Below are 72,089 nucleotides of genomic sequence, written 5' to 3'. Positions count from 1 at the left end.
CAACCAGCATTAATAGACACTCTGGCAGCCATCAACAATAGATCCCCCCCCAACAGTAGATCTCCTTCAGCAACAACTGACCCCCCAGCAACATAAGACCCACCCTTAGCAACAATAGGTCCCCCACCAGCAACAGTAGACCTCCTTCAGCAACAATAGACCTCCTTCGGCAACAATAGACCCCCCTGCAAAAACAGATCCCCTCCAGCTAGAATAGATCCCCCAGCAGTGAGCATCAATACCCTGCAGCACACCCCAGCACCCCTTGCCATTACATACAGTCAGTCCAGGGGGTGCCGGAACTGCGTTCCCCCGCGTTCCCGCTGAAAAAAAGCCCTGCTTGTGTTAAAGTTTATATGTTCTCCCTGTGTTGGTTTCTCCCCACAATGCAAAGACATGCTGGCATTTTATTTGTCTCCTGTCGAAATAGTCTCTAATGTAAGAAAGTGAGTTTTGGACTTTAGATTGGAAGCTCATTGCAGCCAGGGACTGATGTTAATGTTTGTTAGCACTAATCATGCCCAGGGACTTGGACATTGAAAATTGTAGGGTTTACACTGCACAGGTACATATGCTTAGAAAACTGTTGCTTTGTTTATGTGGATGCAAATGGACTTCAATCTTTGGCCTGTGGTTAGAGATTTGATGTACATAGCCACGGGCTAACACAGTTGCAAATAGTATTATGTGTTCCTGCCCATCAGGTGCAATCACTTTAGACATACATGAAGAGACCGATTGAAAGATACTGGTGGGTGTGTACTTCTATTGGGGGTGTGTCAGTGTGCTAACAATACAACCTCTCTTATATAAATGGCTGCCATAGGGAGGGGTTTGTTTGGCCTGAGAAGGCCAGGTTTTTTGCTATGATTTGTGGTGAAGAAGGAATGATATCGTGCATATTGGCAAACACCCAACTAGGGCTGTTTGTTTGCTGAAATTCTTGTGCATTTTTTCTATCAAAAGTGGATTTATGTGGCCATGCTGTCAATGTTGTGTGTGTATTGTTCCTGTCTGACCTTTTAAACATGGTTTGGGAGCATGTGCCGACCTTCTACTTTTTGATCTCATTGCTTAATCACGTACACAGAAATGCAGCTTCCAGCAGAACATGGTGACCTATGTATGTGTGTGGATTTGTGGGGTGGTGGTGGGTGTTCTATTTTGAATATGTGCCTTTTTTAATATTATGTTGGAATGCTTTGTAAGAATGACTGTTAAGTATGTTTTAATAATCTTGCAGATAAAAATGATGTGGGCTGGTGGGTGAGTTGTAGTATGAAATGTTACCCCGTTATACACTGAAAGTAAAGCTGTGTCCACTCTAAGGTTTAGACAAATTTTAGATTGTAAGCTCCTATGAGCAGGGCCCTACAACCCAATTGTTTCGCTAAATGTAGCACCAATGTATCCTGTAGAATTTTTTTTTTTTTGAAGCTAGTAAATGAATGTACATAATTTTGTTTCTGGTGGCAAAATAAAAGTACATTATTGAGCTTGTTGTGTTTTTTTTTCCTCTTTTCTTTCTTCTTTTTAATTCATTTTGGGGAAGGGCAATATCTTTCTTTTATACTTTATGATTTCTATATGTATTTGTGCACCAAAAAAATGAATATCACACCTGCAAGTAAATGATAAAGGTGGAATCATTATATATAACAGCTGTGGAGAATTGCAGGTAATGGATTCAGCTGGTGGATAGGCAGTGTTGTATGTGTCAGCCCTGGTTCACATTGGTGCGATTTGACATGTCAAATTGGCAGCAATTGCACCGTTCTAATTGGTGCCGCGCCACAATTTCCACAAGTAGTTTCTGTACTACTTTTTGGCAACTTCAGGTTGCGATTTTTATTGACATCAGTGCAGAAACCTGCACAGAAATCTCTGAAATTCCCCCCCGCAATCGGGACTGATCAAATATTCACAGCTGCGATCAAAAGAGCATGGTTTCACCTTCTGACCTGGAAATTAGTCATTGTAATCACCCCGGAAGTTCCTGTGCTGGTCAGGATCTCCATCTAGGTGGACATGGCGAGGTCCCTCTTTAGCAAAAAGGAGGTGCTGCTCATTTGCAGGGTAAGTGTAGGATATGTACTTGTGCTTACTCAATGTGGGAGTGGATGTGGTAGTTAGATTTGGTGTGGGTGCCCATCAACATGGGGACGAGGTTTTTGGGGAGGGACCCCAAAACACCCTCCCCATGATGAGGGCATGTGGCCTCGCTCGTCCCCCCCCAGCCCCTTTCCTGACCTGCCAGGTTGCATGCTCGGATAAGGGTCTGGTATGGATTTTGGGGGGGACCCCTACTCCATTTTTTTTTTTTTTTGGCGTGGAGTTCCCCTTAATATCCATACCAGACAAGAAGGACCTGGTATGGACTGGTGGGGGGAACCTACGCCGTTTTTTTTCTTTGATTTTTACTCTATATTGATCGTTGAAGTCTTAATTGGCCTTAATTGGGTGCTATTTTCTGGGACTGTAGGATCATTTATCGGCGCTATAGTAAATGACCCCCATAGAGTTTTGCTTTTAGGCCAAAAAGTTAAATTTTGGTCTCATCTGACCAGATCACCTTCTTCCACATGTTTGCTGTGTCCTCCACATGGCTTCTCACAAACTGCAAACAGGACTTCTTATGACTTTCTTTCACCAATGTCTTTCTTCTTGTCACTCTTCCATAAAGGTCAGATTTGTGGAGAACACGACTAATAGTTGTCCTGTGGACAGATTCTCCCACCTGAGCTGTGGATCTCTGCAGCTCCTCCAGAGTTACCATGGACCTCTTGGCTCTTCTCTGATGAATGCTCTCCTTGCCCGGCCGGTCAGTTTAGGTGGACGGCCATGTCTTGGTAGGTTTGCAGTTGTGCCATACTCTTTCCATTTTCGGATGATGGATTGAACAGAGCTCCGTGAGATGTTCAAAGCTTGGGATATTTTTTTATAACCTAACCCTGCTTTATACTTCTCCACAGCTTTATCCCTGACCTGTCTGGTGTGTTCCTTGGCCTTCATGATGCTGGTTCTCTAACAAACCTATGAGGGCTTCACAGAACAGCTGTATTTATACTGAGATTAAATTACATACAGGTGGACTCTATTTACTAATTAGGTGACTTCTGCAGGCAATTGGTTCCACTAGATTTTAGTTAGGGGTATCACAGTGAAAGGGAGCTGAATATAAATGCCCCCCCTCGCGCTTTTCACATATTTATTTGTAAAAAAAAATTGAAAACCATTTATCATTTTCCTTTCACTTCACAATTATCTGCCACTTTCTGTTGGTCTGTAACATAAAATCCCAATAAAAATACATTTATGTTTTTGGTTGTAACATGACAAAATGTGGACAATTTCAAGGGGTATGAATACTTTTTCAAGACACTGGACTTCCTGCAGTGTGCAGTCTGTATTAGTTTTCCTTCTTGGAGGTTTGATTATTTCCAGTAAGTTTTGATTTTCATTGTTGATGAAGAATGTTTAAAAACAAATAATTTAGTTGTAATTTTATTTATTTATTTTAGTCACCCCCATACTTAAAAAGCCCTCACTGGACCTCACCAATCTCAACAACCTACGTCCCATCTCCTTACTCGCCTTCTCCTCCAAACTTCTTGAAAGACTGGTCTACAACCGACTAAGCGACCATCTGACCATGAATAAACTTCTTGATCCCCTTCAGTCCGGATTTCGCCCTCAACACTCCATGGAAACTGCTCTCCTTAAACTCTGAAATGACCTACTAAAGGCTAAAGCCAGTGGACACTATTCTGTACTACTTCTCCTGGATCTCTCTGCTGCCTTTGACACAGTGGACCACCCCCTCCTCCTCAATAAACTCCACTCCTTTGGTCTCCGTGACTGTACTCTTGCTGGTTCTCATCCTACCTAGCCCACCGCTCCTTCAGTGTCACTTACAACTCTACTTCCTCCTCTCCTCTTCCTTTTTCCATTGGGGTCCCCCAAGGTTCTGTTCTTGGACCTCTCCTTTTGTCAATCTACACCACCTCCTTGGGTTAGTTGATTGCCTCCCACGACTTTAAATATCATCTCTACGCTGATGACACCCAAATCTATCTCTCCACCCTCCAGCTCTCTCCATCTGTCTCCTCACGCATTACCAACTTACTAGCAGACATATCAGCCTGGATGTCACATCACTTCCTCAAACTCAACCTATCCAAAACCGAGCTCATGATATTTCCTCCCTCAGGTGCCACTTCCACTGATTTCTCTGTCAATATCAACGGCTCAACTATCAACCCATCTCCCCACGCCAAGGTCCTAGGTGTAATCCTGGACTCTGAACTAACCTTTCGACCCCACATTCTATCACTATCCAAAATTTGCCGCCTCAATCTCCGCAACATCTCCAAGATACGCCCCTTCCTAACCAATGTCACCACAAAGCTTCTAATCCACTCCCTGGTCATCTCCCGCCTCGACTACTGCAACTCCCTCCTCAACCTAATCGTTCTCTTCGCTCCTCCCAAGACCTCCTGCTCTCAAACCCCCTTGTCACCTCCTCCCATGCTTGCCTTCAGGACTTCTCCAGAGCCTCTCCCATCCTCTGGAATGCTCTACCCCAATCCGTCCGATTTTCTCCTACTTTATCCACTTTCAGACGATCCCTGAAAACTCATCTCTTCAGAGAAGCCTATCTGGCCCCCACCTAACAACTGTACATTTATCTTCTCAATCAGCACATCACCCATAGTTATTACCTCTTGTATCTCTTGACCTTCCCTCTTAGATTGTAAGCTCTAAGGAGCAGGGCCCTCTGATTCCTACTGTATTAAAGTGTATTGTATGTGTACTGTCTACCCTCAAGTTGTAAAGCGCTACGTAAACTGTTGGCGCTATATAAATCCTGTATAATAATAATAATAATAATTTAAAGCAGGAGTTATATTTTTTTTGCAGAATTACATTGGGAAAGCTTGGCTTCATGTAGGTATCTATATCTGATATCTAGATGGAAATGCTGTAAATCGCTGTAGTGGTCTAATCAGTCCCCAGCTATAACTTTGGAGGCCATATCAAGACCCCCCTGGGCTGGAGGTTTAATGTGACCTTTGGTTAGTGGCTTGTGCATTTTAGCCCTTTCTAGACCTTGTATAATGTGTTTGTTTGCTGCAAAGGACTCTCCAGGTAAAGAGCCATGGCCTTTGGTGTGACCCAGTCTCTGAAGGATCTTTTAGTAAGTAGGCCTCTGGACATAGTTAGGCTAGCCTGGAAAGTGACCTTCAGACACATTGTGGTGCTTTGTAAACCATTGTGTACTCAGTTAGTGGGAGGCACATTTTGGGCCCAGAGCCATGGCACAGCCTATTGTGTTACCCTGTCTCTAAAGAGTCACAGGGAGTAAGACTGGTCAGGCTGAAGCACAGAGAGCTTACCGTTGCTACTATTGGGTGCCATTTTTCACGCTTCTTGTCCTACGCCATATTCACCTTGGTAAGGGTTGAGGCTGAGGGACTGATGTCATACACTCGGTGGAGTGCTGTGTGTGTGTACTCTATGTTCTCTTACCCACCATTTAGCCTTGAGGAAGCACCATGCTGATGCTGCTTCTGAAGCACAAGCTGTATCTCTGGTCTCTAATTCTGTTCCATTGCCTGTATTCAAGTCTCCTGATCAGCAACAGATGCCTGGGTTTGTGAGTATTTGTGGCATTGCCTCACATTGGGCCTAGTTGCTGACCACAGCACTGCATGTCCTCTCAAAGACACACAGAGGACATTCTCACGGTCTCCTACTCTTAGTGTCTGTGGGGTGGTTCATTCACTCCATCATTGGAATACTCCTGACTCAGGGCTGTCCTCATATCTGGTTACCCAGAGCAGTTGTTGCCTGCTTCTTTGGTGGTTGGGTCTCTCTGGGAGTTGGACCCTTGTCCTGGACTCTGTAGGACATCACTTTGGGGCTGCAAGACCTTCACCTACGGGAAGGCTTCTGAATTCTCATTTTAACAGGGTGAGTAATCCGGTACCTGTGCTAGATGATGTTCAGGATGTCACCTTCAACTGCATGGTGTCTTAAAAGGAACTGCTTTGGTTTTGTGGGCCTCTTCATCCTATAGTTTCCATTCTGGTGATGAAGATTTGTGCACCTGGATGTGCTTTATCACTTGCATGGCAGGAAGAAAGTAATGCTGGAGGACTTGGTGTTCCCTCAGATCATGAGCAAACAGCTCACAATGTAACCCTATTGCAGACACTCTCTTTGGGAGCTCCCTGTGGGTTCAGATTATTTGGAGTCAGGCCCCCTACTCTGATTGATTTGGGAGGTTTCTCAAAATGTCTTCCCTTTGCCTGTCCACAATAAGGTGATCAGTCTTAGCTCGCTGGCTAAGGTTCCCCCCCCCCTCGCTTCAAGGCTGTGTACACTTTGCCGGATCATGGCAGGTCAGAAGACTTGTATTTTCATGTTCTGCATCTGACAGAGAAGCCCCGCAGTGTTTTTTACTCTTTTAGGCTCTACTGACACCGCTGAATGTCCTTGTGGATGGTTCTGTTTAACCCATTGTTTTCTGGTGGTGCTACACCACTATGAGGTGGTTGTGTTTCCACTCCTATCTATTTTGGTGGAAGTACTTCTTGTTCTCCTTTATGCCTTTGTTTGTCAATCTCTCTGACTTAAGGCGGTTCCATTGTGGACAATGGACAATGACCCAACTCCTTGGGTCATTGTCCAACCCCTTGAGATATTATGCTTGCAGATCCCAGATGGTACCCACTGTTTGTCCCAAGTTCTATTACCAAGTGGGTGCAAGTAGCCAGGCACACAGTAGCACGCTCAGTCTCCCAACTCAAGAACCAGACAAGGAAAGGATTATTTGGATTATTTGCTTGACGAACTTAGATGGGGTAAGGGATAGGCTGTGGGATACTCCAGTTTTTACTGCACATAGTAGAAGACAAGATCTGCCTTTTAAATTTAGGATGGCTCACCTCTTGCTTAAAACTAGAAGAGCTTCTTAGGGATTTCAGTCCCAAATCAGCTACTCTGGAGCAGGTGCTCAAAGGGTTAAAGCAGTCATTAGGTTCTCTCTCTCTCAGGTCTTTACTCACTGTGTCCCTGTGTACTTGGTTGCCTCCTTCCAATACTAGCCAGACTCTGTACCGTGAGCCTCCAGGCTAGATCCTCAGTCGTCTCCCCTCGAAATACCGTAATTACAGCTCCTTTCCTAAAGCAGGCCCACAGCACTCCCTGAGTTGGGACCTCAATTAACTCCTGTATCAGAAAATAGGCTCCCCAGCTCTCCCTGAGCTGGGACCTTGGTGGACTACAGGCTGCAAACTTTCCTCCTTCCCACCTTGGTGGAGAAGCATATGTTTTGCACTTTTCCGGTCTAATTGAAGACTACGGACAGAATAAGGATTGTTTTGACATTTTTCATCATGTTTGTTTTTAGATATCAGGCTCAACAACGCCTAATTTTTGGACAATAGTCTGCAGTCTTTGCATGTCACAAGCGGTCAATAATGAATATGTGGTGGCTCTTCCTGAAATTATGGGAATGTTCAAGTCAGATTTAGGATCATGTTATGGATGTGGTGATATCTCTGATGAAGTAATGTGTTGGTTACCTTCACTTCATTGGACATCCATCACCACCTGGGTGGAATATTAGTTCCTAGAGAGAGGGGGGTTACCACTCTGTAGACCACCATGCGATATATTTTACGTTGAAATTTGTTCTCTATTAAGATTGTACAATATCACTTTTTCATTCACAATTTTAATGTTTCCACTTTTTCAATAAATGATTTTTACAAATATATATACGTTTTTGGACTGCCTTAAAAATCCCACCACATGAGGACATGCTAAAAAAAATTCACATCGGGATGATGCCAATCACATTCACAATTCTTTGAGTCCATACAATTACATATATCCAGTTCCTTTCCTAAAGCAGGCCCACAGCTCTCCATGAGCTGGAACTTCAATGAACTCCTGTATCAGAAAATAGCCCCCCAGCTCTCCCTGAGCTGGGACCTCAATGAACTCCTGTATCAGAAAATAGCCCCCCCAGCTCTCCCTGAGCTGGGACCTCAATGAACTCCTGTATCAGAAAATAGCCCCCCCCAGCTCTCCCTGAGCTGGGACCTCAATGAACTCCTGTATCAGAAAATAGCCCCCCCAGCTCTCCCTGAGCTGGGACCTCAATGAACTCCTGTATCAGAAAATAGCCCCCCCCCCCCCCCCAGCTCTCCTTGAGCTGGGACCTCAGTGAACTCCTGTATCAGAAAATAGCCCCCCCAGCTCTTCTTAAGCTGGGACCTCAATGAACTCCTGTATCAGAAAATACCCCCCCCCCCCCCAGATCTCCCTGTGCTGGGACCTCAGTGGACTCCAGACTGCCGACTTGAGTTGACTTGCCTAGAATGGTAAGTAGCCCTTCGAGGCTGGGATCGCCTCCTACTGGATAAGAACCCTGCTGATCTAAGTCCCAGACTATTTATGTACTTCTTAACCACCTACTGGGCTCCATCTCCCCAGGAATTGGTTGAGACTGTATGAATATTCAGGCCCAGGGTCCGCCTCTTCCAGCCCGCTATATTGTAGAACTTACTAGATGACAGGGGAAAGCAGTTGATTCTGCAACCAGCAAGACCTAGAACAGTCAAAAGTAATCAAACACTGATTACAGCTAACAAAATTAAATGTACCTAAACCTCTTTAGCAACCTAACTAGGAGGGTGCTACACCAGATGGCAAAGTTTCACACTGGATTGCTGCAAGGATCTGGAATAAATACATAAAGAACCCTAAGATTTAAGTGAGAAAACATGTCTCTTGAATCTGGGCAATCTTTGCTTATCCCTGAGATCAGATTTAATTTATTTTAAAAGAATCCTAAAATTGAATTATAAAGATTTTTTTTTTTAATTAAATTTGAACATGTAAAAAAGAAAAAGCACAGACGTATTTTGTAAAGTCATATGTCATACTGAACTCTCGAGTGTAAGTATTTGTGGTGACTTCTGTTTTTAACTTTTTTATTCTTGAAGGTTTTTTTTTTTTTTTTTCATGCCATGTACTTTAATCATCATGTTCCCTTCAATCAATCAATGACTTTAAATGCAATGGAGTAAAGTTCTCCAGAAACGGCTAGGTCGGCTCTCACGACATTTATCTCAAAGGCCTATCTAACCAGAAAGAATTGCAAGTTGCGCAGAATCATTTGTACATTTAAATTGACACAATAGGTACACAGTCTTATTTGAACCATCTGTGCAAACGGCCCAGAGAGACAAACAGTAGTCGGTCTTGTAAAAGAGAACCGTTTTATCCTCCTTCACTTTGAAGTCCATCCCCGAGTGATGTTTTCTTCTTTCTGTTTATAGAAACTTTACTATTCATTCTGACCTGGGTTATGTTTCATACAGTAACGTGATTTACAACCGTGTATGCAGTAGCTTTTTATAAGATTCATTGTAATTTTCCTGCGAGGACAGGCCTACATGTCAAAGCCATGACACTTATCAGAGCCGGGTAACAAAGCTCCAAAATGGCCAAACATGGATTCTAGTCCAAATAAACCTGATATCTTTATTACAGTACAGAGCTAACAATCAACATTCCATTTGCTTTTTCCTTTTTTTTCACTTTTTTCTCTCTTTCATCTTTTTTCTCCCCCCCCCCCCTCTTTTTAACGTATTCTCTGTCTCTCTTTCTTCATCCTTCACTCTCTTTCTCTCGCTCAAACTCACTTTCTCTCATTCTCTTCCTCTCTCTCTTTTTCTCTCTCTCACAAATAAACTTTATTGGCAGGATCAAAAAAAATTTAGCATTGCCAAAACAATTGAGGAATTGGTGTTCTCTTATGTGTTCCCTTAGACATTAGATGTCAGTTGTGTAGAGAGTAGATTAAAGAAGTCCTAGGACATTATCAAGGGTAAGAGATCATAAGAAGGGTGAGGGTCACATCAAGAGTAAGTTATAGCATAAGAGGTGAGTCCAGATAGAGAATAGATAGTAAACCATAGCTCAGTCTGTGACATGCTGTAACATATTCGCCGGTTATTTCGTCCATTGGATCATCTTCTCCCATGTGAAGGATTTAAACTTTCCTCTTCTCCCTTATGTTATATCTATTTCTTTTCTCTGCTGGTCTCTCAGGCCTTCCTTCCCTTCCTTTCTCCCCTCCACTCTCTTTCTTTTCCTGATCCCTCTCTAAATTTTGTCTTTTCTCCCCCCTCCCCCTTCTCTCCCCTTTTTCGCTTCTCTCCCTCCCTCTCCCTATTTTTCCTCATCTTTTCTCTTTTACTTGTCCTCTTTGCCTCATTCTTTCTCTCCCTTGTTCTCGTTCTCTTTATCGCTGGTCTTCTCTTTCTTATATACGCTCTCTCTCTTCCTTCTCCCTCCCCCGCTTCTCTCTCACTTCTGGCTTCCCTCTCTCCCCTTTTCTCTCTTGTCCTCTTCTTCTCTCTCCCCCCATGTCCTCTCTGTTTCTTTCTCTCTCTCCCTATCTTTCTTTTTTTCATATTTTCTCTTTTACTTGTCCTCTTTCTCTCATTCTCTCTCTCCCTTCATTTCTTTCTCTTTGACGCTGGACTTCTCTTTCTTACATGCACTCTCTTACTTTTCTTCCCCTGTTCTTCTTCCCTCTCTGCTTGAAATCTGTCACTTTTGTGTTCACTCTTTCCCTTATCTCTCTGTCCCTTGTCCCCCTTTTCTCTCCCTTGTCCCCCCCTCTCTCTCCCTTGTCCCCCATCTCTCTCTCCCTTGTCCCCCCCTCTCTCTCCCTTGTCCCCCCTCTCTCTCTCCCTTGTCCCCCCCTCTCTCTCTTTCCCCCTCTCCTTCCCTTGTCCCCCCTCTCTCCATTGTCCCCCCTCTCTCTCTCTCCCTTGTTCCCTTGTTCCTCCTCTCTCTCTCTTGTTCCCCCTCTCTCTCCCTTGTTCCCCCTCTCTCTCCCTTGTCCCACTTCTCTCTCCCTTGTCCCTCTCTCTCTCTCCCTTGTTCCCCCTCTCTCTCCATTGTCCCACCTCTCTCTCTCTCCCTTGTCCCCCCTCTCTTTCCGTTGTTCACCCTCTCTCTCCGTTGTCCCCCCTCTCTCTCTCCCTTGTCCCCTCTCTCTCTCCCTTGTCCCCCCTCTCTCTCCCTTGTCCCCCCCCCTCTCCCTTGTCCCCCTCTTTCTCTCTTGCCCCCCCTCTCTCGCTTGCCCCTTCTCACTCCCTTTTTCCCCCTCTCTCTCTCCCCTGCCTCCCTCTCTCTCTCCCCTGCCTCCCTCTCTCTCTCCCATGTCCCCCTCTCTCTCCCTTGTCCCCCCTCTCTCTCCCTTGTCCCCCCTCTCTCTCCCTTGTCCTTCCCCTCTCTCTCTCCCTTGTCTTTCCCCTCTTTCCCTCCCTTGTCCCCCTCTTTCTCTCTTGCCCCCCCCTCTCTTGCTTGTTCCCTTCTCTCCCCTTTTCCCCCTCTCTCTCTCCCTTGCCCCCCCTCTCTCTCTCCCTTGTCCCCTCTCTCTCCCTTGTCCCCCTTTTCTCTCCTGTGTCCCCCTCTCTCTCCCTTGTCCCCCCTCTCTCTCTCCCTTGTCCTCCCCCTGTCTCTCCCTTGTCCTCTCTCTCTGTCCCCCTCTTTCTCTCACTCTCTCCCTTCCTGTCTTTCTCATTATCGCTGGATCCCTTTCTTCCGCTCTCCCTTCTCTCTCTCTCTCTGGTCTTCTCTTTCTTATATGCTCTCTCTTCCTCCCCCAATCTCTTTCTCTCTCCCCGTGATCTCACCTTTGTCTTTCCCCTCTCCCTTTTTCTCTCTCTTTCTTTCTCTTTTTCATATTTTCTGTTTTACTTGTCCTCCTTCTCTCCCTTGATTTCTTTCTCTTTGACGCTGAACTTCTCTTTCTTACATGCACTCTCTTACTTTTCCTCCCCTGTTCTCTTTCTCTTTCTGCCTGAAATCTGTCACTTTTGTCTTCACTCTTTCCCCTTTGCTCTCTCTATCCCTTGTCCCCCCTATCTCTCTTCCTTGTCCCCTCTATCCCCCCTCTCTCTCTTGTCCCCCCTCTCTCTCTCTTGTCCCCCCTCTCTCTCCCTTGTCCCCCCTCTCTCTCCCTTCCCCCCCCTCTCTCTCCCGTGTCCCCCTCTCTCCTTTGTCCGCCCTCTCTCTCCCTTGTCCCCCGTCTTTCTCTCTCTCTCGTTTGTCCCCCCTCTCTCTCTCCTTTGCCCCCCTCTCTCTCTTGTCCCCCTCTCTCTCCCTTGTCCCCCCTCTCTCTCTCTCTCCCTTGTTCCCTTGTTCCTCCTCTCCCTCCCTTGTTCCCCCTCTCTCTTTCCCTTGTCCCCCCTCTCTCTCCCTTGTCCCTCCTCTCTCTCCCTTGTTCCTCCTCTCTCTCCCTTGTCCCACCTCTCTCTCTCTCCATTGTACCACCTCCCTCTCTCTCCCTCGTCCCCCCTCCCTCTCCGTTGTTCCCCCTCTCTCTCCCTTGTCCCCCCTCTCTCTCTCCCTTGTCCCTCTCTCTCTCCCTTCCCCCCTCTCTCTCCCTTGTCCCCCACTCTCTCCCTTGTCCCCCTCTGTCTCTCTTGCCCCCCTCTCTCGCTTGTCCCCTTCTCTCTCCCTTTTTCCCCTCTCTCTCTCCCTTGCTCCCCCTCTCTCTCTCCCTTGTCCTACCCCTCTCTCTCCCTTGTCCTTCCCCTCTCTCTCTCCCTTGTCCTTCCCCTCTCTCTCTCCCTTGTCCCCCTCTCTCTCCCTTGTCCCCTCTCTCTCCCTTGTCCCCCTTTTCTCTCCCTTGTCCCCCCTCTCTCTCTCCCTTGTCCCCCCCCCCTCTCTCTCCCTTGTCCCCCCTCTCTTTCTTTCTTTTTTTCTTTCTTTCTTTCTTTCTTTCTTTCTTTCTTTCTTTCTTTCTTTCTTTCTTTCTTTCTTTCTTTCTTTCTTTCTTTCTTTCTTTCTTTCTTTCTTTCTTTCTTTCTCTCTTTTTCTTCATTTTTCATTTTTTCTCTTTTATTTGTCCTCTTTCTCTCATTCTCTTCCTCCCTCTGTCCTCTTTCTCTCTCTCCCCTTTTCTTTCTCTCCCTTCTCCTCTCTCTCTCCCCTTTTCCCTCTCTCTCTCTCCCTTGTCCCCCTCTCTCTCCCTTGTCCCCTCTCTCTCCCTTGTCCCCCTTTTCTCTCCCGTGTCCCCCTCTCTCTCCCTTGTCCCACCTCTCTCTCTCTCCATTGTACCACCTCCCTCTCTCTCCCTCGTCCCCCCTCCCTCTCCGTTGTTCCCCCTCTCTCTCCCTTGTCCCCCCTCTCTCTCTCCCTTGTCCCTCTCTCTCTCCCTTCCCCCCTCTCTCTCCCTTGTCCCCCACTCTCTCCCTTGTCCCCCTCTGTCTCTCTTGCCCCCTCTCTCGCTTGTCCCCTTCTCTCTCCCTTTTTCCCCTCTCTCTCTCCCTTGCTCCCCCTCTCTCTCTCCCTTGTCCTACCCCTCTCTCTCTCCCTTGTCCTACCCCTCTCTCTCTCCCTTGTCCTACCCCTCTCTCTCTCCCTTGTCCCCCTCTTTCCCTCTTGTCCCCCTCTCTCGCTTGACCCTTCTCTCTCCCCTTTTCCCTCTCTCTCTCTCCCTTGTCCCCTCTCTCTCCCTTGTCCCCCTTTTCTCTCCCTTGTCCCCCCTCTCTCTCTCCCTTGTCCCCCCTCTCTCTCTCTCCCTTGTCCCCCCTCTCTTTCTTTCTTTCTTTCTTTCTTTCTTTCTTTCTTTCTTTCTTTCTTTCTCTCTTTTTCTTCATTTTTCATTTTTTCTCTTTTATTTGTCCTCTTTCTCTCATTCTCTTCCTCCCTCTGTCCTCTTTCTCTCTATCCCCTTTTCTCTCTCTCCCTTCTCCTCTCTTTCACTCCCATGTCCTCTCTCTCTCTTTCTCCCTTGCACTTTCTCTCTAATCCTCACTCTCTCGTCCTCTCTCCTTTTCTCTTTCCCTTTTCCTCTCTGCCTCTCAATCTCTCTCCCTCCTTCGCTCTCACAAATTTAAATTCAAATAAGCTTTATTGGGATGACCAAATACATTTTAGCATTGCCAAAGCAATTAAGGAATTATTTTCTGTTGGGTGGAGAGTAGCAGAAATGAGTCCTAAGACATTATCAGAGATGATATATAAAGTGAGTAGGAAATGAGTCTAGAAACATCAAGAGTATGTAAAAACATAAGAGGTGAGTATGGATAGGGGATAGATGGGATCTCAGCCTGTGACTTGCTCTACCATATTAGCAGCAGTTATGTTGTCCAATTGGGTCCACTTCTCTTATTTGAAGGATTTTAAGTTTCCTCTTCTGTCCTATGTTTTATATGTTTCTTTTTTCCTCCTTTCAATCTATCTTTCCCCTTTCTTCCTGCTCTCTCTCACTTGTGTCTTCTTTCTCCCCCTTGTCCTCTCTCTCTGTTCCCCTCTTTCTCTCTCTCTCTCCCTTCCTGTCTTTCTCATTATCGCTGGATCCCTTTCTTCCGCTATCTCTCTCTCTCTCTCTGGTCTTCTCTTTCTTATATGCTCTCTCTTCCTGCCCAAAATCTCTTTCTCTTTCCCCCTGCTCTATCTTACCTTTGTCTTCCCCCTCTCCCTTTTTCTCTCTCTTTCTTTCTCTTTTTCATATTTTTTGTTTTACTTGTCCTCCTTCTCTCCCTTGATTTCTTTCTCTTTGACGCTGGACTTCTCTTTCTTACATGCACTCTCTTACTTTTCTTCCCCTGTTCTTTTTCCCTTTCTGCCTGAAATCTGTCACTTTTGTCTTCACTCTATCCCCTTTGCTCTCTCTCTTCCTTGTCCCCTCTATCCCCCCTCTCTCCCCCTTGTCCCCCATCTCTCTCCCTTGTCACCCTTTTCTCTCCATTGTCCCCCCTCTCTCTCTCCCTTGTCTCCCCCTCACTCTCCCTTGTCCCCCCTCTCTCTCCCTTGACCCCCTCTCTCTCTCCCTTGTCCCCCCTCTCTCTCCCTTGCCCCCTCTCTCTCCCCCTTGTCCCCCTCTCTCTCCCTTGTCCCTCCTCTCTCTCTCCATTGCCCCGCTCTCTCCATTGTCCCTCCTCTCTCTCTCCCTTGTCCCCCCTCTCTCACCCTTGTTCCCACTCTCTCTCTCTCCCTTGTCCCTCCTCTCTCCCTTCTTTGCCCCCCTCTCTCGCCCTTGCCCCCCTCTCTCGCCCTTGCCCCCTCTCTCTCCCTTGTCCCTCCTCTCTCTTCCTTGACCCCTCTCTCTACCTTGCCCCTCCCTCTCTCTCTCTCTCCCTTGTCCCCCTCTCTCCCTTGTCCCCCCCTCTCTTTGCCTTGCCCCTCCTCTCTCTCTTCCTTGCCCCCTATCTCGTCCTTGCCCCTCCTCTCTCTCTTCCTTGCCCCCCTATCTCGTCCTTGCCCCCCTCTCTCTCCCTTGTCCCCCTTCTTTCTCCCTTGTCCCCCTCTACCCCTTGTTCCCCCTCTCTCTCCTTTGCCCCCTCTCTCTCCCTTGTCCCCTCTCTCTCTCTTCCTTGTCCCTCCCTCTCTCTCTCTCCCTTGCCCCCTCTCTCTCTCCCTTGTCCCTCCCTCTCTCTCTCTCCCTTGCCCCCTCTCTCTCCCTTGTCCCTCCCTCTCTCTCTCTCCCTTGCCCCCTCTCTCTCTCCCTTGCCCCTCCCTCTCTCTCTCTCCCTTTCCCCCTCTCTCTCTCCCTTGTCCCTCCCTCTCTCTCTCTCTCTTGCCCCCTCTCTCTCCCTTGCCCCCTCTCTCTCTCCCTTGTCCCTCCCTCTCTCTCTCTCCTTTGTCCCTCCCTCTCTCTCTCTCCTTTGCCCCCCGATCTCTCCCTTGTCCTCCTCTCTCCCCCTTATCCCCTCTCTCTCCCTTGTCCCCCCTCTCTCTCTTTCTTTCTTGCTTTCTTTATGTTGTCCAATTGGGTCCGCTTCTCTTATTTGAAGGATTTCAAGTTTCCTCTCCTATGTTTTATATGATTCTTTTTTCCTCCTTTCACTCTATCTTTCCTCTTTCTTCCTGCTCTCTCTCTCTTACTTGTGTCTTCTTTCTCCCCCTTGTCCTCTCTCTCTGTTCCCCTCTTTCTCTCACTCTCTCCCTTCCCGTCTTTATCTTTATCGCTGGTCCCCCCTTTCTTCCACCCTCTCTCTCTTCCCCCTTGTTCTCCTTCTTTCTCTCCTCTTGTTTCTCTGTATCTTGTTGCTTCCCAAATTCAAAATTTGAATAATTCTGATTACATTTACATAATTTATTAATTTATATGTTGATTTTTTGATCTTACGATTAAACCGTCTCCAACACAGACATTGTAAGGAAAGCAAACCTTGACACCTTATCGATGGTCGATCTTTGAATTGCGATACATCAGTGTAATTTGGGTTGGATGGTTTGCGTCTGCAGACCTCCGCTACCCAGCATTCCTTGTGGTGGCATTATGTTCTGCTTGAATGAGGACAGGTCACAGATGTCAGGGTTTGGTTGCAGTCACTGCCAGTAACAGATACGTTTTTGGTTTACTTGTCCTTTTGCTGCCACACAAAAGGTTCCTGCCAGAAAAAAAAGGAAAGGATTTATTCTAATAAAGAAAAAAAAAACTTTACGACAATGGGGAACGAAAACACAAAATCGGCCGCTGACCTTGCCATGACCCTTCAAAAGGTGGTGGAGCATCTTCTTACACGACCCATTCATGGTCGACTCTCGTAACTTTAGGAAAGCGACCTTTTACGGAGTAAAGAGCTAGAAGCTTTTGTACCATTTCCGACAGCTCTAAGGTGTCCGGTGAGATCTGATTGGAAGATCTGACAGTCAGCTCTTTTGACAAGAAGTGAAGCCTGCAAGTGACAGATTAGAGGAGACGGGATGAGACAAATTGGACATGCATGGTGGACTTGGCTATCGATATTTCTGAACTTACACAAATGCTAAAGACTAATAACAACAAGACAAAAAAAAAACCTACATGGCCAGAGGTCTAGATTCTCAGACCCGATGTAGGAGCACCAGAATGTATCTTGATGATAACATATAAGACTGTGGATGACCTACTGTGGGGGTCTTATGCTCTGGGGGGGGGTTTTGTTGACTACCATTCAGGCTGGAGTAAGTATAAAGATGCCAGATGTCAGGGTCTCCCCTTGAGATAATTAAATATCCTGTCTGGACCTAGAAGAAGGGCTTAGACCCCCAAAAGCATGTCTAATAAACTAATTGTTATTGCATATAAAACAGTATCATGTACAATCACGTACCTAATAAATAGAAAGTCGGTTTGCATATAATACCTCTGAATGAAGACTACCAGCACTCCTGCTTGAATAAACCAACATAACTGTTTACTGAAGAGGACACTTCAGGCCAAATGTGCATTGTCTTATTCAAAAATGGATCCTGGTTATTTTCATAGGACCTGTCACGTTGTACCTCCCCTAGCTAACCATCCATCTACAAATGGCGCAATGGGTATAGGCCATCTACAAATGGTGCAACAGGTATAGGCCATCTACAAATGGTGCAACAGGTATAGGCCATATACAAATGGTGCAATAAGTATAGACCATCTACAAATGGTGCAATGGGTATAGGCCATCTACAAATGGTGCAACGGGTATAGGCCATCTACAAATGGTGCAATAGGTATAGGCTATCTACAAATGGTGCAGTAGGTATAGGCCATCTACAAATGGTGCAATGGGTATAGGCCATCTACAAATGGTGCAACGGGTATAGGCCATCTACAAATGGTGCAATAGGTATAGGCTATCTACAAATGGTGCAGTAGGTATAGGCCATCTACAAATGGTACAATGGGTATAGGCCATCTACAAATGGTGCAACGGGTATAGGCCATCTACAAATGGTGCAACGGGTATAGGCCATCTACAAATGGTGCCGTGGGTATAGGCCATCTACAAATGGTACAATGGGTATAGGCCATCTACAAATGGTGCAATAGGTATAGGCCATCTACAAATGGTGCAATAGGTATAGGCCATCTACAAATGGTGCAATGGGTATAGGCCATCTACAAATGGTGCAACGGGTATAGGCCATCTACAAATGGTGCAATAGATATAGGCCATCTACAAATGATGCAATAGGTATAGGCCATCTACAAATGGTGCAATGGGTATAGGCCATCTACAAATGGTACAATGGGTATAGGCCATCTACAAATGGTGCAATAGGTATAGGCCATCTACAAATGGTGCAACGGGTATAGGCCATCTACAAATGGTGCAATAGGTATAGGCCATCTACAAATGGTACAATGGGTATAGGCCATCTACAAATGGTGCAATAGGTATAGGCCATCTACAAATGGTACAATGGGTATAGGCCATCTACAAATGGTGCAATAGGTATAGGCCATCTACAAATGGTGCAATGGGTATAGGCATTGGTGTCGCTATGGGGGCGTGGTGGGTGTGGACCACACCCAGGTGACACCAGGGCTGGTACAAGGGTGGGGCCAAGCGGGCGCTGTGTTGAAAGGGGGGCACTGATTTTCACTCCTGTCACAAAGAGCATCTGCCCACACTTGCTGGAGGGAGGATTAGGCTTTATCCTCCCTCTAGCCCGCAGGGGGTGATAGACAACCGGCACTGAGACTAAGAACTCATCGCAGTCTCAGGGAGACACTGAGGAAGATCGTCCTTCCTCTCTCCCCTTGTCATGTGACTAATCATATGACTGGAGGGAGGATGGAGAAGCTGCCTTCATTCCGGTAGATCTGTGAGTACAAGAGGGAAGGGATGGGGGGGGTGACAGATGTAAAGGGGGTCTCTGATGGGACACCTGATGTAAAGGGGCACTCTGATGGGGACATCTGATGTAAAGGGGGTCTCTGATGGGGACATCTGATGTAAAGGGGCACTCTGATGGGACACCTCATGTAAAGGGGGTCTCTGATGGGGATATCTGATGTAAAGGGGGTCTCTGATGGGACACCTGATGTAAAGGGGGACTCTGAGGGGACACCTGATGTAAAGGGGGACTCTGAGAGGACACCTGATGTAAAGGGGGGCTCTGAAGGAGACATCTGATGTAAACGGGGTCTCTGATGGGACACCTGATGTAAAAAGGGGACTCTGAGGGGACACCTGATGTAAAGAGGGTCTCTGATGGGACACCTGATGTAAAGGGGGACTCTAATGGGACACCTGATGTAAAGGGGGACTCTGATGGGGACATCTGATTTAAAGGGGGTCTCTGATGGGATACCTGATGTAAAGGGGGACTCTGATTGGGACACCTCATGTAAAGGGGGACACTGATTTGGACACCTGATATAAAGGGGGACACTGATTGGGACATCTGCTGTAAAGGGGGGAATCTGATTGGAACATCTGATGTAAAGGGGAGTCTCTAAAGGGGGGAACCAGATGTAAAGTGAAACTCTGATTGGGACACCTGATGTAAGGGGGGACTCTGAGGGGGCACCTGATGTAAAGAGGGACTCTGATTGGGACACCAGATGTAAAGGGGGACTCTGAAGGGACACCTGATGTAAAGGGGGACTCTGAGGGGACACCTGATGTAAAGGAGGATTCTGATTGGGATACCTGATGTAAAGGGGGACTCTGATGGGAATCCCAATGTAAAGGGGGACTCTAATGGGGACACCTGAAGTGATATCCAACCACAATGGTGTCACCCTCATCCATGTCAACACATGGATTGGCACACCGGCACTGACTGCAATGTTTACAGGGGCCGGTTTTTAAGTGCACACAGTGATGTGCTTGATAGTTGTTATTGGCACTACTATTGCCATTATATACAGTGTTATATGGGAAAAAATTATTGGGGGGGGGCATGTTTTACTGCACCAGGTGACTCCAACCCTAGTGACAGAACTGGATATAGGGAAAGATTGATCAATGATGCCCCACACATGAGTAACCTGGATAGGTGTCTTAACTTGGTTGCACAATGCATCCCTGGGAATTACAGACCAGTTAGCCTAACATTAATAGTATGTAAACTCTTGGAGGGGATAATGGGGGACTATATACAAGATTTTAGTAATGAGAACGGTATCATTAGCAGTAATCAGCATGGATTCATGTAGAATCGTTCTTGCCAAACCAATCTACTAACCTTCTATGAGGAGGTGAGTTGCCATCTAGATAAAGGAAGGCCCGTAGACGTGGTGTATCTGGATTTTACAAAAGCATTTGACACAGTTCCCCATAAACGTTTACTGTACAAAATAAGGTCCATTGGCATGGACCATAGGGTGAGTACATGGATTGAAAACTGGCTACAAGGGCGAGTTCAGAGGGTGGTGATAAATGGGGAGTACTCAGAATGGTCGGGGGTGGGGTTCCCCAGGGTTCTGTGCTGGGACCAATCCTATTTAATTCGGTCATAAATGACCTGGAGGATGGGGTAAACAGTTCAATCATTATCATGTTGGAATACTGCCCTGCAGCCCAGTCTCTGAAGGGAGGGGATCATGCTCTGCTTCAGTATATCACAGTACATGTTGGCATTCATGGTTCCCTCAATGATCTGTAGCCCCCCAGTGCCAGCAGTACTCATGCAGCCCCAGACCATGACACTCCCACCACCATGCTTGACTGTAGACAAGACACACTTGTCTTTGTCCTCCTCACCTGGTTGCCCCCACACACGCTTGTCACCATCTGAACCAAATACGTTTATCTTGGTCTCATCAGACCACAGGACATGGTTCCAGTAATCCATGTCCTTAGTCTGCTTGTCTTCAGCAAAGTGTTTGTGGACTTTCTTGTGCATCATCTTTAGAAGAGGCTTCCTTCTGGGATGACAGCCATGGAGACCAATTTGATGCAGTGTGGAGCGTATGGTCTGAGCACTGACAGGCTGACCCCCCACCCCTACAACCTCTGCAGCAATGCTGGCAGCACTCATACGTCGATTTCCCAAAGACAACCTCTGGATATGACGCTGAGCACGTGACCTCAACTTCTTTGGTGGACCATGGCGAGGCCTGTTCTGAGTGGAACCTGTCCTGTTATACCGCTGTATGGTCTTGGCCACCGTGCTGCAGCTCAGTTTCAGGGTCTTGGCAATCTTCTTATAGCCTAGGCCATCTTTATGTAGAGCAACAATTCTTTTTTTTCAGATCCTCAGAGAGTTCTTTGCCATGAGGTGCCATGTTGAACTTCCAGTGACCAGTATGAGGGAGTGAGAGCGATAACACCAAATTTAACACACCTGCTCCCCATTCACACCTGAGACCTTGTAACACTAACGAGTCACATGACACCGGGGGGAGGGAAAATGGCGAATTGGGCCCAATTAGACATTTCATTTTTTTTTTAATATCTTTATTGCTATCACAAAGTATTGAGAAAATAAAACAAATAAATAATTTCGCTATTACAAGAGAAAATTGCAAGTGATAGCTGCCAGCATGTAACAATGTGGTTTACAGTGTAAAGAAATGAATAGATGCTAAACACATGCAGCGCCTAATGAATAATAATGATGTACGTTTACATCCTATATATGTATAAAATCATATATCGTGGATTAAAAAAACAAAATGATGTGTCCATAACTTATATCATGTACCAATAAGCGTGGTATGTGCAGTCAGTAAACATTCACAGATAACCGAAAAGAAAAAAGTCCATTCAGATGTGATAAACAGTATAAAAGTCCACAGCGGATGGAGGTTCGTGGGCATATAAAGTGCCGCCTTTAAACGTAAGGTAGAGGCTGGAGCCACATATGTATAGAGATATCAGTTTACACACAGATCTTCTTAAATTCCAACTCAAAATTATAAATGGCAGAAGTGAATATCCTTACCAGAGGGGATGGACACAGTCACCATATGGTGGAGTGTCGTACGAGCTTGGGGGAGCAAGCATCATCCAAGTATAACCACCAAATACTTTAACCGCATGTAGATATATGGAAGCAGGGCGGCCGCTCTGCATCAGATCATGTACCTAGTACATGATCCGCATGCCAGGGTAGGGAACATGTCCGTGCACCCCCCCCCCCCACTGCCCTGGCTGTGTTGTGATTGGCCGCAGCACCAACCATAAAGACATAGATGAGGTCCATAAAGACATGGAGGAGCGATTTTGGGGTGGAGAAACTTGACTGGCCTAAACAGAGTCCTGATCTCAACCCCATAGAACACCTTTGCATGAATTAGAGCGGAGACTGCGAGCCAGGCCATCTCATCCAATATCAGTGCCTGACCTCACAAATGGGCTTCTGGAAGAATGGTCAAACATTCCCATAGACACACTCCTAAACCTTGTGGACGGCCTTCCCAGAAGAGCTGAAGCTGTTGTAGCTGCAAAGGGCGGAGCCAACTCAATATTGAACCCTACGGACTAAGACTGGGATGCCATTAACGTTCGTGTGTGTGTAAAGGCAGGCGTCCCAATACTTTTGGTAATATAGTGTATGTGAAGTGCTGTGTAAATTGACGGCGCTACATAAATATAAACAAGAAGAATGTCACTTAGCTGCAGTTTTTCCCTTCCCTTGGAAAGAGGAGATGGATTATCTAGGGATTAAATTGGCCAACTCCTTCAACAGAATATTCGTAAAAAATTTTTTACCTATGCTAGATGATACCAGACGAGAAGCGAGACGACTCCAGACCAGACCTCTTTCGTGGTTTGGGCGAGTCAACGCGATAAAAATGAGTCTAACACCCAAGATCCTGTTCAAATTTCAAATGCTGCCCATCCCTTTACCCGGGTATTTTTTTAAGGCCCTTAGGAGGCTAATAAGTGGGGCAGTATGGGGGGGTAAAAAACCACGCATCGCCTATACAGTTCTTAGCAGGGGGAAGAAAAAAGGGGGAATAGCTCTACCGGACTTTAGCAGATATTATAGCGCTGTAGTGCTATCTAGGATCACGGAATGGAACAAAAAAGACACAGATAAACGTTGGGTTCACATAGAACACTTTTTGAGTGACACAAATTTAGGACAGGCACTTTGGAATCCCCCAAAATTTAGACCACTGAGCACTCACACATCACAATTAATGCAAAACACATTTAAACATTGGGATAGGATACACTGTAAGAACAAATGGTCATATAATTCACCACTGATACACATGAAAGATAATATTTTTTTTGAGCCAGGGAGGAGGGAGGTGGGAGGGAGCTGGTTGAAGGGTGATATGGTACAATTGAAACACTTCCTACACAAGGGGCAAATCCGCACATTTTCAGAACTAAGTACAGAATCTAATCTCTGGGTAATGAACAGATGGAGGTTTCTTCAGCTCTCCCATTTCATAGAGAGACTTCCTAAACCACTTAGGAGTATGGAAGAACTTAGACCATTTGAGCAGCTCTGCATAAAGGAACAGACAGGAAGGGCAATAACGCAAATTTACAGGATCTTGGGAATTGAGGAGGAACTGGAGATACCCCCCTATATCAAAAAGTGGGAACAGGAATTGGGGTCTCAATGTAGTGAAGCTGGGATAGAAAAGATCTTGAAGATGGCCCATTATGTAGCAATAGACACCAGAAGAACAGAAAGCCATTTTAAATGCCTTGCGAGATGGTACGCCACACCAGATAGGGTTAGTAAAATGGATGGGACTAAACCAAACACCTGCTGGAGAGGATGCCAAGTTTTAGGAACAATGGCCCATATCTGGTGGGGGTGCCCCGTTATAAAAAACCTTCTGGGAAAAAGTACTAAGGTTAATAAAAGTCATTACTGGAATAGCATTAGATGAGGACCCATGGGTCTGTCTTTTCCACAAAACTTCGGACTCGGTAAAAAACTATAAGTCCTCCCTAGTCCCTATTATGCTGGATGAAGCCAAGAGACAGATATCCTTGAACTGGACGAATGTCTCGAGGCCCAGCACGCGAGACTGGCTGATCAGTCTCAACGAAATATATAACATCGAAAAACTAGACAGGGGAGGAGTCGAACCTAAAGAAGAAGAGCAACCAGGGAAATGGGCCGCCTGGACCAAGTTCAAAGGGACTTGGGATTATCTGAAGGAGATTGTTGATTTACCATAATTGAATGTATATGGACTCATGTTCCACTAGACTAGCACGGTCCTAAAAAAAATAAAAAAAAAAAAAAAAAAAAAAAAATTGACGGCGCTATATAAGTACCTAAAATAAATTAATAAGCCTTTCTAATTCCAGGCATTCCTGAAGGACATGACATACAAGCCCTGACGAAGGGGGATTTTCCTGACCCCTGAAACATGTTGGCTTTCCTATTTCGTTGATCTTCTAAAAATAAACTGTTCTGGGCTCTTTCTCCGTAGTTGTGGTGTCCTTATCGTTATCTCCTGGATTTCCTGCAGCGCCTCTTCCCTGGTTTGAGGGTTCTTGTTTTATGGAATCACAGAGGTGACTCCAATAATTCGATGGTCATGCTGGATATTGAACACCAACAATAGGAGCTCTTGGCGCCTCTGATGCACTCCAGTGTCAGTTGGATGTCAGTTAGGAATGTGGCCCTGAACTGTCTATGTGAAGAACCCACTGGCATCCCTCGCTGTGTCAGTAATAGGAGAGACAAGTAGTTTGATGCCTCGTTAATGAGGTCAGACCTGAGGATCATTGCCTTCCCTGCTATTGTGTCCCTTTCTGTGTGTGTATTATATATATATATATATATATATACGCACTGTATGTAAAAAAAATATATATATATATATACATGTAGCACCCTGATGTTTAGGCAGGGTTGCTTGTAAATTTACCTGCCTTGGCCATCTGATAGGAGATCCATTGATTCCACCCTAATTCTGGAATTGCTGCACTTCTCTCTTCTGTCACTAGATGGCCGGGTATCTGGTGACATTAGATAACACAAGGGCATTGCAAGGACAGATTAGGATTATATAGGGTGTCTCAGCCAATGGGCAGGGATTTTCTTGGATCCCTTGGCCTGCTGGGAGAACCTATTTATTTGGGTGAGGTCAGGTGATCTGGTTTCGGTGCCACCTGGATGGCTGTCTGGGTGGACGTGTGTTGTATTTCCCCGGGCTGCTAGGCCAGAGCCTGAGGTCTATCCCGGGGACATCTGGCTGCCAGGCTGTCTGAGGGCCTATCCAGAAGCAGGAGAGCAGCGTAGGGTTGGGATTGCAGCTTGCAGTCCAACCAGAAGAGACAGTTCTGCCGGCTGGAGAAACTGTCGTGGTCGGAGGTAGAAGGGAAGCTGCCGCCACTAAGGGAACGTCCACCTTCTTACCACAGTGAGTACCTGAAGGAAGTACCGGAGCAGTATTCTCACCAACTGGGGACGGTGAAGAATCGGGAAACTTCAGCAGGTTTCAAGCCAGAGACCCAACCATCGGAGGAGATGCTTGCAGAGCAGCCTTGTGTGTCAAGCCAGGGACCAAGCAGGCCAGCGGGGTGAAGCTTGAGGAGTATCTTGGATGTCAAGCTAGGGACCCAGCAGGGACGCGGGGGTGACTCTTGAGGAAGATACTGAGTGAGAAGATTGGAAGAGCTCAGGAGATCCGGTGGTAGTGGATCAACAAGTCTAGTGAGAGAGACTGGGAGCTCCGTTGAGAGAAGATCTACAATAGGAGATTGTAGAGGAAGTGAGAGAGTTCATTGTAACCTTTTTTTGTTAGAAACTGTTCAAGACTGTTGCTATAGGAGACAGCGTGTCTACACATGCAGAAGTGGTGTCCGGCTGGGTGCCTTTCCCTGCATGGCTACCTATAGAAATCTTGGAGTCTGCTAATTAACATTGAAACTACCAGGGTGTCCTGGCCCTCTCCCTCTCTCCCACAGTTCTGTTTAAGAGACAATAAATCTCTTTTCATTCAAGAAGTGTCTGGCGCCCATCAATCTACCTTACATTGCATCCACCATGCCTCGTAACCCGCTCTACACAGAAGGATGTCAACTGTCCCTTAAGCCACGTACACACGATCGAACGTTCCGACGGGAAATGTTGGGTGTGAGCTTGTTGTAAGTCCGACCGTGTGTACGCTCCATCAGACAATTGTTGTCAAGCTTTCCGCCTAACAAATGTTGGCTAGCAGGTTCTCAAATTTTCTGCGGAGACATGTCTGTTGTCTGATTTTCCGAGCGCATGTACACAAGTCCATCGGACAAAAGTCCAAAGTACAAACACGCATGCTCGGAAATAAGGACGAGCCGGAAGCGGTCGGTCGTGTAAACTAGCGCTCGTAATGGAGAATTAACATTCGTGACGCGGAAAATTATGAAATGTGGAAATGCAGCGCACAATTCTCTTCTTCTATAATGGGATAATAATGAAGCTGCTTTGCTGGTGATACTGATGGAGTTTTTGCAAACACATTTTCAAAGGCTTTTTTTTTCTAGTGATATCAAGATTAATATTATTATGTTTTTTTGTTTTGTTTTGTTTTTTGGTGCAAGTTACCACAACACCATTATTATCCCGGAGTTTATAAGATCAAAGATACAACTATGTTGGTTGTCAATATTACATTGTATTTTTTAAAATGTAACTGCCGACTCCCAAACTGTCATTTGAAGTAAAACACAAAGCCAAGTATTATTCTACACAATTTTTTTATTGTGCATTAAAAAAAAAAAAATTAGACATGATATCTGCCAATAAAACTTCACCAAAAAGTGCATTCTATGCATCCAAAAATATAGAAAATATACCAAACTAAATTATTATTCAACCAACAAAATAATGTCAAAGCAATAACTCCAAGGCCACTAATAAATAACACGTTATCTCCTCCGATTCCGCAACATGGCTGGTTGACGAACGGCCGTTCAGAAACGAACTGAAAAGCACAAAATTAAAAAAAAGCAAAAAGAAAAGCGCGAATCAACACTCACCAAACTTCTACTAACAGGAAATTAGCAGAGGGAGCTCAAAGGGTGGCGCTAAAGAGCTGGAAAACCACATAGTACGTCACCACGTTCGTAATTGTTGTGTATGCAAGACAAGTTTGGGCCAACGCCCTTCGGACAATAGTCCACGTTTTGTTGTTGGAAAATCCAATCGTGTGTACAAGGCTTAACTCTGGAGGTTCTCATTAGACCCCAGGGGCCCTGGGACTTGGCTACACATCTATAAATATTCTGTATATATATCTATATATATATATAGATATATATATAGATATATATATATCTATATATATATCTATATACATATATATTAAACAGGATTTATATAGCACAAACAGTTTACGCAGTGTTTTAAACACGAGGGAAGGCAGTACAGTGGTACAGTTACAGGAGGAATCAGAGGGCCCTGCTCGTTAGAGCTTACAATCTAACAGCATATATATATATATATATATATATACACTGAGCAAAATTATAAATGCAGCACTTCTGTGTTTGCCCCTATTTATCATCAGCTGAACTCAAAGATCTACGACTTTTTCTATGTACACAAAAGGCCAATTTCTCTCAAATATTCTTCACAAATCTGTCTAAATCTGTGTTGGTGAGCACTTCTCCTTTGCCGAGATAATCCACCCACCTCACAGGTGTGGCATATCCAGATGCTGATTAGACAGCATGATTATTGCACAGGTGTGCCTTAGGCTGCCCACGATTAAAGGCCACTCTAACATGTGCAGTTTTACTGTATTGGGGGGGGGGGGTTCGAAAACCAGTCAGTATCTGGTGTGACCACCATTTGCCTCACGCAGTGCAGCACATCTCCTTGGCATAGAGTTGATCAGGTTGTTGATTGTGGCCTGTGGAATGTTGGTCCGTTCCTCTTCAATGGCAGTGCCAAGTTGCTGGATATTGTCAGGAACTGAAACACGCTGTCGTATCCGCCGATCCAGAGGATCCCAAACATGCTCAATGGGTGACGTGTCCGGTGAGTAGGCTGGCCATGCAAGAACTGAGATGTTTTCAGCTTCCAGGAATGGTGTACAGATCCTTGCACCATGGGGCCGGGCATTATCGTGCTGAAACATGAGGTGATGGTCGTGGATGAACGGCGCAACAACAGGCCTCAGGATCTCGTCACGGTATCTCCATCCATAAAATGCACCCGTGTTCGTTGTCCATAGCATACGCCTGGCCATACCATAACCCCACCGCCACCATGGGCCACCCCATCCACAAGCTTGACATCAGCAAACCGCTCGCCCACACAATGCCATACGCATTGTCTGCCATCTGCCCCGTACAGTGAAGACCGGGATTCATCCATGAAGAGCGAACACCTCTCCAAAGTGCCAGACGCCATCCAATGTGAGCATTCACCCACTCAAGTCGGTTACGACGAAGAACTGCAGCCAGGTGGAGACCCCCGTGAGGACGACGAGCATCCCGGAGGCGGTTCCTGACCGTTTGTGCAGAAATTCTTCGGTTATGCAAACCGATTGTTGCAGCAGCTGTCCGGGTGACTGGTCTCAGACGATCTTGGAGGTGAAGATGCTGGATGTGGAGATCCTGGGCTGGTGTGGTTACACGTGGTCTTCGTTTGTGAGGTCCCATTGGATGTCCTGCCAAATTCTCTGAGACGCCTTTGGAGACGTCTTATGGTAGAGAAATGAACATTCAATTCAAGGGCAACAGCTCTGGTGGACATTCCTGCAGTCAGCATGCCAATTGCACGTTCCCTCAAAACTTGTGACGTCTGCGGCATTGTGCTGTGTGATAAAACTGCATATTTTAAGAGTGGCCTAAGGCACACCTGTGCAATAATCATGCTGTCTAATCAGCATCTTGATATGCCACACCTGTGAGGTTGATGGATAATCTCTCAAAGGAGAAGTGCTCACTAATGCCGCGGGAGGATTTTCCATTTGGAAATGTTGGATGTGAGCTTGTTGTCGGGAAGTCCGGCCGTGTGTACGCTCCATTGAACGTTTGCTGTCGGAATTTCCGCCCACAAATGTTTGAGAGCAGGTTCTCAAATTTTCCGCCAACAAAACTTGTTGTCGGAAAGTCCGATCGTGTGTACACAAGTCCGTCACAGAAAGTTCCACGCATGCTCTGAATCAAACAGAAGGAGCCGCACTGGCTATTGAACTGCGTTCTTCTCGGCTCGGCGTACGTCTTGCACGTCACCGCGTTCTCACGTTCGGAATTTTGGGCCAACATTTGTGTGACCGTGTGTATGCAAGACAAGTTTGAGCCAACATCCTTCAGAAAAAAAATCCACGGTTTTGTTGTCGGAAAATCGGACCGCGTGTCCGGGGCATAACACAGATTTAGACAGATTTGTGAAGAATATTCGAGAGAAATCGGCCTTTTGTGTACATAGAAAAAGTCGTAGATCTTTGCGTTCAGCTCATGATAAATTGGGGCAAACACAGAAGTGCTGCATTTATAATTTTGCTCAGTGTATATTATACAGGATTTATATAGTACTAATATTTTACACCATGTTATCAATATGAAGACAGACTGTACAGCTACAGGAGGAATCAGAGGGCCCTGCTCCTTAGAGCTTACAATCTAAGAGCATATATATATATATATATATATATATATATATATATATATATATATACATACAGTATCTGAGTATCTGACAAAAGTAAGTACACCCCTCAGCAGGGGCATTGCTAGATCTGCAAAAGATCTGGGGCTAGAGCCCATAGCAGCGGTCACCAACCTAAGCAATTTTTCACGGGCGATGGCTGGTGTTGGCGCTTCAATCATCATGGCATAATGGTTGTTGTGGTGTCAGAGTGATTAAAGTGCATTATTTCTATTGTTACATTCTAATATATAATGAAGGGGTTCAACTCACCATACTGCAGAATCAGTGGGAGCCCTGGGCGTGTCACTTACCACATCTCTTGCCACCATTTGCAGCTCGTCACTTGCCATGTCTCCTGGCTCAATTTGCAGATTGCCACATCTCCTGCCACCATTTGTAGATTGTCACTTGCCACCTGATGTGGATTGTAACTTGCCATGCCAGCCAGTGCTACCAAATGTGCATTGACGCTGCATTGGTGGCAGGCTGACAGCACTGGTCCATTTAGTGAGAGCAGGAGAGCGGTGATGCAGTGAGAGATGATGTCATCTCGCTGCTCCCCGCTGCACCTCCGACATTGAAGCAAGGGGGTCTGGCTGCAAAGTGGAGCTCCACGATGACAGGAAGCATGTGACCTCCACTCCATCGTGCTGTGAGGGTGGAAGAGTGCTGATGTGTGACGGGCAGTGAGAGATGATGTAATCTCTCTGCTGCTCGCCGCACCTCGCTCCCAAATTGAAGAGGCCCGGCTGTGAAGAGCGCTGATGTGGAGCAGGCAGAGAGAGAGATGTCATCTCTGCTCGTCCGCCCGCTTCTCTCTTCTCCTCCAGCCTCTCTCATGCAGCCAGCCTGCCCGCCGCAGCAGCCGCAACCCGCTGGTTAGGCAGGGACCCTGCAGCAAGAGACTCGGGGCTATGTGCCCCAGATCCGGGGCTATAGCCCCAATAGCCACCCCCTAGCAACGCCCCTGCCCCTCAGTCACATTTCTGTAAATCTTTTCTTCTATCTTTTCATGTGACAACACTGAAGAAATGACACTTGTCTACAATGTAAAGTAGTGAGTGTACAGCTTGTATAACAGTGTAAATTTACTGTCCCCTCAAAATAACTCAACACACAGCCATTAATGTCTAAACCGCTGGCAACTAAAGTCAGTACACCCCTAAGTGAAAATCTCCAAATTGGGCCCAAAGTGTCAATATTTTGTGTGGCCTCCATTATTTTCCACCACTGCCTTAACCCTCTTGGGCATGGAGGTCACCAGAGCTTCACAGGTTGTCACTGGAGTCCTCTTCCCCTCCTCCATGATGACATCACAGAGCTGGTGGATGTTAGAGATCTTGTGCTCCTCCACCTTCCGTTTGAGGATGTCCCACAGATGTTCAATAGGGTTTAGGTCTGGAGACATGCTTGCCCAGTCCATCACCTTTACCCTCAGCTTCTTTAGCGAGGCAGTGGTGGTCTTGGAGGTGTGTTTGGGGTGGTTATCATGTTGGAATACTGCCCTGCGGTCCAGTCTCTGAAGGGAGGGGATCATGCTCTGCTTCAGTATGTCACAGTACATGTTGGCATTCATGGTTCCCTCAATGATCTGTAGCCCCCCAGTGCCGGCAGCACTCATTCAGCCCCAGACCATGACACTCCCACCACCATGCTTGACTGTAGACAAGACACACTTGTCTTTGTCCTCCTCACCTGGTTGCCCCCACACACGCTTGTCACCATCTGAACCAAATAAGTTTATCTTGGTCTCATCAGACCACAGGACATGGTTCCAGTAATCCATGTCCTTAGTCTGCTTGTCTTCAGCAAACTGTTTGCGGACTTTCTTGTGCATCATCTTTAGAAGAGGCTTCCTTCTGGGATGACAGCCATGCAGACCAATTTGATGCAGTGTGCAGCGTATGGTCTGAGCACTGACAGGCTGACCCCCCACCCCTACAACCTCTGCAGCAATGCTGGCAGCACTCATACGTCTATTTCCCAAAGACAACCTCTGGATATGACGCTGAGCACGTGACTTTAACTTCTTTGGTGGACCATGGCGAGGCCTGTTCTGAGTGGAACCTGTCCTGTTATACCGCTGTATGGTCTTGGCCACCGTGCTGCAGCTCAGTTTCAGGGTCTTGGCAATCTTCTTATAGCCTAGGCCATCTTTATGTAGAGCAACAATTCTTTTTTTCAGATCCTCAGAGGGTTCTTTGCCATGAGGTGCCATGTTGTACTCCCAGTGACCAGTATGAGAGAGTGAGAGCGATAACACCAAATTTAACACACCTGCTCCCCATTCACACCTGAGACCTTGTAACACTAACGAGTCACATGACACCGGGGAGGGAAAATGGCTAATTGGGCCCAATTTGGACATTTTCACTTAGGGGTGTACTGACTTTTGTTGCCAGCAGTTTAGACATTAATGGCTGTGTGTTGAGTTATTTTGAGGGGACAGCAAATTTACACTGTGAGCCTCGGTTCACACCAGAGGCGGCACGACTTGCAGGTCGCCTCACCGAGGCGACCTGCACACGACTGCCCGGGCGACTTGCAAAACGACTTCTGTATAGAAGTCTATGCAAGTCGCCCCCAAAGTCGTACAGGAACCTTTTTCTAAGTCGGAGCGACTTGCGTCGCTCCCCTTAGAACGGTTCCATTGTACTGAACGGGACGCTACTTGTCAGGTGACCTAGGTCGCCTGACAAGTCGTCCTAGTGTGAACCGAGCCTTGTACAAGCTGTACACTCACTACTTTACATTGTAGCAAAGTGTCATTTCTTCAGTGTTGTCACATGAAAAGGTAGAATGCAGATTGACTTTACAATCCCTTTAATTCCGCAGATGAAAGACACATCATGCTTACTTCCCTTTCACATCGGAAGATGTCCATCAGCACAGAACTGGTGGAAACCAGTGGGACCCAGGTATCCCCATCTTCTGTAGGGAGAGGTCTGGTCAGAAGTGGTCCTCATGAAGAATTGCTCCCAAAAAGCGACCTCTGACTTGGAAACAAGGCTAAGCGACTCCACTATGCAGGAAAACATAAGAACTGGGGGTGCAGAAAAATGTCAGCAGGTGTTCTGGACTGAGGAGCCACCATGTGAAATATTTGGCTGTAGCAGGAGGCAGGAGGCAGTTTGTTGGGGGGAAGGGCTGGAGAGAGGTACAATAATGAGTGTCTGCAGCCAACTGTGAAGCATAGTGGAGGTTCCTTGCAAGTCTAGAGCTGCATTACTGCAAATGGAGTTGAAGATTTGGTCAGGATCAATGGTGTCCTCAATGCTGAGAAACACAGGAAGATATTTACCCATCATGCCATGCCATCGGGGAAGTGTGTGATCAGCCCCCACATTTATTCTGCAGCAGGACAACCACCTCAAACAGACAGCCAATGTCATTCCGAACTATCTTCAGTGTAGAGAAGAACAAGGAGTCCTGGAAGTGATGGTTTGGCCGCCCACAGAGCCCTGATCTCACCATCATGGAGTCTGCCTGGGATGACATGAGGAGACAGAAGGATTGGAGGCGGCCGTCATCCACAGAAGATCTGTGCTTAGTTCTCCAAGGTGTACCTAGAACAACCTACCTCCCGAGGTCCTTCAACAACTGTGTGCAAGTGTACCTAGAAGAAGGCAAAGGGGGGGGACCCCAAATATTGATTGGATTTCTCTTCTTTTCATTTACTTTCCATTTTGTTATTTGATAAAAATAAACTATAAATACTTTCATTTCTGAAAGTTTTCTTCAACTTATAGCATCAAACCCCCTTTCTCTGCAATTACAGCTGCAAGTCTTTTTGGGGATGTCTCTACCAGCTTTGCACATCTAGAGGGGGACATTTCTACCCATTCTTCTTTGTAAAATATCTCAAGCTCTGTCAGATTGGATGGAGAGCGTCTGTGAACAGTAATTTTCAAGTCTTGCCACAGATTCTCAATGTGATTTAGGTCTGGACTGTGACTGGGCCATTCTAACACATGAATATGCTTTGATCTAAACCATTCCATTGTAGCTCTGGCTGGATGTTTCGGGTCGTTGTCCTGCTGGAAGGTGAACCTCCGCCCCAGTCTCAAGTCTTTTGTAGACTCTAACAGGTTTTCTTCTAAGATTGTCCTGTATTTGTCTCCATCCATCTTCCCATCAACTCTGACCAGCTTCCCTGTCCCTGCTGAAGAAAACCATCCCCACCACATGATGCTGCCACCACCATGTTTCACGGTGGGGATGGTGTGTTCAGGGTGATGTGCAGTGTTAGTTTTCCCCACACATAGCGTTTTGCCTTTAGGCCAAAAAGTTGAATTTTGGTCTCATCTGACCAGATCACCTTCTTCCACATGTTTGCTGTGTCCTCCACATGGCTTCTCACAAACTACAAACAGGACTTCTTATGACTTTCTTTCACCAATGTCTTTCTTCTTGTCACTCTTCCATAAAGGGCAGATTTGTGGAGAACACGACTAATAGTTGTCCTGTGGACAGGGCCGGATTAACATAGGGGCTGGTGGAGCTGCAGCTCCAGGCCCCTCCCTCAATATAGGCCCATGGCAGTGGCTTATGAATATCTGTGTGCCTTCTTGAAGGAAGAGGAGCCCTCTGTGCACACATGGAGGAGACAAGTGTCAGTGCAGCCCAGTCCTGTCTCTGCCGATGTCTGACTTCTATCACATGATCTGTTCACTCACACAGATCCTCCTCGGTGTCTGGGGGAGGGGCGCTGATGTCCTAACCAGCAGGAGCCCGGGAGGAAGGACATCTCCCATGCTGTTGTTGAGATAAGGTCAGTACATTTGTTAGGGAGGTGTTTTATTGTGCTAGGGGAAAGACTGCTGCTTCCCCCTATGTAATGTGCTCTCTTGTGCCCAGTGCCCACCATGTCATGTGCATTGCAGTGCCCCCATGTAATGTGCTGTGCCCACCATGTCATGTGCATTGCAGTGCCCCCCATGTAATGTGCTGTGCCCACCATGTCATGTGCATTGCAGTGCCTCCAAGTAATGTGCTGTGCCCACCGTGTCATGTGCATTGCAGTGCCCCCAAGTAATGTGCTGTGCCCACCGTGTCATGTGCATTGCAGTGCCCCCATGTAATGTGCTGTGCCCACCATGTCATGTGCATTGCAGTGCCCCCCATGTAATGTGCTGTGCCCACCATGTCATGTCATGTGCATTGCAGTGCCCCCATGTAATGTGCTGTGCCCACCATGTCATGCGCATTGCAGTGCCCCCATGTAATGTGCTGTGCCCACCATGTCATGTGCATTGCAGTGCCCCCCATGTAATGTGCTGTGCCCACCATGTCATGTGCATTGCAGTGTCCCCATGTAATGTGCTGTGCCCACCATGTCATGTCATGTGCATTGCAGTGCCCCCATGTAATGTGCTGTGCCCACCATGTCATGTGCATTGCAGTGTCCCCATGTAATGTGCTGTGCCCACCATGTCATGTCATGTGCATTGCAGTGCCCCCATGTAATGTGCTGTGCCCATGTCATGTGCATTGCAGTGCCCCCCATGTAATGTGCAGTGCCCACCATGTCATGTAATGTGCTGTGCCCACCATGTCATGTGCATTGCAGTGCACCCCATGTAATGTGCTGTGCCCACCATGTCATGTCATGTGCATTGCAGTGCCCCCATGTAATGTGCTGTGCCCACCATGTCATGTGCATTGCAGTGCCCACCATGTCATGTGCATTTCAGTGCCCCCATGTAATGTGCTGTGCCCACTATGTCATGTGCTGTGCATTGCAGTGCCCCCCCATGTAATGTGCTGTGCCCACTATGTCATGTGCTGTGCATTGCAGTGCCCCCCATGTAAGGTGCTGTGCCCACTATGTCATGTGCTGTGCATTGCAGTGCCCCCCATGTAATGTGCTGTGCCCAGTCTGTAATTTGCTGTGCATTGCAGTGCTCACTATGTATTGTGCAGTGCCCACCATGTCATGTGCTGTACATTGCAGTGCCCACCATGTCATGTGCTGTACATTGCAGTGCCCACCATGTCATGTGCTGTGCCATGCAGTGATCCCACCAAGTAATGTACAGTGCCCACAATGTAATGTGATGTGCCATGCAGTGCCCACCATGTCATGTGCTGTGCCCACCCTGCCATGTGTTGTGCCCAGCATGTAGTGTGTTGTGCCCACTGTGCAATGTGCTGGGCTGTTCAGCAGTGCCCACCATGTCATGTGCAGTTCCTAACATGTAATGTGCAGTTGCATTGCCCACAATGAAATGTGCTATGCCATGCAGTGCCCACCATGTAATGTGTTGTGCCATTCAGTGCCCACCATGTAATGCGCTGTGCCCACCACGTTATGTGCTGTGCCATGCAGTGCCCACCATGTAATGCAGTGCTTACCATGTAATGTGCTGTATATTGTCCATCATGGCATGTGCCATGCAGTACCCACAGTGGAATGTGCTATGCAGGGCTCACCATGTCATGTGCGGTGTACACCAATTAATGTGCTGTGCTCACATTGTAATGTGCTGTGCTGTGTCATGCAGTGCCCACCATGCCATGTGCAGTACCCACCATATAATATGCTGTGCCCACCATATAATGTGCTGTGCCCACTTGTAATGTGCAATGCCCACCATGTAATGTGCTCAGCTGTGCCCGCCATGTCATGTGCTGTGCCCACCATATAAGGTCCTGTGCCCATCGTGTGCATGTGCTGTGTTGTGCCCACCATGCAATGTGCTGTGCAGTACCAACCATGTCATGTGCTGTGCCCACCATATAATGTACTGTGCCTACCTTGTAATGTGTTGTACTGGGCAGTGCCAACAGTGTAATTTGCTGTGCTTCGCCCACCATTAAATGTGCTGTATCCACCATGTAATGTGTAGTGCCAATCATGTAATGTACTGTGCTATCCCCCTCCCCCCCCCCGTGTAATGTACTATGCTGTGCCCCCCACAGACTCACCCCCTCACTCCCACCCCCCCTCTCTCTCTCTCTCATCCCCTCTCTTTCACCCTGTTCTCTCTCTCACCCCCTTCATCCCCCATTCTCTGTCTCTTGCCCCCTTCAACCACCTCTTTCCTACCACCTTCTCTCTCTTTCACCCTCTCTCTATTCCCCTTTTTCTCACCTCCTCTCTCTCGTCCCCATCTCTCTCATTCAATGCCTTTCTCTCTCTTTTCCCCTCCCTCTCATCCCCTCTTTTTCAGCCCCCCTATCTCGCTATCACCCCCCCCCCCCCTCTCTCTCTCTCTCTCTTTCTCTCTCACACTCTCTCTCTTTAATTTAATTCAACAAAAAATTGTTTGCGTTTTCATTTTATTTATTTTCATAAAAAGGCCCACCAAAATCCTTAGCACCAGGCCCATGTTGCTCTTAATCTGGCCCTGTGGACAGATTCTCCCACCTGAGCTGTGGATCTCTGCAGCTCCTCCAGAGTTACCATGGACCTCTTGGCTCTTCTCTGATGAATGCTCTCCTTGCCCGGCCGGTCAGTTTAGGTGGACGGCCATGTCTTGGTAGGTTTGCAGTTGTGCCATACTCTTTCCATTTTCCGATGATGGATTGAACAGAGCTCCGTGAGATGGTCAAAGCTTGGGAGATTTTTTTTATAACCTAACCCTGCTTTATACTTCTCCACAACTTCATCCCTGACCTGTCTGGTGTGTTCCTTGACCTTCATGATGCTGTTTGTTCACTAAGGTTCTCTAACAAACCTCTGAGGGCTTCACATATATGTATGTATTTATACTGAGATGAAATGACACACAGGTGAACTCTATTTACTAATTAGGTGACTTCTGAAGCCAATTGGTTCCTCTAGATTTTAGTTAGGTGTATCAGAGTAAAGGGGGCTGAATACAAATGCCCCCCCCCTCCCCCCACACTTTTCACATATTTATTTGTATCATTTATCATTTTCCTTCCACTTCACAATTATGTGACACTTTGTGTTGGTCTATCACATAAAATCCATTTATTTTTTAGGATGTAACCTGACAAAATGTGGAGAATTTCAAGGGGTGTGAATACTTTTTCAAGGCACTGTAATGATTGCAGAGAAGGTTGAGGTGTCCGATGGACCCAACAGATATGTTGGTTATTATGTATTTTTTTGGACTTGTCCGTAAAGAGAAAACATTTTGCTCAGCAGCTATACTATACATTACAGCCATTCTATGTTGGCACATTAATTTACTGCGGCATGAATGGCACACAGTAGGAGGTACACAGCGGGCACAGCTGTCACTGGAGGGGGGGGATGAGAAGTGGAGTCCCGGGGGGGGGGGGACTTGTAGAAGACGAGATCCTAGAATGAGATCTGATCCTCTCACTACAAAGTATCCACCATATACATTCCATTCATCCCTCACAGTGTGATGAATACCCGATACATATATATCCCTGCTATACATACCACTGCGAGGCCCAACCACTACTACACAGGTGGGACCCCTCCCCCCTACACATGTGGGATCCCCCCTCCCCCCCCACACATGTGGGATCCCTCCCCCCTACACATGTGGGACCCCCCCCTACACATGTGGGACCCCCTCCCCCCTACACATGTGGGACCCCCTACACATGTGGGACCCCTCCCCCCTACACATGTGGGACCCCCTCCCCCCTACACATGTGGGACCCCTCCCCCCTACACATGTGGGAGCCCCTCCCCCCTACACATGTGGGTCCCCCTCCCCCTTACAGATGTGGGACCCCCCCACACATGTGGGACCCTCTCCCCCCTACACATGTGGGTCCCCCTCCCCCTTACAGATGTGGGTCCCTCCTACGCATGTGGGACCCCCTCCCCCTACACATGTGGGTCCCCCCCACACATGTGGGCCCCCTCCCCCCTACACATATGGGTCCCCCCCACACATGTGGGCCCCCACCCCCCTAAACATGTGGGTCCCCCTACACATGTGGGACCCCCCCTACACATGTGGGACCCTCTCCCCCCTACACATATGGGCCCCCTCCCCCCCTACACATATGGGTCCCCCCCACACATGTGGGCCCCCACCCCCCTAAACATGTGGGTCCCCCCCTACACATGTGGGACCCTCTCCCCCCTACACATGTGGGACCCCCTCCCCCCTACACATGTGGGTCCCCCCCACACATGTGGGCCCCCTCCCCCCTACACACGTGGGACCCCCTCCCCCCCTACAAATGTGGGTCCCCCCCTACACATGTGCCCCCCCCCCGGGTGATTGATGTAAATTGCAGGGATTGTAACAAACTTTCTTGCAGATTTCGACCTTTTGTTATCCTGAGGAAATATCCGGACACATACGCTTTGTTTTGTATCCGAATCTCCAAATTACAATTAGTAACGAATTTAAACAGTTTCCGAAATAACAAAAAGAAATTTCAGGCGAAATTCGGATCAAATTTCAATCCAATTCCAAAAAGTTTCGAATTTGATTAAAATTCTAGTTTCCAAATAGAATAAAGTAGAATAGAAAATAAAAGGAATAGAATAGAAAGGAAGAGAATAGGATAGATTAGAAAATAAACGAATAGAAAAAATAGAATAGACAATAGAATAGAAAATAATGAAGCTGTTATAGCTGCAAAGGGCGGAGCCAACTCAATATTGAACCCTCCGGACTAAGACTGGGATGTCATTAAAGTTCATGTGTGTGTAAAGGCAGGCGTCCCAATACTTTTGGTAATATAGTGTATATGTGATTCTGCACTTCCGGGTAGGGAACGCGCCCGCCCACCAGCCCATGCTGTGAGTTGTCACAGCACATGCCAATCACTTGGTTCCCATGGCGGCTGCTGTTTTTTTTGTTTGGGGGGGGGTGACAAAGAACCACCCCCCCGCCCCTCGGCACCCCAACCCCCCCCCCCCCCTGCTGTCTACCCTATCTAGGCGGCGGGCACATCAGGCAGCGGGGGGGGGATCATGGTGGCATAGGCGGACATCAGGCTGCAGCGGGCATCGGCTCCTGTGTCTTCTCCTCGCTTCCGACGTGCGTCTCCTCCCCTCCTCCTAGGCGTCCAGTTGGATCGCCTGTCCTTTCAGCCAATTGGGTAATGGGGTAATCAGACCCGCTTCCCGATTGGCTGGGAGGAGGAGGATCAGTGTTGCAATAGCAAATATTCATTCGCTGTTGTAACACCTGGGTGGTCTCGTGGCACAATGCTCTGCGACCGGAGCCCACCCTATACTGAAGCCTGTTAGAGCCTCTGACTCCAATCAGGTGCTTTAAAAAAAAAAAAACACCCCCGCCGCTGTAATTCGTGTGCACTGAAAGGGGCGGGACACATGAATAGGGGGTGGCGACCGGGGATCATAGAGCATTAATGAGGACGTGACAGCCGTGGATAGATTGGGCGGCGCCTAGGTGGCCCTAATGGACGGGCCGCCACTTACTGGGTCCCAGCCAGTGATTGACCACCAGGCTGGGTGGTCCCCAGTAAAAGAACATTGTCAGGCACACAGGTAACCATTTTGATCGCCTCCCCCCCCTAGATGTTAACCCCTTCCCATCCAGTGTCATTGGTACAGTGACAGTGTATAGTATTAGCACCGATCACTGGTGATGTCAGTGGCAGTTAGTTGGTGCCCACAAAGTGTCAGTTAGTGTCAGATTGCACATTATCGTAGTCCTACTATAAGTCACTGATTACCACCATGACTAATAATAAAAAAAAAAAAATCCTGTTTTTTATTTATTTATTTATTTAATTTGTGGGGTTATTTTATGTATTGTGTATTTTTGCTGAACAAGATGAATGTGCAAATGTGTCTGTTGTATTAATGTAAAAAAAAAAAAAAAAATTTGTAATAAAGATTACTGGATTAAAAAAAAAATATGTAAAAATTAAATACATAAAAATCCTGGTAAATATCCCGTAGTCTGTAGACCATATACCTTTTACACAAACCAATCAATAAACGCTTATTGGGATTTTTTTATTTATTTTTTTTATTTTTTTTTTACCAAAGACATGTAGCAGAATACATTTAGGCCAAAATTTACGACGAGATTAGATTTTTTATTTTTTATTTTTTTATTGGATATGTTTAACAGAAAAAAGTAAAATATATACTGTATATATATATATATATATTTTGTTTTTAATTGTTAGTCTTTGTTTTTTTTTTTGTTTTGCTCATTATAGGTACATTTACAGGTTTGGCTGTTTGCTTTGATCTGGGTTGGGAGTGACTCAGGCAGAGCTGGGTGACTCACAGGCAGCTTCACTGAGACCTCCCACTTCTTTCCGGAACATGCTGGGATCTTCTGGACAGGAGAGGAATAGATGGGAGGTGGAGCTGTCTGTAGTATTCTGAGGAGCCCTGACCAATCCCCAATCTGGATTGGCAGGGGGACAGGCCTCCTCAAATACTCGGGGATGGGGGGGGGGCGGAATTATTCGGGGTGGAAGCTGGAGATGTATTTCTAGGCTGTCGTGGCTTTTGGGGGTGCAGAGCCAGTGGAGTGGAGTGTGGTGGCACGGGGGGGTGGGGGGCAGCGGAGAAAGAGGTACCTGCAGCCAGGAGGGCCGGCATTGCCTGATGAGGTGGTGCCGGGATCAGCAGCCATGTGGGACAGCTGGCATTGGGGTTGCCTCCAGTGCTCCTTCATCCAGAATGGGGGGTGTTTCTAATTCAGGAGGTGTGTTACTGTCCAGATTACCGGGTGAAAACAGAAAACGAAGGCAGCCGCCACATCTAAGCTGCAATAGATGACTTTTTTGGTTTTAATACCGCTATCATTTTTGATCGTAAGGTTGGAGTTCCTCAGCACCAGAAAGGTCTCTAGTAGAGGACCACCATATGACTCAGGCAGGTGACTCCCGTACTTACCTCCATTGCTCTGCACCTATTAATATGTTTATTGCGTTCTGGTAGGTGGCCGCATTACAGAAGGTTATTTCAGGGAATCGCTTGCTGGAAACAGTTTCTATTTTCAGCGGCGTCTCTCTCTGTGCCGAGATCCACATCTGCTGGTACGACACTTAATATCCTTCCCCGGGCCGTAGACGAGGCCTATCCACCCCTAGAGAGGACATCATAACCCCGGACAACCCAAAATCCAATTCCCCGACCAGAGGACACCGACGTGAGCAGAACACGTTCCGCAGTGTCAGTCACCTTAACAATAGGAATCGTTCGCTTATCTAAAGAATGTTACATTGTCTATCAAAGTCACGTCATGTTTTTGGCACATTTAAATCATATCCAGTGGGGGAAAAAATGATTTGATCCCCTGCAGGCCACTTACAAAGAAATGAAGGGTCTATCATTTTTATCATAGGTGTATTTTATATGATAGAGACAGAATATCAACCAAAAAAAATGGAAAAAACACACAATACAAATGTTATAAATGGAGTTGCAGTTCAGTGAGTAAAATAAGTATTTGATCCCCTACCAACCAACAATAATTCTGCTCCCCACAGACTGGCTACAGTAGGTGCTCATGTGATCCACAGATTAGTCCTGTCAATGTAAAAAGGTTCTCCTAACGACAACTCGTTATGTGTATAAAAGACACCTGTCCACAGAATCTCTTTCTTCCATCCAATCCTCACCATCATGGGGAAGACCAAAGATCAGTCAGAGGACGTCAGGGAGAAGATTGTAGACCTGCACAAGGCTGGAATGGACTACAGGACCATCAGCAAGAAGCTTGGTGAGAAGGAGACAACTGTTGGGGCGATTATTCCCAAATGGAAGACATACAAAATAACCATCAATCGTCCTCGGCCTGGAGCTCCATGGAAGTTATCCCCTCATGGGGTGAGGATGGTCATGAGAAAAGTGAGGGATCAGCCCAGAACTACACGGGAGGAGCTTGTGAATGATTCCACAGTCACCAAACAAACCATTGGTAACACAATACTCCGCCATTGATTGAAATCCTGCAGCGCCCGCAAGGTCCCCCTCCTCAAGAAGACACATGTACAGCCCGTCTGAAGTTTGCCAATGGACATCTAAATGATTCAGAGAAGTTTCGGGAGAAAGTTCTGTGGTCAGATGAGACCAAAATTAAGCTCTTTGGCATTAACTTGACTCGCCGTGTTTGGAGGAAGAAAAATGCTGACTATGACCCTAAGAACATCATCCCTACAGTCACACGGAGGTGGAAACATGATGCTTTGGGGCTGTTTCTCTGATAAAGGTACAGACCGACTTTGCCACATTGGAGGGGCCAATGGAGGAGGCCATGTATTGTAAAATCTTGGAGGAGAACCTTCTTCCCTCATCCAGAACACTGAAGATGGGTTGTGGGTGGGTCTTCCAGCATGACAATGACCCAAAACATACCGCCAAGGCAACAAATGAGTGGCTCAAGAAGAAGCACGTAAGGTCAGGGAGTGGCCTAGCCAGTCTCCAGACCTTAATCCTATAGAAAATTTATGGAAGGAGCTGAAACTTCGAGTTGCCAAGAGACAGCCAAGAAATCTTAAAGGATTTAGAGAAGATCTGTAAAGAAGAGTGGACCAAAATCCCTCCAGAGATGTGTGCAAACCTGGTCACCAACTCCAAGAAACGTCTGACCTCTGTGATCGCCAACAAGGGTTTCTCCACCAACTACAAGTCATGTTTTGCTTGGGGATCAAATACTTACTTTACTCACTGAACTCCATTTATAACATTTGTATCGTGTGTTTTTTTTGTTTTTTTGTTTGGTGACTGTGGTCCCAACTGCCTTGAGGTCATTCACAAGCTCCTCCCGTGTAGTTCTGGGCTGATCCCTCACTTTTCTCATGACCATCTTCACCCCATGAGGGGAAATCCTTCCATGGAGCTCCAGACCGAAGGCAATTGATGGTTATTTTGTATTTCTTCCATTTGGGAGTAATCGCTCCAACAGTTGTCTCCTTCTCACCAATCTTCTTGCCGATGGTCTTGTAGACCATCCCAGCCTTGTGCAGGTCTACAATCTTCTCCCTGACGTCCCCTGACAGCTCTTTGGTCTTCCCCATGATGGTGAGGATTGAATGGAAGAAAGAGATTCTGTGGACAGGTGTCTTTTATACACATAATGAGTTGTCATTAGGAGAACCTTCTTACATTTAACAGGACTAATCTGTGTACCACGAGAGAAGCTACTGTAGCCAGTCTGTGGGGGGGCAGAATTATTATTGGTTGGTCGGGGATCAAATACTTATTTTACTCAGTGAACTGCAAATCCATTTATAACATTTGTATTGTGTGTTTTTTCTTGATTTTTGGTTGATATTCTGTCTCTATCATATAAAATACACCTATGATAAAAATTATAGACCCTTCATTTCTTTGTAAGGGGGCAAACTTACACAATCTGCAGGGGATTAAACCATTATTTTCCCCCCATTGTATAATACCTCCCCCTTTTTTCTTATCTTTTCCTTTTATTTTCACCTAGTGATCCTGCCAGTAAGACATATAGGATAACAAATTGTAGTAGTGGGGTACACAATAAATCAATTCAATAAATTTCATATACACCTACACCCCTGGATGACGTCCTTTTAGACAAAACACATCGGGTGGAGCTACAGCAGTGACGCCCGCTCGGGTGGTGACTGTGCTTATCTGTCTAAATGCTTGATTTTACCTACCTTGTGTAAGTTGTTTTCTTTTTTTAATAAATTGGTGAAGTTTTTACATTGCTACCCTATGAGCGCCTTCTTTATCTTTGTATCCTCCTGAGCTTCTTTTGCGGATTGTTTTGAGAACCATTTAATTGTGTTCCGGAGTCTGCCATCCATCCCAGCAGGATTTCTCCCAAAAAGTGCAGTCAGGCCTCCACCTCTGAGGTCTTACCTGTTGGTAAGCAGTTTGTGAGTTGGGTGCGCTCCCGGGTGTGGATTGGTGAACGTCCACACAGGAGGACTGGGGCGATAGACACATCAGTTTCAAGAATTGTTTTGCACTGATAACTTTAGATGTGGACTTTATTTCATTATATGCACCATTAGGTACACCTGTTGAATTGCTTGGTAACACAAGTTGCTAATCAGCCAATCACATGGCAGCAACTCAATGCATTTAGGCATCTAGACGTGGTGAAGACGACTTGCTGAAGTTCAAACCGAACATCAGAAAAAGGATTGAAGTGACTTTGAACGTGGCATGGTTGTTGGTGGCAGACGGGCTGGTCTGAGTATTTCTGGGATTTTCACACACAACCATCTCTCGGGGTTTACAGAGAATGGTGGGAAAAAAAGAAAATATCCAGTGAGTGGCAGTTGTGTGGAGGAAAATGCCTTCTTGATGTCAGAGGAGAATGGGCAGACTGATGATAGAAAGACAACCACTCGTTATACCCAAGGTGTGCAGAATACCATCTCTGAACACACAACACATCCAACCTTGAAGCAGATGGGCTACAGCAGCAGAAGACCACACCGGGTGCCACTTCTGTCAGCTAAGAACAGGAAACTGAGGGTACAATCGGCACAGGATCACCAAAATTGGACAATAGAAGATTGGAAAAATGTTGCCTGCTCTGAAGAGTCTGGATTTCAGCTCCGACATTCAGATGATGGGGTCAGAATTTGGTGCATGGATCCATCCTGCCTTGTATCACCGGTTCAGGCTGGTGGTGGGGGTGTAATGGTGTGGGGGATGGGATATCACCGGTTCAGGCTGGTGGTGGGGGTGTAATGGTGTGGGGGATGGGATATCACCGGTTCAGGCTGGTGGTGGGGGTGTAATGGTGTGGGGGATGGGGTATCACCGGTTCAGGCTGGTGGTGGGGGTGTAATGGTGTGGGGGATGGGATATCACCGGTTCAGGCTGGTGGTGGGGGTGTAATGGTGTGGGGGATGGGGTATCACCGGTTCAGGCTGGTGGTGGGGGTGTAATGGTGTGGGGGATGGGGTATCACCGGTTCAGGCTGGTGGTGGTGGTGTAATGGTGTGGGGGATGGGGTATCACCAGTTCAGGCTGGTGGTGGGGTGTAATGGTGTGGGGGATGGGATATCACCGGTTCAGGCTGGTGGTGGGGGTGTAATGGTGTGGGGGATGGGGTATCACCGGTTCAGGCTGGTGGTGGGGGTGTAATGGTGTGGGGGATGGGGTATCACCGGTTCAGGCTGGTGGTGGGGGGTGTAATGGTGTGGGGGATGGGGTATCACCGGTTCAGGCTGGTGGTGGGGTGTAATGGTGTGGGGGATGGGATATCACCGGTTCAGGCTGGTGGTGGTGGGGATGGGGTATCACCGGTTCAGGCTGGTGGTGGGGGTGTAATGGTGTGGGGGATGGGGTATCACCAGTTCAGGCTGGTGGTGGGGGTGTAATGGTGTGGGGGATGGGATATCACCGGTTCAGGCTGGTGGTGGGGGTGTAATGGTGTGGGGGATGGGATATCACCGGTTCAGGCTGGTGGTGGGGGTGTAATGGTGTGGGGGATGGGGTATCACCAGTTCAGGCTGGTGGTGGGGGTGTAATGGTGTGGGGGATGGGATATCACCGGTTCAGGCTGGTTGTGGGGGGGTGTAATGGTGTGGGGGATGGGATATCACCGGTTCAGGCTGGTGGTGGGGGTCTAATGGTGTGGGGGATGGGATATCACCGGTTCAGGCTGGTGGTGGGGGTGTAATGGTGTGGGGGATGGGATATCACCGGTTCAGGCTGGTGGTGGGGGTGTAATAGTGTGGGGGATGGGATATCACCGGTTCAGGCTGGTGGTGGGGGTGTAATGGTGTGGGGGATGGGATATCACCGGTTCAGGCTGGTGGTGGGGTGTAATGGTGTGGGGGGTGGGATATCACAGGTTCAGGCTGGTGGTGGGGGGTGTAATGGTGTGGGGGATGGGGTATCACCGGTTCAGGCTGGTGGTGGGGGGTGTAATGGTGTGGGGGATGGGGTATCACCGGTTCAGGCTGGTGGTGGGGGTGTAATGGTGTGGGGGATGGGGTATCACCGGTTCAGGCTGGTGGTGGGGGTGTAATGGAGTGGAGGATGGGATATCACTGGTTCAGGCTGGTGGTGGGGGGTGTAATGGTGTGGGGGATGGGGTATCACCGGTTCAGGCTGGTGGTGGGGGGTGTAATGGTGTGGGGGATGGGGTATCACTGGTTCAGGCTTGTGGTGGAGGTGTAATGGTGTGGGGGATGGGATATCACTGGTTCAGGCTGGTGGTGGGGGTGTAATGGTGTGGGGGATGGGATATCACCGGTTCAGGCTGGTGGTGGGGGTGTAATGGTGTGGGGGATGGGATATCACCGGTTCAGGCTGGTGGTGGGGGTGTAATGGTGTGGGGGATGGGGTATCACCGGTTCAGGCTGGTGGTGGGGGTGTAATGGTATGGAGGATGGGATATCACTGGTTCAGGCTGGTGGTGGGGGTGTAATGGTGTGGGGGATGGGATATCACCGGTTCAGGCTGGTGGTGGGGGTGTAATGGTGTGGGGGATGGGATATCACCGGTTCAGGCTGGTGGTGGGGGTGTAATGGTGTGGGGGATGGGATATCACCGGTTCAGGCTGGTGGTGGGGGTGTAATGGTGTGGGGGATGGGATATCACCGGTTCAGGCTGGTGGTGGGGGTGTAATGGTGTGGGGGATGGGGTATCACCGGTTCAGGCTGGTGGTGGGGGTGTAATGGTGTGGGGGATGGGATATCACCGGTTCAGGCTGGTGGTGGGGGTGTAATGGTGTGGGGGATGGGATATCACCGGTTCAGGCTGGTGGTGGGGGTGTAATGGTGTGGGGGATGGGATATCACCGGTTCAGGCTGGTGGTGGGGGTGTAATGGTGTGGGGGATGGGATATCACCGGTTCAGGCTGGTGGTGGGGGTGTAATGGTGTGGGGGATGGGATATCACCGGTTCAGGCTGGTGGTGGGGGTGTAATGGTGTGGGGGATGGGATATCACCGGTTCAGGCTGGTGGTGGGGGTGTAATGGTGTGGGGGATGGGATATCACCGGTTTAGGCTGGTGGTGGGGGTGTAATGGTGTGGGGGATGGGGTATCACCGGTTCAGGCTGGTGGTGGGGGTGTAATGGTGTGGGGGATGGGATATCACCGGTTCAGGCTGGTGGTGGGGGTGTAATGGTGTGGGGGATGGGGTATCCCCGGTTCAGGCTGGTGGTGGGGGTGTAATGGTGTGGGGGATGGGGTATCACCGGTTCAGGCTGGTGGTGGGGGTGTAATGGTGTGGGGGATGGGGTATCACCGGTTCAGGCTGGTGGTGGAGGTGTAATGGTGTGGGGGATGGGGTATCACCGGTTCAGGCTGGTGGTGAGGGTGTAATGGTGTGGGGGATGGGATATCACCGGTTCAGGCTGGTGGTGGGGGTGTAATGGTGTGGGGGATGGGATATCACCGGTTCAGGCTGGTGGTGGTGGTGTAATGGTGTGGGGGATGGGGTATCACCGGTTCAGGCTGGTGGTGGTGTAATGGTGTGGGGGATGGGCACACTTTGGGCCCCCTTAGTACCAATTGATCATGGTTTATACACCACGGCCTACCTGAGTATTGTCGCTGACCATGTCCATCCCTTTATGACTACAGTGTCCCCATCTTCTGATGGCTCCTTCCAGCAGGATAATGCACCATGTCACAAAGCTCCAATCATCTCACCACTGGACAATGAAGTCACCGTCCTCCAATGGCCTCCACACTCACCACATCCCATTCAACCTTTGGGATGTGGTGGAATTGGCGTCATGGATGTGCAGCCGACAAATCTGCAGCAACTGTGTGATGTTATCATGTCACTATGGAGCAAAATCTCTGAGGAACGTTTCCAACACCTTGTTGTATCTATGCCACCAAGAATGAAGGCCAAAGGGGGTCCAACCCGGGACTAGCAAGGGGGACATAATAAAGTAGCCAGTGAGTGTAGATTATCATTCAATTATAGGCCCTGATGAAGGGAATATTGTCTAACTCTTGAAAAGCGTTGGCTTTGTGACAAACTCATTTTGGAATTGATCTTTATCTGGACATTTTTTGGGTGTTTGACTTCAATCTCGGTTTTTCATTCATAAGCCTGGGGGTCAGAGAAGATTCTTTGATGGGGAGAAGCTGTGTGCTTATAATCTAGATCGGCCTTCCTCAACCCTTCCAACATGGAGGAACCCTTGAAATAGGTACTTGCTCTCAGGGAACCCTTGCTAAAATGACTATATCTACAACTCAACAAGATACATTAGTGAAGTGCCCATTGGGAGTAGAAATTGTCCTGACATCAGTGGGAGGAATAGTGCCCCATCATTGGTGTCAGTGGAGGAATAGTGCCCCATCATTGGTGTCAGTGGGAGGAATAGTGTCCCATCATTGGTGTCAGTGGGAGGAATAGTGCCCCATCATTGGTATCAGTGGGAGGAATAGTGCCCCATCATTGGTATCAGTGGAAGGAATAGTGTCCCATCATTGGTGTCAGTGGGAGGAATAGTGTCCCATCATTGGTGTCAGTGGGAGGAATAGTTTCCCATCATTGGTGTCAGTGGGAGGAATAGTGTCCCATCATTGGTGTCAGTGGGAGGAATAGTGTCCCATCATTGGTGTCAGTGGGAGGAATAGTGTCCCATCATTGGTATCAGTAGGAGGAATAGTGTCCCATCATTGGTGTCAGTGGAAGGAATAGTGTCCCATCATTGGTATCAGTGGGAGGAATAGTGTCCCATCATTGGTATCAGTGGAAGGAATAGTGTCCCATCATTGGTATCAGTGGGAGGAATAGTGTCCCATCATTGGTATCAGTGGGAGGAATAGTGTCCCATCATTGGTATCAGTGGGAGGAATAGTGTCCCATCATTGGTATCAGTGGAAGGAATAGTGTCCCATCATTGGCATCAGTGGAAGGAATAGTGTCCCATCATTGGTATCAGTGGGAGGAATAGTGTCCCATCATTGGTATCAGTGGAAGGAATAGTGTCCCATCATTGGTATCAGTGGAAGGAATAGTGTCCCATCATTGGCATCAGCGGGAGGAATAGTGCCCCATCATTGGTGTCAGTGGGAGGAATAGTGTCCCATCATTGGTATCAGTGGGAGGAATAGTGTCCCATCATTGGTGCCAGTGGGAGAAAAAGTGCCCCCTTGTTGATGTCACCACCAGGAATTTTGCCTCTTTGTTGGTGTCGGTGAAGTTAATAGTGTCTTGTATCAGTGGGAGGAAATGTACCCCAAGGGCACAGGGGGTGGCAGAGAGGGGTCTGCCACCCCTCACTGCCGATCCCCCCATTGGCTTCCACTCATCCAACTAATAAAATTCAAAACAACAACATTCAAAGCCATCCACAACTCGGCCACCCGGCTACCTAACTAACCTGGTCTAAAAACCGTTCTCCACGTTCCTCCCAAGATCTCCTGCTCTCTAACTCCCTCATCACCTCCTCCCAGGCTGGCCTCCAGGACTTCTCCCAGAGCTTCTCCCATCCTTTGGGACTCACCACCCCAATCTGTCCGACTATCTCCTAATCTCTCCATCTTTAGACGATCCCTGACAAACCCTTCTCTTTAAAGAAGCCTACCCTGCTTATAACTAATACACTGTGTTGTTTTTTTTTTTTCTCCATCAGTCCATCCCCCCCAGGTATTACCCTCTTGTATCTCTTGACCCTCCCTCTTAGATTGTAAGCTCTAACGAGCAGGGCCCTCTGATTCCTCCCGTATTAAATTGTAACGTAACTGTAATGCCTGCCTTAATTTTGTGAAGCGCTGTGCAAACTGTTGGCACTATAGAAACATTGTATATTAGTATAAAAATAATAATAAAAGGGCCAGATAAAGGCAAACAAAGGGCCACATTTGGCCCCCTGGTCCGCAGTTTGGAGACCACTGCACTAGTGTGACGTTCAGTGGGAAGAATTCTCTTCACCCTTGTGGTCATTGGAGAAGAATTACCTCCTTAGAGAGCCGAAAAGATAATGGTGTCAGTGGGAACTTATCTGAAATTGACCCTTGCTCAAGGAACCCCTAGCAACCTCTGGAGCAGGGGTCTCAAACTGGCGGCCCTCCAGCTGTTGCAAAACTACAAGTCCCATGAGGCATTGCAAGGCTGACAGTTACAAGCATGACTCCCACAGGCAGGGGGGTGATGGGACTTGTGGTTTTGCAACAAATGGCGGGCCGCCAGTTTGAGACCCTTGCTCTGGAGGAACCCTGGGCTTCCCTGGAACCCTGGTTGAGGAACCCTGGTCTAGGTACTTTGTATAAATGCTGTTATAACTCTTACAATAAAGGTGAGAACCCTAAGTTCCCGGCTTTTGCATTCGATGTTCTGCCAACTTGCTGCCCTATATCTATGGAAGAGCAGTGTTGTCATTGACTTGTATCTCAGTGCAGACTTCTGGGAACATCAGCGAGCCAATCACACAAACAGGAAACTACATTTCTGGGGGCGTTCTCTGTGCCAACGGTCTACATACTGAAGGAGGGTTGTGGATGGGCCTTCCAACATGACAATGACCCAAAACATAGCACCAAGGCAACAACAGGAGGGGCTCAAGAAGAAACATATTAAGGCCATGGAGCGGCCTAGCCAGTCTCCAGACCTTAATCCTATAGAAAATTTATGGAGGGAGCACCGCCATGGATTGAAATCCTGCAGCACCTGCAAGGTCCCCCTCTTCAGGAAGTCACATGTACAGCCCGTCTGAAGTTTGCCAATGAACATCTAAATGATTCAGAGAAGGTTCGGGAGAAAGTTCTGTGGTCAGATGAGACCAAAATTCAGCTCTTTGGAATTAACTCGACTCGTTGTGTTTGGAGGAAGAAAAATGCTGACTATGACCCTAAGAACACCATCCCTACAGTCACACATGGAGGTGGAAACATGATGCTTTGGGGTTGTTTCTCTGATAAAGGTACAGGCCGACTTTGCCGCATTGAGGGGCCAATGGACGGGGCCATGTATTGTAAAATCTTGGATGAGAACCTTCTTCCCTCATCCAGAACACTGAAGATGGGTCATGGATGGGCCTTCCAGCATGACAATGACCCAAAATATACCACCAAGTCAACAAAGGAGTGGCTTTAGAAGAAGCACATTAAGGTCATGGAGTGGCCTAGCCAGTCTCCAGACCTTAATCCTATAGAAAATCTATGGAGGAGCTGAAACTTCGAGTTGCCAAGTGACAGCCAAGAAACCTTCAGGATTTAGAGAAGATCTGTAAAGAAGAGTGGACCAAAATCTGAATTTCGACAAAAATGAATTTCGACAAATTTTTTAATTCGGAAATGTCCGAATTAACGAAAACCCGCTTGATGAATTTTTCTGAATATTCGTAAATTTGAATATTCATAAATTCGTAAATTCAAAAATCTGAAAATTCGAAAATTTGAAAATCCGGAAATCCGAAAATGCGAAAAATCGAAATTCTGAAATGATAACTAACTAATAATAACTAACTATTAAATTATAGGTATAGGAATTTTCTTTCAAATTTGGCTGTTATTGAACTCGACGAATACGAATATATCTAAAGTCACGAATTATCCGAAATAACGAATGCCATATCTAAACGAATGTAACGAAATGAATTAATAACAATAAATAACAATAATAATATTAAAAAACGTTTTATTATTAATTTGTTCTGTTCCATTCGTTTAGATGCGGCATTCGTTATTTTGTATAATTTGTAACTTCGGGTAAATTTGTATTTGCTACGTTCACTAACAGCCAAATTTGAAAGGAAATTCCAATACCTATTATTCAATAGTTAGTTATTATTAGTTAGTATTCTTTTGAATTTTCAGATTTTCTTTTTTATTTTCTGATTTTTCAATTTTTGAATCTATGAATTTTTGAATTTTTGCATTTGTGAATTTTTGAATTTACAAATTTACGTATTTTTGAATTTGTGAATTTACAAATTTTGGAATTTACGAATTTTCAAATTTTAAAATCTTTTCATTTACGAATGTACGAATTTTGGAATTTATGAATTTTTTAATTTACAAATTTTCGAATTTTCGGAATTTATGAATTTTGGAATTTACGAATTTTCGAATTTTTGCATTTACAAATTTATGTATTTTTTAAATTTATGAATTTACGATTTTTCGAATTTTTTCATTTACGAATTTTTTCATTTACGAATTTTGGAATTTACGAATTTTGAATTTACAAATTTACGTATTTTTGAATTTGTGAATTTACAAATTTTGGAATTTACGAATTTTCAAATTTTCAAATCTTTTCATTTACGAATGTACGAATTTTGGAATTTATGAATTTTTTAATTTACAAATTTTCGAATTTTCGGAATTTATGAATTTTGGAATTTACGAATTTTCGAATTTTTGCATTTACAAATTTATGTATTTTTTTAATTTATGAATTTACGATTTTTTGAATTTTTTCATTTACGAATTTTTTCATTTACGAATTTTGGAATTTATGAATTTTGGAATTTACGAATTTTGGAATTTACGAATTTTGGAATTTACGAATTTTTTAAATTTACAAATTTTCGAATTTCGGAATTTATGAATTTTGGAATTTACAAATGTACAAATTTTCGAATTGATGAATTTTTGAATTTACAAATTTACGAATTTTGGAATTTCCGAATTTTAAAATTTTCGAATTTGCTAATTTACGAATTGCGATTATAAGGAATGACCCAAAAATTTAAAAAAAACGAATGGAAAAAAAACCAAAACGAACAAATTTTTTTGGCAGTGCACATGTCTACTCCTGAAATGCGTGGAAACCTGATTACCAACTCCAAGAAACGTCTGACCTCTGTGATCACCAACAAGGGTTTCTCCACCAAATAATCTGCAGGGAAGTTGATCGTTATTTTCCCCCCACTGTAAAGCTTTGGTTGCCGTCTTACATTGAATTTTACAGCGGCTGAAGATTGAAAAGAAAAAGGTCATTTTGATAACATTTAAATTCAACAAGGATTTTGTAGCGATTTTGTAGCGATTGTATATGATAGATTATTTCTTTTTTGCTTTATTTATTTTTTTCCCCCACAAACACGGTGTTCCCCTTTAAATGCATTTAGTTATTAGAATGCAGCTAATGAGAAGCTCCAGCTGAAGCCGGCGGAAAGATCGATCATTTATGGTGAGCCCAGCCTGTAAATTTAGAAGTCATCCCCTCCATCGATAGAGCTGTGTATGTCCCCCCATATCTAGTATGTAGGGGTCCTCACATTCACCAACTTGGAAGTGAGGTGTCACCTTTCAGAGGGCTTGTAGAGGTCGGGGTAAATTTCGTGACCTGAAATAAAGAATGTCGCCATCTTGGCACTTCATTTAATGATCAGATCTTGAAGAGATCTCCAGTTGCCTGGCACTGTTCATATTAAACTCACCTGCAGTGACCCCAAGAGAGCTAATTATACACGATATTACCAAAAGTATTGGGACACCTGCCTTTACACACACACACATGAACTTTAATGGCCTCCCAGTCTTAGTCCGTAGGGTTCAATATTGAGTTGGCTCCGCCCTTTGCAGCTATAACAGCTTCAACTCTTCTGGGAAGGCCGTCCACAAGGTTTAGGAGGGTGTCTATGGGAATGTTTGACTGTTCTACCAGAGGTCAGGCACTGATGTTGGACGAGGCTCGTAGTCTCCGCTCTAATTCATCCTAAAAGTGTTCTATCGGGTTTGAGGTCAGGACTCTGTTCAGGCCAGTCAAGTTCCTCCACCCTAAACTCGCTCTTCCATGTCTTTATGGACCTTGCTTTGACCAATGTTTGACCATTCTTCCAGAAGAGCATTTGTGAGGTCAAGCACTGAGGTTGGATGAGAAGGCCTGGCTCGCAGTCTCCGCTCTTATTCATCCCAAAGGTGTTCTATCGGGTTTGGGTCAGGACTCTGTGCAGGCCAGTCAAGTTCCTCCACCCCAAACTCGCTCATCCATGTCTTTATGGACCTTGCTTTGTGCACTGGTCCAAATCATTTAGTGGAGGGGGGGATTATGGTGGGGGGTTGTCTTTTACGGGTTGGGATTGGCCCCTTAGTTCCAGTGAAGGGAACTCTTAAGGCGTCAGCATACCAAGACATTTTGGACAATTTCATGCTCCCAACTTTGTGGGAACAGTTTGGGGACGGCCCCTTCCTGTTCCAACATGACTGCCCACCAGTGCACAAAGCAAGGTCCATAAAGACATGGATGAGCGAGTTTGGGGTGGAGGAACTTGACTGGCCTGCACAGAGTCCTGACCTCAACCCGATAGAACACCTTTGGGATGAATTAGAGCGGGAGACTGGGAGCCAGGCCTTCTCGTCCAACATCAGTGCCTGACCTCACAAATGCTCTTCTGGAAGAATGGTCAAACATTCCCATAGACACCCTCCTAAACCTTGTGGACGGCCTTCCCAGAAGAGTTGAAGCTGTTATATCTGCAAAGGGTGGGGCCAACTCAATATTGAACCCTTTGTTTATTTGGAGATGACCTCTTCCTGTTCCAACATGACTGCACACCAGTGCACAAGGGCACATTTAACAGCGACAGAATGCATTGGTTAACTTGACAATAACGTTCTGACTAATTTACATGCCTTAAAGGGGAGGTCCAGCCTGGGTTCAAAAATTGTAAAGTCAGCAGCTACAAATACTGTAGTAGCTGCTGACTTTTAATAGTAGGGCACTTACCTGTCCAGGGAGCCTGCGATGTCAGCACTCCAGCCGATCTTCGGATCAACTCCCAGGTGATTACCATTCCTGGTGAGGGAACCAGCTTCACTGCCGATTCCCTACCTGCGCATGCGCGAAGCGCGCTGCGCTTTCTAATTGGCCCGGCGGCGGGGGGAAAGAGGAGAGGGGGGGGCAAACTTCTGGAAGATCGAGCCGTGGCCCGTGTCCTGGAAGTGGGGAAGGGGGCCTGTCAAAAACGGGTCCCCGTTCCCCCCCCCCCCCCCCGAAAGGTGCCAAATGTATCACCGGAGGGGGAAGCATATAAGCGGAAGTTCCACTTTTAGGTAGAACTCCGCTTTAATAATTATTATACGTTTTTAAGGATATATAGTGTTTATTTGGTACACTTTTTCAATAAAACACTATTCTGTTTTTTTCATTATTTTAAGTTGAATAATGTGCAAAAATGCCCCTGTTGAATATTGTAATTGTCAAACACAATTAAAGTATTAAAAATATTAATTAAAAATCAGTATCTATCTATCTAGCTGTGCAGGCCAGTCAAGTTCCTCCACCCCAAACTCACTCACCCATGTCTCTATGGACCTTGCTTTGTACACTGGTGGGCAGTCATGTTGGAACAGGAAGGGGCCGTCCCCAAACTCCTCCCACAAAGTTGGGGGCTTTAAAATTGTCCAAAATGTCTTGATATGAAGACGCCTTAAGAGTTCCCTTCACTGGAACTAAGGGGCCAAACCCAACCCCTGAAAAACAACCCCCCACACCAAAATCCCCCCCCCCCCCCCACACCATAATCCCCCCTCCCCCCACACCATAATCCCCCCCCACACCATAATCCCCCCTCCACCAAATGATTTGGACCAAGCAAGGTCCATAGAGACACAGATGAGCGAGTTTGGGTTGGAGGAACTTGACTGGCCTGCACAGAGAGATAGATACTGATTTTTGATACTTTAATACTTTAATTGTGTTTGACAATTACAATATTAAACAGGGGCATTTTTGCACATTATTCAACTTAAAATAATGAAAAAAACAGAATAGTGTTTTATTTTAAAAAGCGTACCAAATAAACAGGTCCCGACCTCAACCTGATAGAACACCTTTGGGATGAATTACAGCGCAGACTCCTAAACCTTGTGGACGGCCTTCCCAGAAGAGGTGAAGCTGTTATAGCTGCAAAGGGCGGAGCCAACTCAATATTGAACCCTACGGACTAATGCCGGCCCATACACGGTTCGAATTTCGTAAGAATTTTCTTTCGAAAATCGCATGAAAGAATTTTCCTATTGAATTTCGCACCATTAGCGAGGGTTGCAACAACGGCCGATTTTCGCGCGGCAATCAAATTTTAGGAATCGGACGTGTTGGAAATTTTTAGAGAGACTAACGATTTTCTAACCAATGATGGGAGAATCGTGCGAGAAATGAAAGAAAGAAAAGAAAATCTACGGAGAGAAAAGAAGATTCCTGGGCCACGAAAATTCTTTTCTGTAGCGACATGCGGTGAAATTGAAGGCATGGTCGGCCGAATTTCGAAAATCAATGGTGGCGCCATCGGATCACAAAAAAAAAAAAAAAAAACGAACATTCTGATTTTGAAAAGAAAATTTGTTCGAAAATTCGACCGTGTATGGCCTGCTTAAGACTGGGATGATACCCTGTTTCTCCAAAAAATAAGACCTAGCATGATTGTCGGTGATTGTCGGTGATGGCTGCAATATAAGCCATACCCCCCAAATAAGCCCTAGTTAAAGTCCTTGTAGGTCTTATTTTCAGGGTAGGGCTTATTTGGGGGGTAGGGCTTATATTGCAGCCATCACTGACAATCACGCTAGGTCTTATCTTCGGGGAGACAGGGTATTAAAGTTCATGTGTGTGTAAAGGCAGGCGTCACAATACTTTTGGTAATATAGTGTATGTATATATATATATATATCAAATAATTTTTTTTAATACTATTTGACAATTACAATATTGAACAGAAGCACAGAGCCCCCTTTAGTCTTGGTGCATACGATTACTATTATCATAGTGTCATGGCTGACATTGCCATCAAAAACGACACTCGCTGATTCCCAGTTGTCAGTTGGGATCATCGACAGTTAGGATAGAAAGCCGTCAGTCGCCCCATATTTCGGCTGGTGGCTTTCAATAGGGAAAACTTCTATTAACATATCCCCAGCAGAAACCATCGTGCCAGGGGACATTAAAAAAACAGATTGCGGGGCCCTAATTTGTAAATGTGAAATCAGGAGTGATATTTTTTTACAGAAGGAAATCCATATTTTTCCGTCTCCTTGTTTATACATCACGTTTATTTATAATAAACAGGAGTCCCCCTTTAAATCTCAGTGTTGCGATTCCTGCACAGGCCTAGTTTATGATTGGTTCTTTTCCGTTAGGAAAGTGCCATGAAAGGTTGGCGTATTCATCCACGTGTGGTATTATAAACGATTCGACATCAGCAAACGTGTAATTAGTTTTTTTTTTTCCGAGGTCCTTTCATAGACAGGCAGATATACTTGTCAGGCTATTAGTTGGCTCTATACTATAATTTGTGGCGCAGCCCTAAATCCCTCTCTTTGTTCGCTCCGGGGTGTGATCGGCTCCGTAGTCTTCTCAGACGTTTCTAAATGATTTTATATATTGGATTCCCTTTATTTGTGTTCATCATAAACACCGCGCTTGTGGTTTGGATCCTGGAGGGAGACGAGGGTCTCGGTCAGAATACAGACACAGAAGGTTCTTTGATCACAGAATAGTGTGTGTGTCCCCAGTCCTCACTCCCTTTTCGGAAATTCGATCGGCCTTTACAGTGCCTTGAAAGAGTATTCATACCCCTCAGTGGCGGCTGGTGCTCAAAATTTTTGGGGGTGGGGGGGGCGCAAACAAACTGAAAAATTCTGAAAAAAGAAAAACATCAAACGCAGCCTCGCTGTACCATCAAACCCAGCCACTGTGCCCATCAAACGCAGCCGCTGTGCCCATCAAACTCAGCCACTGTGCCCATCAAATGCAGCCGCTGTGCCCATCAAACGCAGCCACTGTGCCCATAAATTGCCGCTACTGTGCCATCAAACGCAGCCACTGTGCCCATCAATTGCCACAACTGTGCCCATCAAACGCAGTTACTGTGCCCATCAATTGCCACCACAGTGCCATCAAACGGAGCCACTGTGCCCATCAAACACAGCCACTGTGCCCATCAAGCACAGCCACTGTGCCCATCAAACGCAGCCACTGTGCCCATCAAACGCAGCCACTGTGCCCATAAATTGCCGCTACTGTGCCATCAAACGCAGCCACTGTGCCCATCAATTGCCACCACTGTGCCCATCAAACACAGCTACTGTGCCTATCAATTGCCACCACTGTGCCATCAAACGGAGCCACTGTGCCCATCAAACGCAGCCACTGTGCCCATCAAACACAGCCACTGTGCCCATCAATTGCCGCTACTGTGCCATCAAACGCAGCCACTGTGCCCATCAATTGCCACCACTGTGCCCATCAAACGCAGCCACTATGCCCATCAATTGCCACCACTGTGCCCATCAATTGCCACCACTGTGCCCATCAAACGCAGCCACTGTGCCCATCAATTGCCACCACTGTGCCCATCAATTGCCACCACTGTGCCCATCAAACGCAGCCACTGTGCCCATCAATTGCCACCACTGTGCCCATCAATTGCCACCACTGTGCCCATCAAACGCAGCCACTGTGCCCATCAATTGCCACCACTGTGCCCATCAATTGCCGCTACTGTGCCATCAAAAGCAGCCACTGTGCCCATCAATTGCCACCACTGTGCCATCAAACGCAGCCACTGTGCCATCAAACGGAGCCACTGTGCCATCAAACGGAGCCACTGTGCCCATCAATTGCCGCCATTGTACCATCAAACGCAGCCACTGTACCATATCAAATGCTGCCAGTGTGCCCCCCCCCGCCCGCCATCTGCACTTACCGTGTCTCGGTGGGACAGCTCCTCCTCAATATCTTCTCTCGTCCTCTCCTCCCGTCCTCTGCTATGATTGGACACCTGATAGGTGTCCAATCACAGCGCATGTCGTTTCAGCCAATCGGGTGACGGGTAACAGATCCGAGCACCTGATTGATGGAGAGGCAGTTTAGTGTTAGGAAAGCAAATATTCATTCGCTTTTCTAACACAGCTGAGTGACCTGCGAGCGCCCAGAATGGCTCTAATCAGGTGCTTCAAACCCCCCCCCCCCCCCGCCGCTGTAATTCAGGCACCCAAAATGGGGCCGGGCGCCTGAATGGGGGGATGGCAGCGGTGGCCATAGATAGATTTATGCAATGCATGAATGTATCTATTGGTGCTAGAGGGGGTGGCAGGAGAGAGGGGGTGGCACCCGTGCTCCCCCTTATGGACGCACCGCCACTGATGCCCCTTGAAATTTCCCACATTTTGTCATGTAACAACCAAAAACGTAAATGTATTCTATTGTTTTTTTTATGTGATAGACCAACATGATTGTGAAGTGGAAGGAAAATTATAAATGATACAAATAAAATATCTGAAAATTGTGGGGGGCATTTGTATGGCGCCCCCCGGAGTCAATACTTTGTAGAACCCCCTTTCTCTACAAGTCTTTTTGGGGATGTCTCTACCAGCTTTGCACATCTAGAGAGGACATTTCTGCCCATTCTTCTTTGTAAAATATCTCAAGCTCTGTCAGATTGGATGGAGAGCGTCTGTGAACAGCAATTTTCAAGTCTTGCCACAGATTCTCAATGTGATTTAGGTCTGGACTGTGACTGGGCCATTCTAACACATGAATATGCTTTGATCTAAACTAGGGATGCGCCGAACCCCCCCCACCCCCAGTTCTGTTCGCAGCAGAACATGCGAACAGGCAAATAATTTGTTCAAACACTCTGATAGATATTCGCATCTATGGGACACGAACCTGAAAAACCAAAAGTGCTCATTTTAAAGGCTTATATGCAAGTTATTGCCATAAAAAGTGTTTGGGGACCCGGGTCCTGCCCCAGGGGACATGGATCAATGCAAAAAAAGTTTTAAAATCGGCTGTTTTTTCGGGAGCAGTGATCTTAACAATGCTTAAAATGAAACCAAAAAAAAAATATTCCTTTAAATATCGTGCCTGAGGGGTGTCCTTAGTATGCCTCTAAAATAGCGCATCTTTCCCATGTTCATAACAGTACCACAGCAAAATGACATTTCTAAAGGAAAAAATGTCATTTAAAACTGCTCGCGGCTGTATTGTATTGTCGGATCCCGGCAATATAGATAAAAATACCAAAAATACCAAAAGAAAATGGTGTGGATGTCACCCCCAAAATCCATACCAGGCCCTTCAGGCCAGTAGCTCAATTGTATATTGAGCAAGTTCGGGCCAGTGGTCCATCCTCAAGACCCAGTAACCCAGTGTATGCTCTATTGGAAAGGTCTCCAAGTCTGCTCTTGCCCCTAGATATTCCTGCACCATGTAATGCAGACGCTGGCGATGGTTGCTTGAACCAATCAGACCTTGGCGCTGAGGACTGAAAAATTGTTTAAAGGCATCGGTCAGCCGGCCACCTTCTCCACCGCTCTTCCTCTGACTGAACGAAGCCTCAGCAACACGTTGTCCAGCACAAGGAAACTGTAACCTCCCAGGGTCTGGAAATGTGTTGCACAAGGCCTCCTGAAGATGTTTCAAAAAAAAAAAAAAAAGGGGGAAGGTTTGGGACTTTAAATGAAGCGGCTGAACCGCGGAGGTGATGATATAAATATACAATTTTATTCATAACAAGATAAATATGGTAATTTCATATATACATAAAAGCACAAGGTATAGACACAGTGGTACAAGGTATATAAATATAAACATAAATAAAGATAAATTCATGAGGTTAATGAATAGCATATGACAGCAATCTGGCCTTAAAATGCTAAACGCAGCATGCCCGGCACCTGTGTTAATAATCACGTAAAAGGAATCTACAAATGTTGGATTCATGTTATAACATCGTCGAAGCGTAATGTATGTCACTGCAGCATCCAATAGCTCTACGCGTTTCGTGGAATTATCTCCACTCGTCAGGAGCAGATGCGACAGGTTCCTGTAGATTGAATGGTTATGGTAAAACCACATTATGTATAAGAGTAAAGAATGTTATTTAAAAAAGATTAGCCAAATACACTCACCAGCCCCGGCAGTGGGAGCGATAAGGGGCGAGCGAGACACGGTGAACCGGAAGCACAGACCACATCACGGGAGCTGAGGCGGCGTAACCGTACATGGGCAGCCTGGGGTGGTGGTATGGTGCCTAGGGTGATCCCCATGAATAAAGGTGCTGGCTTGGAAGTATGAACAAATCAAAACATCTGAAAGAATGAAAATGTGTGTGAGGTGAGATAATAGGGATGTGTGAAAACGAGTAAGGTATGTGTAAAGGGAAAAAAATAAATAATGAAAAGGTAATAGTGATGTGGAGTTATAAGCCCAATGTGTCAGTATGTGTGAATAATGGAGGAAAAGGATGGGATGTGATGTGAAGTGTGAATGGTGTAATGTGTATGAAATGGGCTGAACTGAATGTGAAAATGATCTGAGAAAAACAAACCTAGTAGTGAAGTAAAGTATAAAAAACGAATGTGTATGAGCAAAACAGTGCAAAAACCAATCGTGTTATGTGTGGGTCTAGACCAAAGGACACTTACCCAAGCTGCATGCCATGCAACACCAAGCGATGGAATAGCTGGTGTGCAGGAGCTTCAGGCAGAGACCGGCCATATGAACAGCCGGCTCTGACTGAGGGTATATGTACAGGTATGCCACCAACGCCACGTGCGTGAACACAGGAGGGGGCGGGAGATGGCGTCCGCACCTGGGTCAAACCGCCAGGTGATTGGCGCCAAACCGCCCCCACACAGGTCACGCAGAAGGTGCTCTCAATGGCAGCGTGATGACGTCATGATTGACGTCAAGCGCTGGACGTGAGGACCGTGGCGCCGATGCGCGAAGGGACGCCCTCCCGATCTCCCGAACACCACTGTGCAGCGAGAAAAGGGAGGACCCACGAGGTGCATCGCAGCTCCCGCAATAAGGAAAAGACCCCCATACACCGTGAACAGGCTCCATACCCCAAACCTGCACACATCGCCAGAGCGGCAGGAGCGCATGGATATAAGGATTTGTAAAATGTGTAATCATATAGGGAATGTAACTTATGGAGTTTAAATGTGGAACCTATGCATGTATCAATATACCCAAAATTGCTTAGCCAGTCCCGATGTGTAAATCCCTAAATAGAAAAAAAATATTATACATCGGGACTGGCTAAGCAATTTTGGGTATATTGATACATGCATAGGTTCCACATTTAAACTCCATAAGTTACATTCCCTATATGATTACACATTTTACAAATCCTTATATCCATGCGCTCCTGCCGCTCTGGCGATGTGTGCAGGTTTGGGGTATGGAGCCTGTTCACGGTGTATGGGGGTCTTTTCCTTATTGCGGGAGCTGCGATGCACCTCGTGGGTCCTCCCTTTTCTCGCTGCACAGTGGTGTTCGGGAGATCGGGAGGGCGTCCCTTCGCGCATCGGCGCCACGGTCCTCACGTCCAGCGCTTGACGTCAATCATGACGTCATCACGCTGCCACTGAGAGCACCTTCTGCGTGACCTGTGTGGGGGCGGTTTGGCGCCAATCACCTGGCGGTTTGACCCAGGTGCGGACGCCATCTCCCGCCCCCTCCTGTGTTCACGCACGTGGCGTTGGTGGCATACCTGTACATATACCCTCAGTCAGAGCCGGCTGTTCATATGGCCGGTCTCTGCCTGAAGCTCCTGCACACCAGCTATTCCATCGCTTGGTGTTGCATGGCATGCAGCTTGGGTAAGTGTCCTTTGGTCTAGACCCACACATAACACGATTGGTTTTTGCACTGTTTTGCTCATACACATTCGTTTTTTATACTTTACTTCACTACTAGGTTTGTTTTTCTCAGATCATTTTCACATTCAGTTCAGCCCATTTCATACACATTACACCATTCACACTTCACATCCCATCCTTTTCCTCCATTATTCACACATACTGACACATTGGGCTTATAACTCCACATCACTATTACCTTTTCATTATTTATTTTTTTTTTTTTCCCTTTACACATACCTTACTCGTTTTCACACATCCCTATTATCTCACCTCACACACATTTTCATTCTTGCTTTCAGATGTTTTGATTTGTTCATACTTCCAAGCCAGCACCTTTATTCATGGGGACCACCCTAGGCACCATACCACCACCCCAGGCTGCCCATGTACGGTTACGCCGCCTCAGCTCCCGTGATGTGGTCTGTGCTTCCGGTTCACCGTGTCTCGCTCGCCCCTTATCGCTCCCACTGCCGGGGCTGGTGAGTGTATTTGGCTAATCTTTTTTAACCACTTGCTTACCGGCACTTAAACCCCCCTCCTATCCAGACCAATTTTCAGCTTTCAGCGCTGACGCACTTTGAATGACAATTGCGCGGTCATGCAACACTGTACCCAAATGAAATTTTTATCATTTTTTCCCCACAAATAGAGCTTTCTTTTGGTGGCATTTGATCACCTCTGCGGTTTTTATTTTTTGTTAAAAAAATTTAAAAAGACCGAATTTTTAAAAAAAAAAATAATTTATTTTTATATTTTGTTATAAAATTTTTTAAAAGGGTAATTTTTCTCCTTCATTGATGTACGCTGATGAGGCGGCACCAATGAGCACTGATAGGTGGCAGTGATGGGCACTGATGGGTGGCAGTGATGGGCACTGATTGGTGGCAATAATGGGCACTGATCTTGTACACTGCTAGGTGGCACTGATTGGCACCACTGGTGGGCATTGTTAGGTGGCAATGGTGGGCATTGATAGGTGGCACTTGTAGGCATTGATAGGTGGCACTTATGGGCATTGATACGTGGCACTGGTGGGCACTGTGATGTGGCAATGTCAGGTTGCACTGTCAGTGGGTACTGTTGGCACAATTGAGGCACATATGAGGCATTATTGCCTCCTCCTCTTCGGGACCGATGTCCTTTGCTGCTGAGCCGGTGATCGGCTTTTTTTTCTCCTCGCACTGTCAGCGCGAGGAAAAAAAAAAAAACGATCACAGAGCTTTTGTTTTGATCATGTGATCAGCTGTCATTGGCTGACAGCTGATCACATGGTAAGGGGCCGGGACCAGCCCCTTACACAGATCGGTGATCACCCGAGTCTCAGTGACTCGGTGATCACAGCGCGCTCCACGCGCGCCCTGCAGGGCGCGCGCAGGGCACGTGCACAGGGGAGGCCGTCATATGACGGCCTCCCGGGAATTCAGGTCCGCGCTGTAGCCGTCATTCGGCTATAGCGCGGATGCCAGGCGGTTAAATAACATTCTTTACTCTTATACATAATGTGGTTTTACCATAACCATTCAATCTACAGGAACCTGTCGCATCTGCTCCAGACGAGTGGAGATAATTCCACGAAACGCGTAGAGCTATTGGATGCTGCAGAGACATACATTACGCTTCGACGATGTTATAACATGAATCCAACATTTGTAGATTCCTTTTACGTGATTATTAACACAGGTGCCGGGCATGCTGCGTTTAGCATTTTAAGGCCAGATTGCTGTCATATACTATTCATTAACCTCATGAATTTATCTTTATTTATGTTTATATTTATATACCTTGTACCACTGTGTCTATACCTTGTGCTTTTATGTATATATGAAATTACCATATTTATCTTGTTATGAATAAAATTGTATATTTATATCATCACCTCCGCGGTTCAGCCGCTTCATTTAAAGTCCCATTTCCCTCTCTATTAGATCCTGAAGATGTTTCATCCTCTGCTCCCTCTGCGAAGGCAGGATGAGTTCTACAAACTTGTAATGTGGATCAAGAAGGGTTGCCAGCCAGTAATGATCCCTCTCCTTGAAACCACGAATCCTAGGGTCCTTTCGCAGGCTTTGCAGAATCAGGGAGGCCATGCAGCGTAAGTTTGCATAGGCATTCAATTCTGAGTCCTCTGGGTCACTAAGGATCACATGATCCGTAACTACCTCTTCCCAGCCACGTACAACTCCTTGGGTTTCTGGGGACTGAAAACCATCCCTTGAAGACTGCTGCTGAGTGTTATCCTCAACATCCATGCTGACAAAATTCTCCTCCTCCTCCCATTCTTCCTGTGTGCTTGACGGGCCCGCAGAAATACTATCTGGAGAAAGGGGGCCTTGCTAAGGAAGTCCTCCTCTTCCTCCCACTTTTCTGCCTCAAGTTCCCTGTCCATGATTCCACGAAGTGTGTGCTCCAACAGGAGGACTAGAGGAACAGTGTCACTGATGCATGCATTGTTGCTGCTCACCATCCTTGTTGCTTCCTCAAATGGTGACAGGACAGTGCATGCATCCTTGATCAGTAGCCACTGGCATGGCGAAAAGAAGCCAAGCTCCCCTGACCCTGTCCTGGTGCCATACTCACACAGGTACTCATTGATTGCCCTCTGCTGTGTGTGCAGCCGCTGCAGCATTGCTAACGTTGAGTTCCACCTGGTGGGCATGTCACAAATGAGGCGGTTGGTGGGCAGGTTGCATTCCCTTTGAATGTCAGCCAGCCGAACACTGGCATTGTATGACCGGCGGAAATGACCACAGACTTTTTTGGCCTGCCTCAGGAGATACTGTAAGAATGGGGACCTGCTCAAGAACCGCTGCACCACCACATTCAGGACGTGTGCCAAACATGGAACATGGGTCAAGTGTTCCTGTCGGAGGGCAGAGAGAAGGTTGGTGCCATTGTCACATACAACCATTCCTGGCTGAAGCTGGCGTGGCGTCAACCACCTCTGAGCCTGCCCCTGCAGAGCTAACAGAATCTCTGCCCCAGTGTGGCTCCTGTCCCCTAAGCAGACCAACTCAAGCACCGCATGGCATTTTTTTGCCTGAGTGCTTGTGTAGCCCCTTGAATGCTTACGGAGCACCGCTGATTCAGAGGACAAATCTGCAGAAGAGGCCATAGAGGAAGAAGAAGAAGAGGGCATGGAGGAGAGCTGTGGCAGAATCACCACTAGCATTTTGGAGGCGTGGTAGCAGAACAAGCTCCAACAATACTATACCCTGTCCTGCATCCTTCCCAGCTACCAGCAGAGTTACCCAGTGCGCCGTGAAGGAAAGGTAACGTCCATGCCCATGAGTCAGCGGTAATGTGAACCTTAATGCTGACCACCCTGTCCAACGAGGTCAAAACATTGCCTTCCACATGCTGGTAGAGAGCCGGAATGGCCTTCCGTGAAAAGAAATGGCGTTTTGGAACCCGCCACTGAGGTACAGCACATTTGAAAAAATTCACAAAAGGGGGCAGAGTCTACCAGCTGAAAAAGCAGAAGTTTCCATTACAGGGATGAAGTCTCCAAAAGATATCGAAGCTCGAAATACAGCTCCTTCTGATATCCCATTACAGTGGGCAGAGAACTTTAAGTACCTCGGAGTGGTGATATCTCGGCAGACTTCGGAGTTCATTTCTTTGAATTTGACCCCAGTCTTGAGGGACTGAAGACTGAAGGCATGGGAATCTTTACCGTTATCCCTATTGGGGACGCATTAATCTTCTGAAAATGAAAATTATTCCATAATTTTCATAATATTCAAATACTATTTTAGACGTTCTCCTCAGTGGATCCCTAGATCATTTTTTGTAAGACTCGATCAACTATTCTCCTCTTTTTTTATGGGGCCCCAAAAAAAAAAAAAAAACGAGATATAAATTGACAACTTTGATGCGCCCCTGTAATCAGGAGCGGTCTAGCTTTTCCAGATCTCTATAAATATTTTCTAGCTCCCCATCTGGTGATGGCTGCATGGTGGTCATGTCCAGATCGATCGAATCCTTTCATTCAGTTGAAAGCAGCAGTGGTGGAATCTATAGAAGCTCTAAAGTTCCTGTTACTTAGAGGCCCTCGGGCCCCTTATCATTTGACCCCCTTACTACTATTCGAGCTTGGGGGGGGGGGGGGGGCTGGTCTTAGATGGGAGCACTATCCTAGAGCAGCAATTTCTCCAAATGCCCCCCTATACTGCTTTGGCCAATCATCATACAGCAATGCACTGCGATCCCGCAGTGCATTATGGGGCATACCGCGGCGCTACAGTTTTCCGGCAATGCCCCATAATGTTCGCTGTTTGGCGAGCACCCGATGTTCGAGTCTAATGTTCAACCCGAACATCGAGCTCATCCCTACTGCCAATATGTCAACATTGTTGAGCATCACTCTTAGTGAATTATGTGGATCTACATTGCTGGGCGATGTGACCGATGTGTGGAATTACACGGTGGGACATTCTTTATTTTTTATTGTTTTTTTTTTCAACAAATAACTTTTTTCCTGGTGTAGTTGTTTTATTTTTTATTTTTTTGTTATGTAGCGCTACCCCCCGAAGGAGCCGCTGGTGAATTTGGGTCCTCTGCTCGGCCACGACTCTCTAAACTGCTCGGTCCCCACTGACACGCGTGGTCATATACTAAGGACCAGGGCTTTTTTTCCTCAGAGAATCGGTGCAGGACCCCCCCCCGTCTGAGTCACCCCTTGTCTCTGCCCCCTACCCACCCCCGACCCTTGATTCCACCCTCTACCCACCTACCAGACTGCCCCGTTTAGAGAATCAAGTATTATTTTGTGGTGCTAAATCATTTGTATGGAACATGTTGATGATAAAAAGAAAAGCAGTAAAATAGATCCCCTGCAGCCAGCAACAATAGAATCCCAGCAATAGATCCCCACACAACAATAGATTCCCCCAGCAACAATGGACTCCACCCCAACAACAATAGATCCCCACACAACAATGGACTCCCCCAGCAACAATAGAATCCCAGCAATAGATCCCCACACAACAATAGACTCCACCCCAACAACAATAGATCCCCACACAACAATAGACTCCACCCCAACAACAATAGATCCCCCCAGCAACAATAGACTCCACCCCAACAACAATAGATCCCCACACAACAATAGACTCCACCCCAACAACAATAGATCCCCCCAGCAACAATAGATTCCCTGCAGCAACAATAGATTCCCCCAACCACAATGGACTCCACCCCAACAACAATAGATCCCCACACAACAATGGACTCCCCCAGCAACAATAGATTCCCCCAACAACAATGGACTTCACCCCAACAACAATAGATCCCCACACAACAATGGACTCCCCCAGCAACAATAGATTCCCCCAGCAACAATAGATTCCCCCAACAACAATGGACTCCATCCCAACAACAATAGATCCCCCCAGCAACAATAGATTCCCCCAACAACAATGGACTCCACCCCAACAACAATAGATCCCCCCAGCAACAATAGATTCCCTGCAGCAACAATAGATTCCCCCAACAACAATGGACTCCATCCCAACAACAATAGATCCCCACACAACAATGGACTCCCCCAGCAACAATAGATTCCCCCAACAACAATGGACTTCACCCCAACAACAATAGATCCCCACACAACAATGGACTCCCCCAGCAACAATAGATCCCCCAGCAACAATAGATTCCCCCAGCAACAATGGACTCCATCCCAACAACAATAGATCCCCCAGCAACAATAGATTCCCCCAACAACAATGGACTCCACCCCAACAACAATAGATCCCCACACAACAATAGATTCCCCCAGCAACAATGGACTTCACCCCAACAACAATGGACTTCACCCCAACAACAATAGACTTCCCCAGCAACAATAGATTCCCTGCAGCAACAGTGAACCACCCACAACAAAATATCACACCCAGTAACAAAATATCCACCCCAGCAACTGTTAGGGTGCTGATGCTCCCCAGCAGCAACAACAGATCTCCCAGCAGCCAGCATCAATAGATCCTCCAGCAGCCAGTAAAAATAGACCCCTCCCTCAACAGTAGATCCCTTCCAGCAACATAAGACACACCCCCCCCCCCCAGCAACAATATATTCCCCATCAGCAACAATAGACCCTCACACAAAATCAGATCCCCACCAGTGACAATAGATCCCTTAGCAGCCAACATCAATAGACCCTCCAGCCCACCCCATCACCTCTTGTCATTACATACATTCAGTTCTGGTGGTGCCGGAACTGCGTTCCCCCACGTTCCCTCTGGAAAAAAGCCCTGCTAAGGACCGTTGGCACCTGTGGATTTATGGGGTTAACAGACTACCGCTATAATAATGCACAGGGATGAAGCCACAAACAGCTCGGCAGTAAATCAATTGAACTTATTAAAGCAATTCAATGCAATACGGTGCAAATCAACAAAAAGTTGGATGCATAGACAAAAAAGCACCGTGATAGAAAACTGAGCAACAAATACTATTTATATATAACTAAAGCACTATTAACTTGAATCTTAACTGGGCTACTAGATTCTCTAAACAATATCATCCAGTCCAGCGGGACAGGAAGGGTCCTGTTCATCTTGTGTGTACAACCCCCAGTAATAAGTGGGTGTACGAGGTCTTCCTAGTGAGGCACCCCTAGAGGCGGTAGGAAGTACTCCAGGGCCGCCCCATCCCAGCGCTTTGATCCGTCATTCAGTTTAATAGCGTCCAAGTTTCTTAGGGGGGGGGGGTTTGGTTGCATGTGCTATAAATATATCCCCCGTGCCTGGATTATGTCACGCCGTACATGCTGCGGAGGAAACATTAACAGCTTCATACCACGAGCCGGCGTGTGCGGCGGTCCACATGTGCAACACTGCTACAGTGCCTTGTAAAAGTATTCATACCCCTTGAAATTCTCCACGTTTTGTCATGTTACAACCAAAAACGTAAATGTATTTTATTGGGATTTTATGTGATAGACAAAGTGTCACATAATTGTGAAGTGGAATGAAAATGATAAATGATACAAATAAATATGTGAAAAGTGTGGGGGGGGGGGCATTTGTATTCAGCCCCCTTTACTCTGATACCCCTAACTAAAATCTAGTGGAACCAATTGTCTTCAGAAGTCACCTAATTAGTAAATAGAGTCCACCTGTGTGTAATTTAATCTCAGTATAAATACAGCTGTTCTGTGAAGCCCTCAGAGGTTTGTTAGAGAACCTTAGTGAACAAACAGGATCATGAAGGCCAAGGAACACACCAGACAGGTCAGGGATAAAGTTGTGGAGAAGTATAAAGCAGGGTTCGGTTATAAAGAAATCTCCCAAGCTTTGACCATCTCACAGAGCTCTGTTCAATCCATCGTCAGAAAATGGAAAGAGTATGGCACAACTGCAAACCTACCAAGACATGGCCGTCCACCTAAACTGACCGGCCGGGCAAGGAGAGCATTCATCAGAGAAGAGCCAAGAGGTCCATGGTAACTCTGGAGGAGCTGCAGAGATCCACAGCTCAGGTGGGAGAATCTGTCCACAGGACAACTATTAGTCGTGTTCTCCACAAATCTGAGTCAATACTTTGTAGAACCCCCTTTCTCTACAAGTCTTTTTGGGGATGTCTCTACCAAGCTTTGTACATCTAGAGAGGGACATTTTTGTTGTCTTTTTTTTTTAGGTTTTTTATTTCTTCTACTTCCATCTTGTGATGCAGCCAGCTAATCTGTTGTTTTTCAAAAGCTCAAGCTCTCCAGCAGAATGTATCAGGTTACATGAATGAGAGAAACCAATTAACACTGGCAGGGGTGCTTACAATGATCAGCTTGTGTTTAGTCATGTAAAACCTTTATCTCAAAAGAGAAAAAAAAACAGTTTGCTGTAACTGATTATAAAGTGTGATCTGGGGTTTGGCTTCAATTTTTTAGTGTATTTAAATCTGATAATACATTTGATGTGAGGTGGTAGGAGGACCTCCCTGGCAGGGCTCAGCCATCTCCTCCACACAAAGGCTGCAATCCCGGGACCTGACATGGAATAAGCCGCCCTTATTACACTTAATGATCTCAGTCACTTGACTTGCATGTCTTCTTCTTCAAATTGCAATCAATACATGCAGAGCCAGAATAATGCCGCGTACACACGATAGGATTTTCCGACAACAAATGTTGGATGTGAGCTTGTTGTCGGTAATTCCGACCGTGTGTAGGCTCCATCGGACATTTATTGTCGGAATTTCCGACAACAAAAATTTGAGGGCTGTTTCTCAAATTTTCCGACAACAAAATCCGTTGTCGGAAATTCCGATCGTGTGTACACAATTCCGACGCACAAAGTTCCACGCATGCTCGGAAACAAGCAGAAGAGCCGCACCGCCTATTGAACTTCATTTTTCTTGGCTCGTCGAACGTGTTGAACGTCACCGCGTTCTTGACGTTCGGACTTTCCGACAACATTTGTGTGACCCGTGTGTATGCAAGACAAGTTTGAGCCAACATCCGTCGGAAAAAATCCACGGTTTTGTTGTCGGAATGTCCGATCGTGTGTACATAGCATAAGAGTTGCAGATGTAGCAACACACGGACAGCGTGGCGGCATGCTACTGCAGTGCCCGGCCTTGCGTTCCACCGTGGTTCCAAACAAAACTGGAAGAGACACGATTCCGCAATGACGTGCAAAGCACGGCCCTATGCCACACGGACTGCCAATCACATTCCGCACCAACGAAGCTAAATACAACAGTGGGAGTAGTATTCGGGGCGCATTGCTCTGCGCCCTGAGGACATGTTTAAGGGAGCCAATGAATATGCCAGCCTCAATCACAGGACTTAGAAAACGTAATGCTTCCCATGCACACCAGTGTGTCCGGTGCCCCGCACACACCTAAAGGAACTTTTTTTCTTTTTTTTTTATGATGAAAACTTTGGGGGGGGGGGGGCGGCGCCTTTTTGCCCCCTATTGATGGGCCGCCACTGACTCAGACTATTCACTTACATGACCAGGAATCCCCAGCTACGTAAGCAAATGGACGAGGAATGGATCATTACCTCATTGTCTAAATATGGCCATATGTGGGCAATGATGTCACCACTACCCAGGCTGTCAATGGTTGCTAGGGTAGCAGTGTTTGCTAGCACCAGCTATGTCCTTCCCAACCACTGACGTCGCCCAACCCATTCACCTGCATGACCAGGAATCCCCAGCCTTCTAAGCAAATGGGCGGGAATGGAGCACTACATCATATAGCTGCATCAGTCGGCTAGTCTTGCTGTTGCAACGTGCCTCAGAACTCTCTAGATCATTTGACTGCCCCAAGAAGAGTAGTTCCCTGGCCCAGTCCCCTTCCTCCTTGCTTGTCATAGACCTCTTCTATTCTGGGAGGGTCTAATTACTG

General features: G+C 46.7%; 1 long non-coding RNA gene across 1 annotated transcript; it reads right to left on the bottom strand.

Annotated features, from left to right (window-relative positions):
• Positions 1-15,784: 15,784 nt before the first annotated feature.
• On the bottom strand, positions 15,785-30,073 carry LOC141107120 (uncharacterized). The gene is made up of 3 exons (XR_012235787.1): positions 29,631-30,073; positions 16,528-16,724; positions 15,785-16,436 (listed from the first exon to the last, which is right to left on the bottom strand). It is a non-coding gene; the product is annotated as an uncharacterized lncRNA (long non-coding RNA).
• Between the last annotated feature and the right edge of the window lie 42,016 nt (positions 30,074-72,089).

The sequence above is a fragment of the Aquarana catesbeiana genome, linkage group LG09 (genome assembly GCF_042186555.1).
Source record: "Aquarana catesbeiana isolate 2022-GZ linkage group LG09, ASM4218655v1, whole genome shotgun sequence".
In the NCBI taxonomy this organism is placed as follows: Eukaryota; Metazoa; Chordata; class Amphibia; order Anura; family Ranidae; genus Aquarana; species Aquarana catesbeiana.
This window is presented reverse-complemented; position numbering and strand designations above follow the sequence as displayed.